Consider the following 71,922-nt stretch of genomic DNA (forward strand, 5'->3'; position numbering starts at 1 on the left):
ACTAGAGGGCTAAAACGTCTTAGTACTTTACTAAAGGTGGAGAAAGCGCTAGTCTCTATTAGTTGAAGTCTGTATAGATCAAATATTTTCTCTAGAAAACCTTCAACTCTGGAATCCCTTGGCTGAAGGATGAATGCATTGCTCCTAACTCTCAGTGGAAATTACTGTGCTGCTGCTTTCCAAAAGACTTCGGGTCATTTTACACGTACTGGTAAATGGCTTTGCAATTATTTCCCAGCCCTTGGGTTTCCCTCCCATGACTCTTCTCCTGCCTAGCTTAGGAGTAAAGTCATATGTAAAGTGTTCTTTAACTTTCACGTCTTTCATTCAGAATGGAATGAACTTGCCCTTGGGTTTTGTCTACTGTTGTTCCTGAAGTGGATGCTCTCCTTCTAGCTCTCTGGCTGCTGTCTTCAGTCTGTTTCCCTTCTCCATGGCCTCCTCATGCCACGCTAATGAAGTATTTTGTAGAAGATGACATCTTCCCACCCCCTCCAAAAGTCACCTGAGACATTTAGGGTGTACATTTCCTAAATGGATGCCAAATGTACAGGCACAGATTCCCCACAGTGGGTACACCCAACTCAAGAATACAAGGAACTTCCCCCCAGTAATTGTTAAAAGGCTTGTGAAGACCACAGAGGAAGTCTCGGGTTCCTTGCTGATGAGGACCACGGATGAAGTCTCGGGTTCCTTGCTGATGAGGACCACGGATGAAGTCGCAGGCTCCTTGCTGATGAGGACCACGGATGAAGTCTCAGGCTCCTTGCTGATGAGGACCACGGATGAAGTCTCAGGCTCCTTACTGATGAGGACCACTGATGGATTCTCAAGTTTCTTCCTCTCATTTCAGTCTTTCTTCTGCTTTAATCAGTGCAGTGCATATGCTGCCTCCTGTTCTCTTCCCAGGCACAAGACACCGTAGCTCTGCATACCCACACAGCATCCCTGTTCAATTCTGTTCTTCAGGATCCTCTCAGCCCTGCTGCCACTGGAGTCCCTTTGGCTGAATCAGTCATCCATAGCACAGTACCATGTACTATTTTCAACTCACTGAAGGGTCTCCCTTTTGATAAAAAGCCTTGCAAACCCTGGGAAACAGGCGGCTTCTTTGTCTACACCACACAAGATGCCCAGAAAATATAACTCAAAGTGATCAGTTTTAGCAACAGCAGGCAGAGAGCTGGTACACCTCTGATAGCGCTAGCATGGAGCAAGATCCCCTAAGAGGATAAGAAGAAGAGGGTGGGAGAAAAGGAGTGCCACATCCTGCTAGGCAGCTGGAAGAAACAAAGTTTTTATCCATTCCCCTAAGATTTGTTCTGAATGCTGCTGAGCATGCTATAAGTAGAACCTTCTGATGCTTTGGTAATGACATGATGCCTGTACTATTACAAATAGCTCATTTGCCCCAGGACCAGCTCCAGTGGCCTCCTCCAAAAGTAGATTGTTCACATGAAAATGTTATTGGCTCCAATTGCTTCCGCTCTGAGGTGTATTTTTCTTTTTCAAAAAGGAGCTTGGAAAGGGTGAGCTGAAATGTTCCATAATGAAAGGATGTGTCCACCTTGAGGAATGGGGGACTCGAGTGTGACCCTTCGGTGCTTAGTCAGCCAAGTGACAAGCCAGTAGAGCGTTGTTTGCCCTATACAAGGGGTTTGAAAAAAACATTGTCTCAGTGTGTCCTCAAGTCATTTCTTCTAGGCCCTCACAGTACCATCATCCCCTTTGCATATGCTCAAGTGGTTTTAGATCTCCAAAACCAAGAAATCTCACAGTATCTTATTTAACTTTTTAAACTAAAATTTCTCAAGTTTCTCGAGTTTGGGTAACTTTTCCCTAAATACTGAAATTAGCAAGCAAAAAAATATATCCTGGGGTCCACATTTTGATTCTATATCAATTTTCTAAAAATCAAATCCTCAATTCTCTGTTGCCTTCAATTGGCATTTCGAGTTTTCGTCTTTCCTTTTGAGTTTATCTAATATTTGGCTCAAAGCTTGACTTCTAAATCAAGGTCACTGTTTTGCTAGAAAGCCTTATCTGAAAATAAAAAAAAAAAATGTTTAGTGAATTGTTTAAAAAAAAAATCAGCCTCCCTAAAACGGGATGACACAGGCCTCGCACTCCCTGTTCATTCACTTACTCATTTACCCATTCATTCATTCATTCACCCGCTCAGCTTCCCAGAGGCTTCACTAGAAATACTGCCAACACAATGAGGGACAGTTCACTGGGGTTGAGTCCTATCAGCCTTGCTGTGGGCATTTGAGGTAGCAGGTGACAGGGAGTCAACCCCAACTAGCAAAATACACAAAACAGTGAACGTATTAGCTTATTACGAATGAAGACAGAGTGTGGTGTGACCGGATTAATAAAGTATGTTCGCCTCCTCTGTTGTTCTCTACAGAATATAATCTTTTTTCCCCCCTTGGTGTCCAATCCATTCACATGCCGGTCACATGACCAAAAGGAAGTCTCCCTTCCCAGCCTCCTGTCCATCAATTTCAGAGAAGGCTTCTCATGTCCCTGACAAGACTTCACATCCCAATATTGAACCCACCCAAGGACCAGGGCCCAGGCACCTGTGGAATGCAGCTACTGGCTTCTCTCCTGTCCACAAGAACTGCAGGTGGGCCCTATAGGTGGAACAACTGGTCACATCTCTGGTTGCACAGAGTGACCTGGGGGTCACCTTTCTATTCTGCCTGGTTTGATCGGATTTTTCTCCAGCTCAGGGGTGTAACTGTCACTGTCACTCCTTGACTTCCTTCTTTTGTTTCTGACCCACACTTTCCTTTTCTTCCAAGGGAAAAGTAAAGCCATTGCTCTTAATACAGAAGAGATATCAGTCTCAGTGCTAACTGAGTATGTTCTCAAGAATCAGAACATTTTTCCTGTGCTGGTTTCTGTTTCTTTAAGTTAGTATAGCTTTGTAAGTGTCTCTAATTCTAAAGTCTATCACCAAAAGCTACCATTTTGATTGAGGAGGCATAAAGAAAACAGATTCTGTGACCCTATGACATTCAAAAAAAAAAAAAACTAAAGAAACAACCTCACCAATACAACATGCTACATAAATTTAAACATTTAAGCACATACACTACTGTCTGTATGTGTTCATTATACATACCAGGTTCACCAACATATCAAGTCCTTAGGTTTCATTCAACATCCTTAATGAGAATTATTTACTGCTCATTTTGCTTTATTTTACTGTATCCCAGACTGACTTTGAAGGTTTTGCAGGTATAATATCACAGACAGACATCAGCCATGCTATCCAGCTATTAATAGGATTTTTGAGCTTTCCATGACAAATTCAGTTCCAGATCTTTAATTTTAGTGTTTTCCAAATTTTGAGAATTCTCCGCAATATGTATCAAGTTGTGTGGGCAGCTTGTCAAAGTGTAGATTTCCGGCCTTTGTTTTACTTCTGTTGAATTGGAATCTCTTGGGGGGAAGTCTTGGAAATCTTTGGTTTTTTAAGCTTCGTAAATGACAGTTCCACAACCTAAAATGTGAGACTTTCTGTTCAGAAACTTTGGGGAGTTTTACTGGAATTTTTTTAACCACATTATTTTGTCAGTAAAATGTAACTAGCCATCCTATGCACCATGCTGTTTTAACTTTTTGTGATAAAAGTCTCTACACAGCTAGTTATAGAAGGCAGAAGCCCCTCACATCTAAAACTACCCACTCCAAAGAGGTCACATATTAATGAATAGGAAAGGCAAATTTCACTGTAGCAAATTTTTGTGACTGTAACCCACAACTCAATGTAATTTCATTATCATGGATACAACTATAACAAGAATATACAAATACAGCAAGAATCAACTGTGATAAGATCCAACTGAAATCTATCATGGACAGAAAATATATTGTGAAACTTTCTTGCATGTAAACAGCATCATAAAAGCAGTATTTGCCAATAAAAAACGGGGTACAGACCTAAACAGAGAACTCTCAACAGAGGAATTTAAAATGGCTGAAAGATACTAAAGGAAATGCTCAACATCCTCAGCCATCAGAGAAATGCAAATCAAAACAACTCTGAGATTCCATCTTGCACCAGTAAGAATGGCCAAGACCAAAAACACTGATGACAACTTATGCTGGAGAGATGTGAGGTAACAAGAATACTCTTTCACTGCTGGTGGGAGTGCAAACTGTTACAGCCACTTTGGATATCAGATTTCTTAGAAAATTATGAAACAACCTGCCTCAAGACCAAACAATACAACTTTGGGGTATATACCCAAAGGATACTCAATCATATCACAAGGACATGTGCTCAACTATGTTTCTAGCAGCATTGTTTGTTATAGCCAGAACCTGGAAACAACCTAAATGCCCCATGCCTAAAGAATGGATAAAGAAAATGTGGTACATTTACACAATGAAGTATACAGAGCAGAAAAAAAATAATGACATCTTGAAATTTGCAGGAAAATGAATGGATCTAGAAAGCATCATTTTGAGTGAGGTAACCCAGAGCCAGAAAGACAAATGCCATGTGTACTCACTCATAAGTGGCTTTCAGACATAAGGCAAAAAAAAAAAAAAAAAAAAAAAGCCTATAGTTCACAATCCCAGAGAACCCAGACAACAATGAGGATCCTAAGAGAGACATACATGGATCTAATGTACATGGGAAGTAGAAAAAGACAAGATCTCCTGAGTAAATTGGGAGACAATGGGAGAGGGTAGAAGGGGAGGGGAGAGGAAGGGATGAGAGTGGAGAAAAATATATAGCTCAATAAAAACAATAAAAAACCAGAATTTGATTTCCTCAACAAACTATCAGGTTATATATACAGCAACTCTATGGGAACCCCTCACAAAGTCCATGCATTTTGGGAAAGGAAGACCCTTTGAACAAAAATAGCTCTTTCTCCTACAGAGGATGAAACTAATGAGCAAGTGAGAGAGCAGAAGAACCTCACGATGTCTTCATCTCCCAGTACTTCTGCTGCTGGAGTACACGGTGACATAGCTCTTCCTGGAATAGCCACTGCTCTCAGTCAGCGGTTGGTTGCAAACAATATACATCAAGTACTGGAAACAGATATGTGCTCTAGGAACACACACATACACACTAGATATAGATATAGATTAGATATAGATATAGATATACTATAAAATAAAAATAAAGGCCACAAATAAAATATGAGTCTTGCAATTAATGCCACTCAGTCACATTTAGCTCAACTGTTCTCTCTTACCACCAAGGCTACGTGGTAGAAATGTTGGGAAGCCCAGTGCTATTTCACCAGCGCTACTAAAATCTGACAAAGCTAAAGATGGAGTCCAGCATGATCCCAAGATAAATATGGGGACACTGAGAATAGATGCAGTTCCGCTGTGAGGCTCTTGTCGCAGGACCCACGGAGTATCAGCTATAGGCCTGAGCTTGGGTTTAATGTCCATTTTCTTGTTCAGCAGTATGTACGGAGCACCAGCTTCAAACGAGAATGCAGTACTAACTAAGATCTACTGACAGGAGAAAGCAAAATCACATCCTTAACTGCGGTTTTAACTACAGGTGCTAGTAAGCTACGCTGAGTCACGTAAGGCTCGCAGGAACCGGGCAGGAGTCTGTCTTGAAACACAACCAGGAGTTTAGCTAATGGAAAAACAGAAAAGGAAGAGGGGATCATGCAAGCTTTGGGAAACGTGCACAAAACCATGAAAACGTAATTGAGAGATCACAGGTGGGCAAAGCCAGAAGAATTAAGAATCCTAGTGATAGCGACTATAACCTGGTGACTGAGGAAACGGCCCTTGAGAAGTGTCCTCAAGAGAGATCTGTCCTTCTGGTTCCCACCCTGCACGCTTTAGAGGTCTGCTCAGCTCTCACAGCCTACCTCTTCCAGAAAAACATTTCTAGAGTTCAGAATTAATCCTTGGAAGGAACATAGCAGAGGGAAAGTGGTTTATTCCCAGGGTTGCTGTAAGATCTGTTCTTGTTTCCATTGGGATTTAGAATCACAGAGCTCATAGCAGGGGTTTTACAAGGCTGAGAGACTGGTAGACATGGGTCCAAACAGGATTCGTCCATCTGTAAGTAGGCTGACCAAAGAAATTGTATATCTCGTGTGGCGTTGAGTTCTTGCAGTAAGTGCCCTGAGAGTTTGACGTGACACTTAGATGTGACATGAGGCAAGACATCTATAACAAAAGTTAAAGGACATTGGGCACCCATGGAGTTAGGTGCTTGCACCACGCAGTCATTTCCCCCATTCACGAAACAAATCTTTATTAACTGCAGAAAGAATACACAGTGAATCCGAATTGGATTTTTCTCTCAAAGACTTCACAATACAGTGGAGAGACAGAGGACAGACCCAAATTGCTATGCTAAGAACAGTTACATTCATGAGAAGTAGAACGAGTCACCTGGGAAGGGGGAGAGGGAAAAGATACTTAGGATTAAGTATGAGGAGCTGAGTGAAACACAGCCCAGCAGGCGCTTCCGCTCTTCTGATGGATAGAAGCAAGACACGTTTCAGAATTGCCACAAATCACTTCACGCCCGTGGCAGGGAGGGGTTCAGAACCCCTACCACATGCCACTCTACTTTCTAACCTTTGGCTCATTTGCTGGCTTAGTGTAGGGGACGGGTCGTTGGGAAGCAGCGATGGGGTAGCTGGCCACTGTCCCAGGTCAAGGAGAGCAGGGACTCGCCAGAGGCAGGGTGAGAGGGGAGGGCTGGAGCAGGCGGGGGCCGGCAGCTGGGAAGGCAGGCCGAGGGGCGGGCAGAGGTGGTAGTCAGCCCCCGGGCGGTCCAGGATATTGGCCCAGTCAGGAGCTCACACTCGGCTGGCGGGCCATGGGGCAACGCGCCCCAGCGCTGAGACTGCTGCAGGCATTGGCGATTCTGATGCTAAAGCCATCACCGCTGCAGCCCCGGCAGCTGCTAGGGTCGCGCTGCCCCGAGCCTTGCGACTGCGCCCCTGACGGTGCCCTGCGCTGCCCCGGCCCTCGCGACGGCCTCACCAGACTGTGAGTACATGGTGCCCCAGGTCCCTACCTTTTGCTACTCAATGTTGAGCCCCTTTGCTGGGAAGCAGGATATAGCATTTCTCACCCTTGCCTGTGATAAGGACCAGTGACAGAGTTTGTCTGTCTTTGTCTGTGCAGCCCAGACCTCTACTTTCATCATGGGGAAACTGAGGCAGGTAACTTAAAACTGCTGTGAAGCCACGGGAGGTCTCTCTTTGTCGCTGCCTGAAGGCCTGATGAATCCAGTGGCCCTCCTTCGCCAGTGTTCTCTGCCTGAGCAGTCTGAGTGGTTCCGACCCTTGGGCAGCCGGGTTTAGGTAGGCTGCTGTGGGCTCCGCACCTGCCATGGGTAGTCTAGAAGCAAAGGGCTCAGGCCCTGGGGCCAAGGGTAACCTGATCTGTCAGCAGCGACGATGACTGCCTGGCCTCCAGTCGCCAGGTCGCCAATAAGTGTCTGTGGCACCGTGCTTGCCACTCAGCCAGGTTAGCTATGCCTGTGCGGGAAGAAAAGCCTGTTTTCTGACTTCTGGTGTGCCACCCACAGACGCCAGTGAGGGACTGCAAATGCCAGCAAGTAGAGGAAGGCCACCCTTCCTGGAGCCTTGGGTTAAAGACAGGAGGGTGCCATTAGCGCTAAGATGCCAAATGTCCTTCCATTTAGGAAAGGGTTCTTCACATTGCGTGATCCTGTTAATGTGGAAATGAACAGACAGACTGGTAGGTTAGTAGTTCCCAGGGTCTGGGGATGGGTGTCTGCTAATGGCTGTAAGGTTAGGGGTGATGAGATTTTTCTAAGCTTAGATTGTGGTAATGGCTTCCCATAAAAATACTAAAGCAATCATTTGAAATGGGTGGATTTTACATTACATGACTTTCATCCCAATAAAAGCGCCAAATAAAGTAGGAGGTAGCACAAATGCACGGGGTGGGGTGGGGGTCTTCCCAGTGCTCCTTAGCCACATGCTCTGATGGGGGAGGGATGAAACCCTAGCATGTCCCCTGCGGAGGCATCCTTGCCAGCTTCTTGGAGGAACTGACACATCCTGAGCATTTGGTCTGCTCCCTGTGGACAAGTTAATGGCCTTCTAGGGATAGTCGTGGCTGTGAGAACAGTTACAGGCTGAGGGGTTCTCTTAACTACTTTCCATTAACTATCTTGTCAGTCTATTCCCTGAAGGTGATGGCCATGCTAATAGAATTTGTTTCAATCAATCGACAAATCCATGGAATCTGCCTCCCAAGTTCTGGCCTCGTCCTTCTGTGACAAGCCTCCTGTACTGCTCTTACAAGTGACACAGTCGCTAACAGCCCTTCCTGCACACCTGGCTTTTACACGTTAGACAACTCTGAGATCTAACAAGAAGGAATCCCTTGTTCCAGGTCCCTTGGTGGCAAAGAAAGACCTTATTAATTACCTTTCTGCAGTTGTTTGTTTTTCTAAGAAAATTGCTTTTCCTTTAATTAAAAAACTGCTTCCAGCCTCTCCAGCTTTGGTACTGGGTGGAAACTGCCTCTAGCTAAGGATGGAGAAGAGACAGATAAGTCAAGTCCTAAACTCTTTGATGCTAAGTTGTTCACATGTTGCCTCTAGAGGGGACCACTAATAAACCCCTTCCCTGAAGAAAACCGTAGTGACACTCCTTCACTGCCCTGCAGCACTGTTTAAACAAGCCTTCAGAGTAGTTGCCCTGCATACTATGGCTAAGTGGGAGGCAGGAACAATAAAATTACAGTGAGCAACTCTGATTCTCTAGAAGGAGTTGGTTCTGGAAGCTTAGAAGGGATCCTAGAGAACTCTCAGCATCCTCCACAGGCCCTCCCTTAACATCCATCATCCAGAGCATCCTCCTGTAGACATTTAGAAAACCCTGCACCAAGCATGGCAACTCCTACAAAGGTCGTGCTTCCTGAAAACCAGGTGAATGAGAAATAACCTTGTCCTTTGCGGGCGAGAGCTCTGTGAAGGTAGTGCCATTGTAGGAATAACACTGAGAACCCAACATCCATGTAAAAACAAATGTTTACTTAAAAAAAATAGAAAGGTTGCCACTTCAAAACAATGTTTCTCCAAGTGTGAACTTGAGGCCTCAAAGGAACATCTCAAGGATAGACGTGGATCTCAGGCCTATCGTACTGAATCAGAAACTCTGGGAACTCCCCAGGGAAAACTCTGAAGCCTTGCTCTTCATAGTGGTATAAACTTCCTCCAGCTATAAGTGTCCTCGCTCCATCACCCCCTCTGTACATATGCCTATTCAATGGAAGAAGAAAGCATATATTTAAAAGCTCAAAGTCAGAGACAGGTGGAAACCAACCAGAACAATGGAAGGTTTGGTTTGGTTTTCTTCAAAGAAGAATACAAGAAAAATTCCATAAGAAAGGGCAGGCAGAGGACACCAGACATGAGGAAAGGATGCATTTGTTAGAGTGAACTACTCAGTTGGAGTAGGAGGGAAGCAACAGCCTAAGAACTTAAGGGAAGGGTTACTCTTAGGACAAGGGTCATCTGTGTGCTGAATAAAGGTGTGTGGACAAAGGTATAACTCAATGTTGAAGTAAAGAAGAGGGCCACAGACTGTTGAGCCCATCATAATTATATCATTTATGTTGAGAAATGAATGAAGCCACAAAAAATCATCACAAGACAGAAACATACTCTGGATAATGAATTATCTGAAGTGAACACACAAGAGAGAACTGAGAAGAGAGCTGTGCCATGGCTAGCCTTTGCAGAGGGGAAGGGGGCACCCAAGCTGTGGCAGGGAAAGGAGGGTAAATACCTCACAGTGCCTCAGAATTCAACTGTGTCCCTCAGTAGATACACCTGTGTTTCAATCGGTCCAGATGCTGAAGACTCTGCCTCCTAAGATCTTTGAGGTTTGCTCTTTGGTTTGAAAAGAAGAACAAAGGGTGCATGAGTGATAATTGCTAATCACTGACAACACGCTGCTGGCAATTTTTCAAAATGCCATTGTTCAAACTATTCATAGTTTCTGCCCCTTGCATTTCTCATTAAAGACATAAGCATTTAAAACCTGAGCTATGACACAAGAAGCAACCTCCTACGTTTTCGTTTTTCTAATAGGGGGAGGGAGTAAATGGAAAAAATAATTTAAAAATTTCCCTTTTCTTTCTTCTTATTAGCTCTAGGCAACTGGTGGGAGGGAGGGGGGAACTCTCACCTTGCACATAGTTATATAAAGATTTTTGTCTCTATGACAACAGAAAGGTTGATCTTCTTGCTATTGAAACAGTTTCTGAAAACTTGTAAGTAAATGCTAATAATAATCGTGGCAATTTATTGTTTGCATGCTATGCCTTCTAAACATAGATCAAGTTTCTAGCTGTTTGCGTGTGGCACAACCCAGAGACTGTTGCTAAGGAGAAACATGAGTTTCTCCAGTCCAGTGTGCCTGGACGATGAGCATCGTGACACTTGCCTGAGTCCCTTTCTACCCTCCAGGGGGATCGGGGTCTAATCAGCTCTCAGTGCAGTGAAACAGGCACACTGGGAAGTGTGACTCTGTTCCAAGGAGGGGAACTCTCCCAGGAGACCAGGGTAGGAGGAGAAAGAGGACATAGGCTCTGAGAAACACAGGGAGCCACTGAATCATGAGGGGCCGAGTACTCCAGAGGAAGACCTGGGGACCCAGGAGAAGAAAGGGGACCTTGAAACAGAGAAGGAGGGAACAAAACCTGTGCAAGAAGCACAGGTTCCACCAGAAGGCATGTCTGGAAAGAAAAGAACACAGCTGAGTGACTTCTTCCTCTTCCTCTCCCAGATCTTTTGGAGAAAAAAAAATGCAAATTTTAAAGGAAGATGAAAAGTCATCAGAAATCTTTGATTCATACAAAAAGAGAGAAAATAGCCTGTTGACTAATGCAAGTCAATGTTTGGTGCTTGCATGCAAAGAGATCGAGCACAAACTCTGAGTAGGAATCTCTTCCCCACAAGGCTTCACCATACTTGCTACCCACAGCACACACACATGCACACCTCCACTCACAGACATCTTTCTTCCCTATTTTATCAAGACAGGTGTCTGAACCTCAGAACCTAAACATTTGAGGGCAGAGGTAGTTTATTGTGGAGGACTGGTGGGCCAGCATCCCTGATCGCTGACCACTAGATACCAGTAGTACTGTTCTCCCAAGTTACAACAAGCCAAACTGAGACACTTCATGGGGGCAAATCTTCCCTCAGCTGTTAATTTTCAATCAATGTGCCAGACTGAGAGCCCTTTGAAGAAGTCAGATTTAACTCAGGATTCCCAGAATTCCAGAGGCATTATGATTAAACTGTTTATCAGGCCTCATGAGATTGGATTGAGGGGACAGGTTGGGTGTGGCAGTGCGTGACTGTAATCCCAGCACTCAGGAGGCTAAGGCAGGAAGGTTGTTCTATTTCCAGGAATTTAAGGTCAGCCTTGTTTACATTGGGAGCGCAAAGTCAGCCTCGAAAACCTGAGGACATACATAGCTGAACAGAACAAACCAATGCAAGAAGTTGAATGTGTGTGCTAACATGCGCCACATCTAAACATCACAGACCTCTCTATTCTAAACCGGTAGTGGGGAGGGTCAAGGGAGTTCTTTGTATCTTCGTGCTATGTCAGCATCCAGACCCTGCAATCTACTGGCACTCTGTCTGTCCTTTAAAAGGCAAATAGCAGCTGCAGCTCCAGAGAACCAAGACCTGGCTGGCAATGTAAGTCAGTGATAGCACTTGCCTGGTAGACATGAGAACCCAGGTTCATCCCCAATACTGCATCTGCAACCTGTCAATCAACTAGTTAATAAGATAAGAGGTGGGGACTACAACTTATTCACATAACTATACTTATTTAGACTGGTTTAATCATGGGTCCACATCCAGGGAGCCATTAAAACAACAACAGTAATAACAACCAAGGCAAGTGCATTAGAACATACAGGTTCCCAGAGCAGGGAACACCAGCTAACACATCACATGAAAGTGTCTACAAAACAGAAGAGAAAGCCTTCCAAACTCCTGCAAGTACTTGGGACTTCCTGGAGAAGTCTGAACTTCCGTCATGCTTGGAAGGCAATTCTTACATCAGTTTAGCTGATAAAGAGTCTCCTTGTACCAAGCTATAGGAAGACCAGATTTTGGTTTTGAAAATCATCCTTTAGGAGAAAGTAAATAATACCCATAGCAGAACACTAAACTCAAACGGCCCCTAAAATCTCAATGCAAAGGCATAGAAACCAATTGGATAACACAAGGATCTCTTTGGCTTTGGAAGTAGATCCTCATTTTGAAAACAAGTTCCTTCGGCTGTCTGGGGTTGTGATTGTTTAACTCAAAAATCTGTGAATTTAAGGCTCATTTCTGTTTGTTTACCAACCACTCTCTGCCTCTCAAGCCCATTCATTTCTTTTTCATTTGTTATATTGATTTAGTTGGGGCTGAAGAGAAAACTCAGTAGTTACAAACACATATGCTCTTGCAGAGGACCCAAGTTTGGTTCCCAGTATCCATACCAGGCAGTTCACAACTGCCTGTAACACCAGTTTCAGGAATTCTGACCCCCTCCAGCCTCTGTTGGCATTTGCAAGCACATGGTGTGCAAAAACTGAGGCAGATGCAACACCTACATACACGCACACACGTACACACACACACACACAATGTTTTGAAAAGAAAACTTAATTTTTATGCTGTATGTATGGGTATTTTCCTGCATGTATGTGTATGCACTACCTGGAACTCTGGTGCCCAGTGAAGTCAGAAGAAAGTATCAGATCCTTGGAACAACAAATGTTTGGTTGTCAGCATCATGAGAGTGCTAGAAATAAAACTGGGTCCCCTGCAAGAGCAGCAAGTGATCTTAACCAACGCTCTTTCCAGCTTCAGCCTCCATTTCTCGAAGTAAGGTAACAAAAAACTCTTGCCAAAATACTATCTCTCAGAGCAGCAGCCCTCAAGGTGCCCTAACCATGTGCAACCCCGGCTGTTCAGAAGGCTTAGCAGTTGAGTCAGGACCATAGAGAGAAGCCTTGCTGTTCACTTCAAACCAAAGAGAGCTGGCTCCTTAGAACAGATGTTCTCTGTGCCTGCACCTCCTCTTGGTTAAAGAAAAATATAGGTTTTAATGAAAATTTCCTGCCAGATCTTTTGTTTTGGTTTGGTTATTGAGAAGAGAATGAAAAGAACACCACGCACCAGGCTCTGGCTTGTGGGCTGTCCCTGGGAGCTTCTCCACTGAGTCTTCCTTTATTTCCAGCTTCCTCGCTTTGGAAGATGACACCCTACCAGGCAGCAAAGTCCTCACGGCTGCTCTGCACTTGGCCTTGAACTATAACCCTCTAATAATACCTGAACCAAATTCAGAAAAGCCTAGTCTGAAAGCCAAACTCGACTTGCAGAAGGAAGGCTTTGTCCTCTGCTGCTCCGACAGTTGCCCTTGACTCTGATGCCTGGAAGTTACTCCTGGGTCCCTACCTCCTCATGGCCACCATCATGGGGTAGAGATGCTCTGGTGTGACAAGCACGGCCCCTAAGTGGTGTGAATTGATCAGGAGGACAACCCTAGGCAGTCTAGATTCAGACACAGGCGTCTTCCCTAATTTTCGCTGCAGAGTTGTCCTAACAGTAAATCCTGTGCCTTTTACAGCAAGGGTGTGACTGCTCTAGTGTGACCACGGCTCTAGTGTGACCACGGCTCTAATGTGACGGTTCTAGTGTGATGGCTCTAGTGTGACCACAGCTCTAGTGTGATGGCTCTAGTGTGACGGCTCTAGTGTGACCACGGCTCTAGTGTGACGGTTCTAGTGTGATGGCTCTAGTGTGACCACAGCTCTAGTGTGATGGCTCTAGTGTGACGGCTCTAGTGTGACTGCTCTAGTGTGACCACGGCTCTAGTGTGATGGCTCTAGTGTGACCACGGCTCTAGTGTGATGGCTCTAGTGTGACCACTGCTCTAGTGTGACCACGGCTCTAGTGTGACCATGGCTCTAGTGTGACCACAGCTCTAGTGTGACCACGGCTCTAGTGTGACCACGGCTCTAGTGTGACCACGGCTCTAGTGTGATGGCTCTAGTATGACCACGGCTCTAGTGTGACCACGGCTCTAGTGTGACGGTTCTAGTGTGATGGCTCTAGTGTGACCACAGCTCTAGTGTGATGGCTCTAGTGTGACGGCTCTAGTGTGACCACGGCTCTAGTGTGATGGTTCTAGTGTGATGGCTCTAGTGTGACGGCTCTAGTGTGACTGCTCTAGTGTGACCACGGCTCTAGTGTGATGGCTCTAGTGTGACCACGGCTCTAGTGTGATGGCTCTAGTGTGACCACTGCTCTAGTGTGACCACGGCTCTAGTGTGACCATGGCTCTAGTGTGACCACGGCTCTAGTGTGATGGCTCTAGTGTGACCACAGCTCTAGTGTGACCACGGCTCTAGTGTGACCACGGCTCTAGTGTGACCACGGCTCTAGTGTGACCACGGCTCTAGTGTGATGGCTCTTGCCTCAGAGTGGGGCTCTGTTTGAAGAGGATAAGCATGGCAACAGAGCCAAAGTACTAGAAAATTGAGTTTCTCCATAATAACAAAGTATTATCGTGAACTGGCAATGCAGGAAGAATGAAAACTCCACAGCCCAGATACACCACCACACAGCAAGTGTCTGTTACCCACAGCCCCAGATACAACACCACACAGCAAGTGTCTGTCACCCACAGCACAGATACACCACCACACAACAGCATCTGCCATCCAAGGGCATTAGAGAAAATAATCCACTGGTTCTACTCAACCTGGGAGGCAAATAAGTTAAAATCTAAAAATAACAGAGCTCATTATGGCCTGGAGTCTAATATTCTGACAACCTGTGTGAACTGCCTCTGAAATATCCCTCTTCATGACCAAGATGATTTCAGATGCAGATGCCCCATCATAGGACTGCCAGGCTCCTTTCAAGTCCTTTTCTTTCCTCATTTCCCATCCCCAGGCTTCAGATTAGACCCTGGAAATGGTCAGGTCTGACTTGATGACCATTTAAGGTCTAGACTCTGAAATACAGCTCCAAAACCCCAAGCCTTGACGTCCAGGAACCATATAAGAGAAAGGGCCAGTGTTCAGGTGACTGAAGGAAATGCAGGTGTTACAAACCAGATGACGATCACAAACATGGTGGAGATCAGTGGTAGGAACCACCTATTTTAGCCAAAATAGCAAAGAAGCCTTGGTAAAGTTGACCAAGGTGAGCTGTGTGATTGCAGGTTCCTCACTTCCATCCTCAGATTGATTAGCAGTGTTTGGTATATCAGCTGCAGCCAGTATTTACATGTTCAGTTCCAAAGATAAAAGGAGAAAGTTATTTTGAAGTGTTGGGCATGAGAAACTTACAATGAATAAAGGAGCTTCCTAAAGCATATCTGTTGGGTTGCTGCCCTGACAATGTAATATTCTCTACCTCTGAGAAATATTTTTGAGAAATCATTACGGATGACACAGCCATTCCCTGGGGAGAATTCAACACGGAGTTTCATTTACCAGAGTTATTCTTGTCGTGTTATATTATTGCTGGAAGAATTCTAGTTTAGAGGGCACATTGAGTTATTTTGCTCTGTGTCTTTAGAAAACTTTAAATGGATTTTGAGTAAGAGCTTAGATATGTTTACCATTTTCCTCAGAGGCTTTATATTTTTAATTTAGTTGTTGCACAAATGACTTGGAAAAGCCATTATCCATAGGATCTTCTTAGCATCTTCGTTCACAGGGCATTTCATGGAGTCCTTGCACGAGCTTCCTGGGTGCTCTGGAAATGGCCAGAGGAGAGTCACTCAAACTGCACTTCCCACTGGGGAAGTTCCAACTGGCTGGAATGGTTTAAATCAAGGAGCAAATGTGAACTCTCAAAGTGGCTCCCTAGAGTCAAAACATTTCACGAAAAGTTGTTCTCTGTCATCTCCCTAAAAGGTTACCAAGTGGGGCTTGTAAAAAGCTGAGTCTAAGAAAAAAGTACCAAGTAGGGATGGCCACCCTTGCTCACAGTCATCCTATCCCTGACCAGTGGAGAGGCAAAGTGAAGAAAAAGAAACGTGTACTTTATAGACCTAAGAGTGACCCAGGACAAATAGAATTTGGAGTCCAACTCCAAATTATTGAACCTGTCATTGCTGGTCCCTGCTAAAAAACTGGAGTTGTAAGGCACAGTCCAGACAGCCTCAGCCGTTCACAGCAAAAAGCTATGAATAGAGGCGCAGCCTGAGTGCCTGTCCTGTGCTAAGGGTTGGGTTAATACGGCGTAAGAATTTTAAGTGTGATATTTTATTAGTTATTTGAGAACTGAATACAATGTATTGATAATATTCACTCTTACTCCTCCCCCGCCTAACTCCTCTTAGATCCATCTCTTTGTACCTCTGGCCAGCTTTACAATCTCACTTAAAAATGAAGTAACCTACCAAGTCCAATTTGAACTGCCCACACACTCATAGACTGGAGAGTGATAAGCCTACTAGGGACCACACCCTTAAAACTGACTCTACATCTTGCAGAAGCCATCAACTGGCAACAGCTCTTCAGGAGTTGGGGATGATGAGCCTCCCTTGCAGCCATCACAGCTGGTTCCAGTTGATGAGTATAGCAATCTTGTCATGTTCAGAACACACTATTTCACTCTGCTCCCCCGACCTTTGGCACTCACAGTCTTTCTGCCCACTCTTCTGCAGTGGACTCTTAGCCTTGATGGGGGGGGGGGCGCATATGCAGATGTCCCATTTCCGGCTGAGCACTCCACGACACTCTCATTCCTGTGGTCAGGGATGAGTTTCTGCATTAGCTACTGTCTATTAGACAAGGAAACCTCACTGTGAAGAGCTGAGAGCTATGCTAATCCATGGGCATAGAAATGGGAATTTGGAGGGCAGTTTGATACAGTGGGTTCTCAGCCAAATTGTTTTTACTGGTAAAGCATTTACTCCTGTGGAGTAAGCCTTAAATACAACCAGAAAATAGTAACCAACCTAACATTTATGCCACTATTACAGTCAGGTCATATCTTGTCACACTGTCATTATTGCAAATGATCAAGTTTAGAGCTGAGTAAGACTGTTGATGACATTTTTACTATCAGCTGCCTACACAGCCCCTTCCAGACCTGTGGAACTAGCCAGTAAGGAGGAAATCAACTTGATTTGTTCCATCTTGATTTCTCCAGGTTCTGGAACCAAAATGTGTGGCACCTTCAGAAATAGGGTCTTATCCTTGAGTTCTTGTGGACAGTGAGAATAGCCCTTAATACTTTGGGGGATCTTCCTGACACCCCTGACCAACAGCTTGAGGGAAGTATTCCACACCTGGCACTGGATTTTTCATTTGACAACCTATAGCTTCTGGGAAAAATGTTGTCTTAGTCACTGTTCTATTGCTGTAAAGAGACCCCATGACAAAGGCAACTCATTAAAAAAACACATTTAATTGGGGGTTTACTTACAGTTTCGAAGGGTGGGTCCTTTATCATCATTGTAGAGAGCAGGGTGGCAGGAAGGCAGGTACTGGAGCAGTAGCTGAGAGCATTACATTCTGATCTGCACGAAGAGAAACAGAGAAAAAGACTGACATGGGCTTTTGAAACCTCAAAGCCCACCCGCCAGTGACATACTTCCTCCAAAACACCATGCTTACTCCAACATGGCTACACCTCCTAATCCTTCTAATCCTCCCAAACAGTTCCACTCCCTGGTGCCTACACCATGGGAACCATTCTTCTTCCCACCACCACAGATGTTATCTCTGTAGTTATATCTATAGGATAACTCCAGCTGAACTCTTTTATATGGATACATATATATTTAGGAGGCTTATAAAATAGTAGGTCTGCAGAAGGCATTTCCAAACATTCCTAGTGGTAGTTATCTCTTCCCCTACCCTCTCTCTGTCTTGGTGTCTTCAAGTTTAGCATCAAAACTCTAGCTTTTATGGATGACCTGCAGTCTACTGATCTGAAATGAAGCGGTGATGTGAAGCTGAGTGCTGTGGTTTCAGCATGCATGTTCTGTGCTCCTCACACTGCTCCAGAGAGAAAGCACACACGGTTACATATGGGAGCTACACTCCTTCCAGGGCATGGTCTGAGAGGGACCTGTAAGTAAGGGGAGAATCTGGTCAGTGGAGCAGGGTGAAGATGTGCAGATGGCAGAAACAATGGGAATGATATCATGGACGTGTGAGGCTAGTTCAAGAAGCCCAAGTAATTAGATCTGTCTAGAAAGATGCTATCCAGAGGTAAGATGTGAGCCGTGAGCATAATTTAAAATTTTCTAATAGCCACATTTAAGAAGTTTTCTAAAGATGAAATGAATTTTAATAAACTATTTAGTCTAGTATATATAAAATACCACCTCAATTAGCAAGCAATACAAAGCGTATTGTGCCATACGACATTTTTCTTACCAAGGTTTCAAAGCGTAGTATGTTTTTGAGACTTGCAAATCATCACAATTCAGACACATTTGCTGTTGATTGGGAACCAACCACATGTGGTCTAGTGGCTGTCTAGTGTAGGAAACAGGGGTAGAAAGGACAAAGATTAAGATGTGAGTACACTAAGTCTTTTGTTGCCAGTGAATGAGGCTAAGGGACAACAGAGAAGGTCCTGAGCACCAGAGTGGCGTAGGGGAATTGTCAGTAACAGTAATAGACAGGGTTGAAGAAGTCCAGGTGGAATGGAGAAAAATCTTTTAGGAGACCCCAAAATGTTCAAGGTAGAGTAGAGAATGACCAAGAATGAGGGCTAGTGACAAACAAAGGGACCAGAAGAAGAGACTGTGTGAAAACAGAAGCCCCAGAAACCAGATAATCAATGGCAGAAGAGGGGACGTGGTCACATAAACACCTGGAAATCCCCAAACCTCAGGCAGTGCTAAAAGAGTGAGGTCATTAGGCCCAGAATTGGACAGAGGAAGGAGAGAAAATCCACTTTGGGGGCCTTTAAAGCCTCAACGAAAATAGGACTGTAGCGGCATCTTCAAGTTAAGGACTGAGAGTGTGCCCTCCAAACACCAAGGGCTCCATTGAGAAGGTGAGACTTTTCACAGGAAAGCACAAGATTGTAGGGTTGGGCCCCTTGACACTTGGCAAAGACAACAGTGGACCACAATGTGGTGACCAAGACAGGGATCTGTTCCTGAATTATCCCATGCTTCAGGAAGTCAATGCGCTTCTCCTAGCCTGAGTCTGCCTCTGTGCAGCGAAGAACTGACACAGAGAACCTGTAGGTGCCTCCTGCTCCAGTTCCAGCTCATGGGTTTAACACAGGAAGTGTGTCCGGCAAATCATGGTGCTATTCACCTGACTGTCATTTCCAGGGGCACCCCAAGATTTCTTGATGTAAGTAGCTATCTGCTCCACATACCTCAGGTTGAGTTAGCATCGAAGCCTTAGATCTCTCAAGGCAAATCTGAAGCATAGAGGCCAGGATAAAGCTATCCCCAGCGAGAAGTAAAACCATTTCCATTTCATTCTAAATGAAAGCAAACTTTATTGCAATTGCTGAGAAGGTCAAAAAGATCAGGAAAATCTTGTGTCTGTTAAATGTAGAACAGACTGTATGTAATAAACACAAAAGCATTAGCATTCTCTGAAATTAAAGAGACAGCCCACTTTTCAATAGTTTTATGTACAAAAAGGTTTTGTTTTGTTTTGCTTTTTTAAATCAAATGCCTTGACCTCTGAGTTCTCCTTTTTTCCCCCTCTATTTTAAAATTCAGGGTGTAGCTCTAGCAATGAGCTAATGGATTGTGAAAAATGTATGTGTGTTTGTACCTTTCTTGAATGGATAATGGGGAGGACTCTCTTAAAGAGTTAGAAGTTAATAAAATTACTTCACTCCTGTCCCATAGTAGGCAGAAAGAAAGGGAAGAGCTTCCACAAAATGACCAAAGACTTTACCCAGGTTTGGGGAACTCAGATGAATGCCGGCTTTCTCCTCTGGCCCTCCACTCCCTTGGTCAGAGCTCTGCCTCAGTGTCTCAGGTGGGGCTGCTCGGGAAGTATTTGCACTCTGAGAAACCTCAGAGGTGAAAGCCCCGCAGCTGTCACTGCTTTGTGCAGTCAGAACCTGTCTTTTTAAAAAAGTGTCACCTGAAGTCTATTTTTCCATTCACCTAGAGAGTTTGCTATTTCAAGGAACCCTGCAGTGAATCCTTCTGTAGAACAAAGGCCTTTTGATAATTCAAATGTATCTCAATTGATAGGTTTTCTTAACCAAGGACTTCTGAATCCATCTGCTTCCTTTCTGCTTCCTTAGGGGTGGGGCCCCTGGAGCCCTCCTGCAGAACAAGGCCTGTCCAAACTAACCTTACTTTGAGAGCTGGTTGACCAGCCAGTGAACTGGACAAACTGGCTCCTTCCAGAGTTCTCTGTGCTACTAAACTCAAGCCCCATCCCCAAGGACCTAGGAGACATTAGAAATGACTAAGGAATGCATAATAAACTGACCTTTTTTTTTTCTTCATGGAAATTGGATTTATCTAAATTACATGAATTTTCAGCTGCTTAATTCTGGCACGAATTAAGCTTGGCCATTGTGACTGGGCAGAAACGGGATACAGTTAACGGCTCAAGCTTTAAAATGTTTTTGGAAGATAGGGTGGTCCTTTCTGGGATGACCACCATGAGAAGGAGTGGTTCCCTCCTCCACACCTCCTGGGAGAAGAATGGGGCAGAGTCTTAAGATGAGGGTAACGCATGTGCAAGCACCAGTCCATGGAGGTGACGTAGAGGACACACCTATGAACTGAAGCTCACCAGAGAGTTTACTGAAATACAGCCCAGTACAGGGTCCCTATCTGTGCCTGAAGGCTTAGTTTGACGGGCAGCCAGAATTCAGCAGCATGAGCTACTGAGTTAATCCTACACAGATAGCTAGGAACTGTGCTCAGGCAGTGTTTCCCCCTCAGGGATGGGGATCTGGTGCTGGGGATGACAGGGAGAAAGGACTAGACAGCATCTGGGGTTACCTACTAGATAAGGAAATTGGGTAAAACAAGCACCAAAATGGCTTGGAAGTGGGCACTAGGGGGCACCAAAATGGCTTGGAAGTGGGCACTAGGGGCATCCCTGCTCTCCAAAGAGGATTCCGTCCCATTTAAAATATGCCCACGACTTTAGAAGAACCACAATGTTCTAGTTTCATTCTGGCAAAAAGAAACTAGAAGGGGTAAGTTTTCTTTCAGCTTACACTTGCAGGTAACATTCCCTCACTGAAGGAAGTAAAGGCAGAACATGGAGCAGAAAGCATGGAGGACAGCCAACTGCCACCTCCCTCTCTGGCTCTCTTAGACCTTCCAAGGTGTGGTGTAGGCCACAGTAGACTGGCCTCTCCTGCATCAATCATTCATCAAGATAGTCTCACAGACGTGACCATGGGCCCGCTGACACAGGAAGTTCTTCAGCTGAGGCTTCCTCTTCCTGGAAGACTCAGTTGAGAGTAAAACTAAGCAGGACATGTAGCCATTTGTAGGATCATTGGATTATTAGTGGCTTTGTTCCAACTCTAAGGAATAGAGACCAGTTCTGAAGTTTTAGCCACATGTGGCTTGGAACCCACAAACTCAATGAGTAGAGACCATCCCAAAACTGGTAAAGCAGAGGCAGCCTTTGTTATCCCAGCTAACTACTTGTCATAACCTCAATGTCACAGCCAAGTTGGATTTTCCATAATCCAGGTGTCACCTGTACTGCACCATTGATATGTCAAAGTCTCAAATGGAGAGACTAACAGGTGAAATCGGCACAGCGCCCATGGTGCCATGGCTGTCCACTCAGAGAGCAGCCCATGCTGCAAGTTGGACTCTGCTGGGCCCTGGTTCTTCCCACTCATCCTAGACTCCTTGCTTCTCTAGCCTGGCAACTGCCTGGTGGCTCCAGAGACCGACTAAGAATGAGGCCCCTTCTGTTGCCTCTTTTTCTTGTTTTCAATCACCAGGTTGTTGTGAAATATTACTTTTAGGTGTGTTACACTCATTTATGTTGTAGAATATTTGTTTAATGATGCAAAGATGTGTTGCATTCTTTTATGTTGCATTTGTTTAACTCTGTCTAAAGCACCTGATTTGTCTAATAAAGAGCTGGATGGCCAATAGCAAGGCAGCAGAGAGAAAGTGGTTGGGCTAGCGGGCAGAGAAAATAAATAGGAGGAAAAATATATGGAAGAGGGAGGAATGAGAAAGGGAGGAGAGGAGGAGGCTAAGGGCCAGCCACCCAGTCACAGAGTAAGAAGGAAAGATATATAGAATAAAGAAAGACAAAAGGCACAGAGGCAAAGTGTGGTTAGAGAAACGGCATAATTTAAGTTAGAAAAGTTGGCTAGAAGCAAGTCAAGCTAAGGCCGGGCATTCATAAGTAAAACTGTGTTTCCACGTATTTATTTGGAAATTTGGAAGCTGGGGTGGTAGGCCCCCACAGAGAAAACAACTACACCAGGTCCCCTAGGGAGAGATGTATAGTTAGTTAGGAGTGTCACCCACCTGCTTTAGTTGGAACAGGGAGAGGCCTTCCTTTGCCTTCTCTGCTCTGCGCACAGCACCCGTTCTTTTCTGGGGACTAGCCTGAAGAGCTGCTGTCATGGCCTCCCTCTCTCCTCTGCCCTCTGTCACCCTTCTCCCGACTTCTGCTCTATAACAACTTTTCCACAGGGGTTCCTGACAGCCACATTTTTTTTTTTAATGAAAATATGTCTAACTTCAGAAGTAAATGAAAAGGAAAAGACGGTCAGTCAAAATACAAAATTTTCTTCTCCTTTTGCTTCTTGGATACAGGGACTTAACTGAGCATATGTCTTTATTTGGGGTAATGTAACATGAGGGGGCCTGCATGTTGGGGTTTCATTGGCCACTTGAGTCTCTGATTTTAGTTAATTTTTGAATCCCCTTTCTGACTTCTGCTCTTCTCTCCTCAGCATTGGTAACATTCTGAAACTATGAAAACACTCATGGGTTTTATTTGTCGGTGTTTAGTGTTCATGGGAATAGGATTGTGGGCTTATCAGGTCATTGTTCCTGCCACCATGGAAAGAATAATTGAGGCATCCACCAGGAAGGGAGCACTCTCAAAAGGAGGATTTCCAAACAGGTACTAAGAAATCACAGCTGGGGAGGAGGCACAACTCCAGCAGAGGCATCCATCAGGAAGGGAGCACCCTGGACAGCAGGGCAGCCAAAGGGGTCTTTACAAACCACAGCTGGGAAGGAGGCTGAACTCCGTCATCCTACAGCATAGTAAGTTAACTGTGGCAACAATTAAATGACTATGTCAATGTTTTGACAAGCAGAGAGGATTTTGAAGGTTTCCCAGTTTCTAGCACACACACCCATGCAGCAGGTCTGAGCTGGTGGACGTACCAATTACTCATCTGCCCAACATGTGTCATATACCTGAGTGAAAATGTCACAGTGCCCCGCATAACTATGTGTGAATATTTAATATAAAAAATGTGGGCCACATCATGAATGAATGCTTTCAAAGATGAAAAACAGGCGCTTGACTGCACAGAAACTGTTGTCAATTGAAGACAAATCAGAAATGAAAACATGATATCTTGGAATAAAAATATGAGCTAATGATAAACCAGTTGGGATCTGTCTTGGAACCATGGGACCATGATCTCCAGCTGCTTTGTGGGAAGAGGTCAGTGACCAGGCACCTCCTCACTCTACTTCTCTCCTTCTGGCCTTTCTCTAGACCTAGCCACACCCACAAAGCCGCCCTCCTTCTGAGTAGTCCTATTGATGGTGGGGACATTATTCTCATCTCAGCTCCCTCTCTGCTCAGCAGAGTCCACATCAACTGCAGAATTCCATCTTCTACTGGGGACAGCCACTCTCGCTTCTGTCCAACCTTTGCTCCTCATCCCTCAGTCCTACATCAGTCAACAGCTCAAGCAGCCTCCCTGGTCAAATCTAAAGCAAACTGCTCCTGTGGGAACCACAGCGTACTCCCATTTGGAAGGGGAGCCTGTCTGCCCAGAGGCTTCAGCTGTGAGTGCCATTTGCATGAATAAACAGCTCTGAAGGGTTCAGCTGAAGCTTTTATGTAAACACTCTCCAAAATATGTTCTGTGCTGCATTATCCCCAGCAATAAAGATTCTGGCACTGGAATTTGGCTGTCGGTTTTATTGATGTTGCATGGGGTACAGTAGAATACAGCTTTCTCTTTCCGAAATTTATTGACATGGCAGTGTGGAGAGCAATAAAACTGTGTTTTTAATCAGTAAGCCAAGCGGACAGAATTCCAGGAGAAATATAGGAAACAAAGATGCCATGGCAAAGAGGTTTCTCCCTCCACTGCCCCTGCTGCTCTGAAAGCTCTGGTTAAAGAATATTGGGGGATTCCATAGGGCAGGGAACCCTGAATGCTCTTTGGACTGGAGAGGGAGGGGGAGAGGAGTGGGGGGAGAGGGAGAAGGGTGGGAGAAGGGGGAGGGAAATGGGAGGCTGGGAGGAGGGGGAAACTTTTTTTTTTCCTTTTTCTCAATAAAAAAAAGTCAAAAAAAAAAAAAAGAATATTGGGGGAGGGGTGTCCTCAAGAACAGAACCAGAACCTTGTTTTCATTATTCCTCTGTCTCTAAGAAACTGTTGAGTGAAAGCATTTTCCAGAAATGAAGTTTCTGAAATTCCTCTGCATTATCCAAGGAAGGAATTGCTGGTGACTGGATTTGTGAGAAAAACAGAGAGGGTAGAACACTCTAGAACAGTCTTCCATGAGAAACAAGGTATATTGCTTTGCTTCCCAACAGAGAAAAGATTAGGACTCAAATGTGCAATATTCAGTGCAAAAAAGGAAAGGCATTCTGAGGCAGTCTGCTTGGTTGCTCTTTGATCCATTGACTCAATCTCTTCACGACCGAATTTCTCCTGTTAAAGGAAGTACCCATTTCACCCCACTGTCCTACTGTCTTGTGAATTAAATTAAGTTATAGGTGGGTGGACAACACTCACACGGAAGCTTCTGAAGGCAGCAAGTCCTCTCTGTCACCCGTTGACTGAAGCTTGCTATCAGAGAGGAAGTGAGCTTTCCTAGTGGCTAAGTGAGCTCCTGGGCGACCATGAGCGACCAGGCTGTTCTCACACGTGTACTGTCATCGGATATGTCCTGATCTACTTCCTTCATAGCCTTGGGCCCAAATGTCTTGAGCCACTGCAAACACTCAACCAATAGTTGAATAATTGTCCTTGCCTTGGAATTGCATCTCCTAAATTCTCCTTCTGTCAGGGTCCTTAGACATTCCCAGGTCCCTCAGCACTGGCTTTGCTGTAGTTAACTGTCATGCTTTTCTCGGTACTTACATCCTGTGCAGCTTTGGGGACAACTGTAAGAATCCTTAGGTGGTCCCTGTGGCTTTGAGCGTCCGAAGGAAACCCTCCCTCAGATGCCACGAGATGCCCAGAATCTAACGAGAGGCAGAAAGTGAACCGATTCAGAGACTGGAAAAAGGCCCCTGCAATAGGTCATGAGGTTGAAACAGAAACATATCCCAGTGGATCTTTCCTGTTCCCACTCACAGGGCTTCTGATTGTCATTCCCCCGCTTGTTTCCTCAGACCCCAAATAGCTTCTTATCCACCCTTCAAAACCAAGCAGAACGCTTCAGAACTGGTGACTATTTACTCAGTGTAGCTCTGTTTGGGGCTATCCTGATTAAACCTCTCAAAATTTCTCCAAGACAGGAATTGTTACTGAAGCAGAATGCTTACATGGCCTGCTCAGGGCTGTATGACGGGTAGAGGGAGTGTGAGGATTCATGGCCTTCTCGGGGCTCTATGACCAGGAAGAGGAAGTGTAGAGATTCGATTCCAACATTCGTCATCTTCACCAGCTAGTGACGCATTCTGATAAGGACCAGGAATGACTCCTTAGATGATTAAACCGGAATCCAGTTGTTAACCTTACAGTGGCAAGTTCACACACATGTACACAAGTGCGCGCTTGCACACACACATACACACCCCACACACACAACACACTGTTCATGAACTTGAAGTCCCAACCCTTAAGCTTTTACCTTTTCTTTTTTCTTTTCCAGATCACTTACCTATCTCCCTGTCAAAGTGATCCCATCTCAGGCTTTCAAGGGACTTAATGAGGTTGTAAAAATGTAAGTAAGATACTACACATCAAAAGACAATTATAATTGAAATAAAGAATTTTTTCTAAGAGAAAAACACAGTTGAAAGGGGATAATTTTTTCTAGGAGAGAAACTGTGTTTAGGAAACCCAACTATTTTTATCTTTATAATACAAATAATATCTAGCAGCCTTTGAAGAAATGGTATGATTTTTGAGAGTCATTAAAATCCAGATAATTAACCTTGCTTCAAAGAACTGAATACATTTTGATAAGCGATAATATTCTTTTTAAGTAGAAAAGAGATAGCTTCCAATCATAAAAGTTCCCCTTCTGCCTCAACAGCTATTCCCTAATGTCACCTTTTTTTTTGATAACTCCCACATTGATGAAAATGTTAGAAGTTTATTGTGCATCATAAGATAATCATTGTATCTAAAATATAACAAGTGCCTGACAAAAGCCCAGGATTTTTAACTGTGCCGATGAAAAGCATGCAGGGAAAGCACGAAGCAGCCCCGGATGCCGTATGATCTCGTGTTCCTCGGGGAGACTTCGGGCTCTTGGTCCTGAGTTTCAGCTTCAAGAGCCGAAGACCTCATCCACAGGACAAAAACTCTCTAGGAAAGAGAGCTTTGTGTGTCCTCAATAACACCAGCCTGAGCCAAGCTAGCTCAGTGGTCACTTCCTCCCTCACAGGCCACCTCTAAAAATCCAGGTGACTGCCCAAGTAGATTTGCGTACCCACACAAGACAGCACTGACCAACTTAGCCCCACAGGGAACCTCTGCGGTTCTTTGTAATTAGCAAGCAATGATAACATTAAAAATACGATCATATGAAGAGGACTTCCTGCTCTTGCTAAGGACTGGAGCTTGGTTCCCAGCATCCATGTTGTGTGACTCCTAATTGCCTGTAACTCCAGTTCCGGGAGGATCAATGCTGTCTTCCGGCCTCTGGGGGTAACTTCACATGCATTTAGATACACACAGAGAGACATACACACAACACATAAGAAAATGATAATACATTCACATGCATTTACATGCACACAGAGAGACATACACACAACACATAAGAAAATGATGATACATTCACATGCATTTACATGCACACAGAGAGACATACACACAACACATAAAACAAATGTTAAAAACTCTAAGTCCTCAATAACAGTGTGCCTTACGGGAGACTCTGCAAGCTGGCCAGGCTCTTCTGCTTGTTTAGATGTTGAGTTTCTGTAACTTTCAAGGCATTGAGACTTCCTACTGAGAAAAGTGGGCACACTTAAGTAAATAAACCATCAGACAGGGATGAGATGAAAGAGCCCAGGGGCCATCCATTACAATGTTGTTGCCTTAGGCTCTGCCTCTCTGTGAGCCAAGCTCTCCTGGAGTCTGAAGCCTTTAGTGAGCATTAACCTTAGAAACGCACAAACCCATCTGTAAGCAACTTTCCTAAGATGACACAGGTCCAGGATTTGACTAAATTGTCTATATTACTGACTCTAAGCTGGTCCTTTGTTCTTATGATACTTCAAAGTATAATTGCTACATAGATGAACAAATACACAAACTCCACTTGTAAATGGAGACTTTTTTTTTCTCAGCTGGCAGCAAGTGTAAGCTTTTGTGGGGGTTGTGACATTACCACCATGCTGGGAATTGATGGATGACAAACCTGATGCATTTATTTTGTATCTTTCTAAAGAAATACATTAAGTCAGTGGTCCATTTGCTCCCATACTCCTTCAATCTCTAGCCATGTACCAGGCAAAATGAAGCCACCAGGGACTCAGAAAGAAAGTATTCCTTGTCTTGATTTGCTCACAGAGAGAGACACTGAAGGAAGAGGATAATTAGAATCATGAGTGATCTAATGACGTCATGTGTAGGAGGTAAACCTTGAAGGAATCTCAGAAAAGGCTTTTTGAAAAACCCAGAGTTAAAAGTCATGAAACAACTAATTCAATCCAAATTCAAGCCTGGCTGGAGTGGTGGAACCAATACCTCAGAGATCTCAGAAGCCCTGAATCGTCAAGTAAACTCTGTTAGAGTGTCACCTTCCAGAGCTGTCCAGCCAGGAACCCAGACCAGAGTTGTTTTCAGGCCCTGTGCCCTTCCAACGTGTATGATTCAGAGTCAGAAAACACAAGAAAGACTTCTGTATAAATGGGATGTCTGAAACTCACAGTTCAGTTGGGCTCGAGTTGTAGACACCCATTGGTGCTCCTAAGGGAAATGTTAGCCCTTAGTGATACAGGGACAACTTGTACACTCATGTTCCTTCTCAGAGGACACAGTGGAGCATCTAGGATGCACATAGAGGTCATTATCACAAGGGCATGGTTATTTCTCTCATGTTTCTTCTTTCTTTTTTTTTTCTCCCCTAGTGAAATCTCTCAGAGTGATTCCCTGGAAAGGATAGAAGCTAACGCCTTTGAAAACCTCCCCAATTTGTCTGAAATGTAAGCATCAGCTAACAGATAGTTTATTGCTGGTGGGAGCTCACTTGGTATTTGTGCTCAAGCATCCAATGTGAGGAATCCGAGAGGAAAAGACTGCAACAATTACTAGGTCTGGGCAGGCACTAATCTCTCTCGCTGCAGTGGCCTGAAGGTTGCCATGGCAACAACTGCTTCTCCCTAGGAACTGTGTAAACTCTGAAACATCACAACACAATGTTGGAAATTAAAATTGACATTGTGAAGTCCTGCCAAGTAGCTCTTGCCTCCTGGGGGTTGAGGCTGGGGTATGGGACACTTGGAGTGGGTGGGAAGTAGGAGAGGAGTTTAGGGATCATGAGTTGGTTCATCAGGGGCTGTTGAGACGCATTCATTCTTTCAAGTTTAAGTGCTTCCTTAATAACAACAAGGCAAGCCTTGTGTTAAGCCTTTGAATGTTGAAGTCATTGGGTTGTATTGGTGTTGTTATTGCTAGATTTATCCTTAAAATTAAGTGTTTCTGTAAAGGATAACCATGCTACAATCCATAGCCCCGGAGAGGCTAGGTAGCAAGGAGGACCCAAGAGGGGACACATGGATCACCCTGGGAAGGGGAAACAGAAGAGAGCTCCTGGGCAGACTGCAAATAGGAGGGACTTAAAGGACCAGGTTAGGGAGTGGGTAGAAGGGGAAAGAACTGAAAAAGATGACTAGAAAGGGGGGCACATTTTGGGGGGTCAAGAAGAAACTTGATGCAAGGGAAACTCTTAGGAATCTACAAGGATGACCCCAGCTAAGACTCCTAGCGACAGTGGAGATAGGGGATATGTAGCCTGAACAGGTCATCTCCTGTGATCAGAGTGGTGACTATCCCAGTTACCATTAGAGAGCCTTCATCCAGTAACTGATGGAAACAGATGCAGAGACCCATAGTCAAACATTCGACCAAGCTTGGTGAATCCTGCTAAAGAGAGGGAGGAAGGATTATAGGAGCCAGATGGGTCAAGGAAATCACAAGAAAACTCACAGAAACAGCTAACCTGGCTCACAGGAACTCAGGGAGTCTATACCAACAACCAGGGAGCCTACAGGGGACTGACCTAGGCCCTCCACATATACGTGACAGTTGTGTAGCTTGGTCTACTTGCCAGACTCCTAGCGATGGGAGCAGACACTTTGCCTAGAGTTTGGCTGGCTCTTGGGAACCTACTCCTCATACTAGGTTGCCTTGCCCAGCCTTAATATACGGGGAGGGAATTAGTCTTCCTGCAATGTGATATGCCATGTTTTGTTGATATCCACGGGAGGCCTGCTCTTTTCTGAACAGAAACAGAGAAGTGGAGTGAAGGGAAAGACAAAGGGTAGATAGGAGAAGGGAACAGGAGAAGGGGAGGGAGGGGAAACTACAGTCAGAATTGAAAATAAATTAAAGGTTTTTAAAAAGCAATTGCTTCCCAATGACCATAAGGCCCAAGTCAAACGGATGGGATATGAGTGATGAGCCTATGGCCGGGCCACAAAGCATTAACTCACTGGCCTGACATCTGACAGCAGGTTAGTACCAAACTGAACTAGGCACCAGGACACATGGCTTACAAACCAGGCTTTTATTTTTCTTTCATTTCCAGAAAATGTTATTTTTAATTTATTCTTTTGTACTTTCATACATACATAGATATTCATCTCCATTATCCTCTCTTAACTTGGGAGACCTTCCTCTTCCCAGCAGGTCAAACCAGACTTTTTGTGTCACCACTGGGGGCTCCCTCCTGGGCTTCTTGTAGCACCCTCCAATTCCCCTGCAAGCAGGTCAAAAGGAAGGGGTGTGCTTTAAGTACTTGTGAGTTACTATGCTTGACATATTCTCTAGGTTGTATCATTGCTCTTATAGCTACCAGCATAGTCAGACACTTGCCATTCTGTTCAGAGAACGAAACGGAAGCTGGGAGAGTGGGTGGACTTCAGACACTAGCTGGTCTGGGACTGAACTCCAACCCATCTTTCTCCAAAGCTCATTATAGCAGAAAGTCTTCATCAGTGGTCCAGTGAGTAACTATTTATGTAGATTAATTAATTGATAAGTATCTGAGTACCTGCTGCTGTGTGCTTGTCTTGGTCCAGGAGCTTCTGGGACACAGAGGAGCCAAAATACAGTTATCTACTAGGACATGATAGTTACAGCCAGAAAAGTGAGAGTAATTTGCTAAACAATTACAGGAAAAGCCAAACAATAGGTGTTTAAATTCCAAAGTTATAATCTGGACTTATTGTGAATGGTACATAGGGTTCATTACTTTGTAGATGACTGTGCAGTCCCAGACCTGAAACTCTGCAGCAGTCACAGGCTTCAGGGAATGCTGAAGCACCTTCAGGACAGCAAGTGATAACACAAAGCAAGACATCAACTGAAGGAAAAGTAAAGCACTCTGCAGGGCATGTCTGCGGATTCCTAAAGAAGGGCCTGAGACCCGCATGCTCTGTGCTCTGCCCACAGTGGTACCTTGCGTAGCTAGGGCAGCGCTCAATCACACAGACACTCAAAGATGTTGATAGAATGAGTGACTGTGTGAGTAGATATTCTATGGTTAGACCTCGAAGGGTCTTTATGAGGAAACAGTCCCGACCTCACCCATGTCTGACTGATGGTTGTTTGATTCAGTGTTAGAATAGCTACTGCAGAATTCCACTCACAACTACAGAATCCGAACCTTATACCCATGTTCCAAGTAGCAATAGTTACAGTATAATAGAATGGGCATCAGAGTGGGAATCAGAAAACTAGATCCCATTCAAGTCCTGTTACTCTTCAAATATAAATCATTCAGCTTTCACCATCAACACTGGCAGAGACTTTAGCGTAAAACAGACGGTCACATTTACTTCCCAGAACCCATGCAAATGATGATTACATGGAAAAGAAAAGGGGGCACTAACTGGGGCAAAGAACCAGATGGGGGGAGGGATAAGAACACTGGGGGAGGGTATTATCATTATTATTTATATAAAGAACTCCAGCTCAGGAAACTAGGAGGATGGGAATTCTACATAGCAAATTCCTATAGAATGGGCAGAAGAGTCTAGAAATCTGAATCTCAAGGCTTCTGTCCTGTGCTATTCTGAACGAATGCCCATCTGGATAAATTTTCAGGGCACTTACCAACTCAATAAGAACAGAAACTAGTTTGCCTCCGAGGAGCAATGTTTATTTGTTCCTTCTCCTGAGAGCAGCACCTCCCATCGCTCCCACTGTGCAGGTTCCAAGGTCTACTTGGCCAGGACCTCCAACACTCTGGACCTTGGTGTTATCTGGTAGGAAGGGGCAGGAGTAGAGATACGCATAGATAAACTCCCAGCTAAGCTGCTACACCTGCCTCTTCGGTAGGGTGGGCAAAGTTCCTTGGGAATAGCTGGCAGGGCCCTCAGGACACCCAGAGTTCCGGACGCTTGTCTTAGGCATATAACAGTAGCTGATCTCATCAGTGGATTTTACTCGGGAATGCCTGGGGACGAGTGTCATGCATTCCACCATCTATTAAACCACTGCCCATTCCCCTTCTCTCTCTACAGACTGATCCAGAACACCAAAAACCTCGTATACATTGAACCCGGTGCTTTTACAAATCTCCCTCGGTTAAAATACCTGTGAGAAATTTTCCTTTCTAAGCCTTTGTAGAGGGGAAGATGGGTGTCTGGTAAAACTGATAGTAATCAAAATGCTGAAGGTTTTTAATTTTGTTTCATTTTTTGAGTGTATGGGAGGGGTCTGAGTGTGGGTTTGCACGTGAGTGAAATATCCACAGAGGCTCGAAGAGAACATTGAATCCCCTGGAGCCTGAGTTACAGGAGGTTGTGCACTGCCTGACTTGGGTGCTGGGAACTGAACTCTGGTCCTCTGGGAGAGCAGCAAGCACTCTTAATCACTGAGCCATCTCTGCAGTCCTTTGACGAAGCATTGTGTTTGTATGTCCCTCCTTGTTAGCCTTCTGTTTTAAGTTTAATCAGTGTGTCTTGTCTGTTACTATGCTGGAAGTTTTCACACATGTAAGTGGCTCCCCATGTTCCCTGTGCCCAGCACACTGAGGAGAACATCACCCCTTTGCTGGGGTGCTCAAAGCTGGACAGGGGAATGGGGACTCACAACACTTTGTAGAGCACAAATCAGAGTTTCTAAGGTGAGTGACCACAAATAAAACTGGGAGGAGTTGCTCCAGTTTGGTTTCTCCCGATTCATGGTGAGAATTTCCTCTCTCGTTTCCTCATTTGTTCATTCAGTCATCAAGGGAAAACTGGCTAAGTATTTCCTGAGGCAGGCACTGTACAACATCATTTCAACCGTTTCTATTTCCCACTAAATCCAAGCACGTCTGCGGGTTAGCATGACAAACTGAGTCCCACTATAGCCCAAACAGCAACTGGCCCTACCAGCAATGTGAAATTCCTAAAACTTCCCAAAGTCGATAACTACATGGCAATGAATCTCCCCACACAGCACGTCATCCCTACCACACAGAAACGTTACCACCACCACTCAAATAAAAATGAAAAAAAGAAAGCAGAGGATATGGGAAGAGACCTCTCTGCCCTACACCATTAGCCTTGTTCCCGAGTGCAGTGCAGAAGCTGTAACCAGCCTAGTGTAGTCCCTTTGTCCCCGTGGATTACTGGAAACCCAAGTGCTGTATGTTTCCCAACCTCCAGAGTAGCTTGGGCACATAAGTGTCAAGCACTTTAGAAGGCCTTAAGGATATCGAGACCCAACTATGACCAGCATAACCTCTGATTAGCTCATTGTCTTTATTAGTTTTTCATACCAAAATGTGGAGTTCCCCAATCCAAGACTACATTGTAGTCTGAGCCTCCTGCTAACCTCAGTGCAGAAAAGGAATGGGTTCACTGTGAACACTTTTATCCCATTTGTACATCCATTCAAAAGAATTAACAGTTACATGGAGACGAAGAGCGTAAAGAGGACCAGCTGTGCTGTATTGCCAACCGAGTGCCAGGCAGCCCCTGTCAGTGTCCAGAGCCCATGTCTGCTTGATGAGTTTACAACTCCACTGGTGAAGTCTAGTTCCTGCGTGCCTCTGAAGGAGCCTTTTAATAAATGGAAGTGAAGAAAAAAAGATAAACATAATACGCATAAAGTGTGGTACGCTATGCAGTTCCAGGCTTCTATGTAGGGTCTCGGGATACAACCAGTGCGAAATGGCGATTACTCCACTGGTTTTCTTTAGCTGGCACTCGCTCTCAGGCACAGACTTGCCACTATTCCTCCAGCTTGTATCTCATCACCAGCCTTTTGCTCTACTCACTTTGTCTAGGTTCATCCAAGAGGAGCTTAATTTTTTTTTTATAATGAAATATTCATCCATTTCAAGTAATTCCTCTCTTCTTTAGAGGTTAAATAGAAGGCAGGAGCCTTAACTGTCTCAAACACAAAAGCAACGTTCAGTGGTTTGAACTGAACCACAAAGTAGCTAAAAACAGTTTCTAATAATGAAAGGTACAGGGTTCTTGTAAGATGAATCTTCCTGCACCAGGCAGTGATGGTGCACGCCTTTTATCCCAGCACTCAGCAGGCAGAGGCAGGCAGACCTCTGAGTTCAAGACCAGCCTGGTCTCAGAGTGAGTTCCAGGACAGCCAGTGCTACACAGAGAAACTCTGTCTTGAAAAACAAAACAAAAAATTTAACTTCCTGCAAGGTTTGAGTTTAAAACAAGGTTTAAAACCCCACTCCAAAGAAGGCTCCTTTCTGAAACTACCAACAGCTCGGACTAAAGCAGTTATCAGGAGGAAACAACATGTAATCCACCAGGAAAATGCCTTGACTTAAAAGGAAACACAAAGGCAAAACACCTGCAAGTTTGGTATCAGCCCCTAATCCTCAAAACAGGAACCATTATGGCAACTTCACCTGGCAATGAAACCTTTGAAATTCTGACCATCTTCATCAGCTAAAGTGTAACCCAAAATTCTAAGATTTAACATGAAATAGTGCTTGCAAAGTGCTTTCTATTTATGACCTAATGCTATCACTTGTCCTCTCCGCCCATGTCACCACCATGCCGGATCACAGGAGCATCTGTAACACGGGCATCCGAGCCCTCCCGGATGTTACGAAGATCTCCTCCTCCGAATTTAATTTCATTCTGTAAGTACCAGGCTGATTGCTTTGCACAACTTTCCTATTCACAGCTAAGATTTGTCATTTCTTCCCTCAAGGGAGATCTGCGATAACTTACACATAACCACCATACCGGGGAACGCTTTCCAAGGGATGAGTAACGAGTCCATCACACTGTGAGTAACATTCTGAACTCTGCCACACAGCCTGCTCTGTGACTCTCGCGTCTAGTTTGAGGTTAGCAATCGGCTCTGTTTCTCCACTTTCTTCACTCTCTGGTGACAAAGTTCTTCTTAGCCTAGACTGCCAACAGTGGCATGGGTTGTATAGGGTAGCCGCAGGGTCATGTGCTCATACAACAATGAAACCAGGAGTTCAGTTTATCTTTGAACAGATGGGTCCTGAGGATTGGTGGTATTGACTTCCAGTTGGTGAAGTCCTTCCCTGCACAAGGGACAATTCTTTGAGGCTTGGCCTTTATTCCAAGATCAAAATATAAAACTGTCACTGATTTTGACCTAAACTGAAGCAGGAACCAAGAATTACTCCTCATAGGTATATGCTTATGATGGGAATAGCGCCAAACAGGAGCGAAAAGTAGAGCCCTTCAGCACGTGCTGGGGCAATCCCTGGGGAACTGAGTTCCCACTGAGCTTTTCCCATGCAGCATGATTCTGCATGAATGCAAAAGAGCTGCATGGTATTGGTGTCATGGAGCTATTAACTCAGGTTGCTTGTGGTTTGAAGAGGAACAGTGTACAGCAGTAGGGTGTGATTGTCACACCTCTGAGGTTAATGGGGACCTCAGGACTTACTCCTCCCCCAGCGCCTATGGTGGACCCCTTGTGCTCCACCCCCTTCCCTTTCTTGACCCTTCATCCCCAAGGGCTGTGATTAGTCATCTGCTTGGCTCTTGTTCTCCAGTGAATGGGCCCTTGTGTGAGCAAGGGGTCCTGTGGAGAGCCCTGCCGGATAAAGGCTATCATGCTTGCTGAGGAAAGTCTCATTTTCCCAGCTGTAAAGTCCAACTCCTTAATTAGAAAATAAAGAAAGCAAGCCTTCTTTTTTCATTACTAGCAGGATTTGTGATTTTGTTCTTGGTGGAACTGGTCTGGCCCTTCCCCTACCCCAAATCTTTACCAACTGTGAGCTCATTTGATGAAAACAAAACACTCCATGTAGTACAGGAAAAGCTCTGGGAGGCAAAGTCTAAAACTATGCATTGTACTTGGAAGTTCCTTTATAGCCACTGTGGCCTTTCATGACTCTCCTCTAGAGACCACCTTGACATATTCCACCACCTCACCCGCACTCAGCTGGACCCGCTGCAGAATATTTTGGATGGTGATGGGCCCAGCCAATCTCACAAAACAAACAATATTGATTTCCACTTGAACTCTAAAAGTTAGGGGAAAGTCATGGCAGTTCCTTTCCCGAATACCCTTCAGAGCAGAAGGATCTTGCAAAGGGAGCCAGGATATTTTGGCTGCACCTATGACAAGCCACAATACAAAGGCAAGTGGGTGTGGAGCCTCAATGTTAGCCCCAGCTCCAAGTGTAGGCAGCTAAGTAGCCTCAGTCAGTTTGGGCCTGGGAAGCCAGGCTGATCTCTATTCAGTGGGATTATTAATGCCTCCTTGTGCAGATCCAATCACACTGTGTCCACTATACAGTCACCGCAAGTGCCACAATTAACCAGAGTTAGCAGCTAGAAACTAACAACCCAGAGCAAGTCGGTCATTAGTGGCCGTCTCCAATAGTCCACCGTGTTTTAAAGGTTTGGATTTTGTTGATGTTGTGCTAGTTTCGTCCTCTGTTGCTGTGATAAAATGCTCTGGCCAAAGGCTATTTGGAGGGGTAAGGGTTTATTTTGTCTTACACTTCCAGGACTCAGTCCATTGTTAAGGGAGTCAGAGCAGGAACCTGGAAGAGGAACCATGGAGGAGTACTGCTTGCCAGCTTCTCCAGCTCATTCCCATGCCTATGCTCCACTGGTTTCACACATAGCCCAGGCTAACCCGTCTAGGAATGGTCCGGCCCAAGGGGGCTTACTCTATTATCAGTTAAGACCACAAACATGCTCACAGACCGATCTCATCTAGGCAGTTCCTCAGTTGAGCTTTTCCCTTCCCAGGTTCTCTCCTTTGCTTTCTATTGCTGTGATAAACACCTTAGGTAACTTGGGAAGGAAGGAGCTCATTTGGCTTGCACATCGCAATCACAGTCGATCTACGAGGGAAGTTGAGGCAAGAACTGAAGCAGGAGCAGAGGCAGGAAGCAGGTAGGCACAGCTTAGAATCTAGTTTCTGTCCTCACCTGTTATGCCTCCTCTGCTCCCTGAGCTATTCCTGGGCTGTCTTCTCTTCTGTTAGGTTCTGGATCTTTCAAGGAAATCGGGTCTGACAGGATTGCTGTGACCAAATCCAGCCCAAACATTGCCACTGCAGCACCGCAGAGGCCGTGCTGTGTCTCCTTGCCACATCAAACCAGGAAGCATTTCATGTCACACTGTCTTACCACTTGGCCACTAGCTTAAGGTGTGATCTACCAAATATACTTGCCCTTTGTTCCTTCCAAGTCACCTGTGCTGGGACTCTGAGTTGTGACACGCCATTGGCCAAACCTTTCGGTAACTGTCGCTTCTTTAGAATTACAAAGAGAATTACCCGAGGATTATTGGTACATTCCAGCACTCTTCTGCGTTTATACCCCGCATTTCTACCCTTCGCTGTTATTTCTCCTGCATGCTCTCTCGTGCTCTCTGTCTGCCCGTTTTTAAGTATTACTTGGAATGTGGATTTCTCAAAACTGTAGCTGCCGCATTAGAATCCATTACTGTCATCTTCCTTTCTGAAACCGTCCATCCTCTTTACTGCAGCATATGGTGAAGTCATGGAAACTGACATGTGCTTGACTGAGGTGGTGGGGAGCATGAAAACAGTTCAGCGCAGTTGAAAGGCAGGAGACTCAGGCAGCTCAGAGACCAGGAGATCCACAGAAATGGAGGACCCTGAACATTCAGCCCAGGTTCATAGCAGCACATACGTGTCAGGGAGCAGCAGCCATCACACAGCCCTGGCAGGACACACACTGGGATACGGGCTTTGTCCACGACTTACTTCGATGATAAAAAAGAAACAAAACAAACAAAAACCCTCTAGTTACATAGGGGACAAAGCCTGAATGTGGGGGTCCCTCTTCTTTAAGATGTGCTTCCCATGGTCATTGGTTTAATAGGAAGAAAAATAGCAGGGAGGGAAGAAGGGAGGGAGGGAAGAAAAAGAAAAAAGTTGCATACATGCATCCCACCAGCAGACAGAGTCCTCAACTGCCATGCATTGTCTTTCCACAGTGGGGCCGTTCTTTGAGATCCTCAGGATCTGCAAACATAATCTCTCTCCTTTGAAATCAACCAAAAGCTAGGTGGCCACATGATCAAGAGAATGTCTAGCATTGTTAATATGAACCCACAAGCACTGTGTGGCACCCTGGGATTATTCAAAGGGGAAGGCAGCATTCAGAAGTACAGTATTGTCTGTGATTAATTTCTAACTCCCGAATCTTTCTTAGATTAAAAGACACCATTCTTTCTGTTTGATTCCCAATTACTGATATCTGAATAGAGAACCCAGACAATGCCTGCCAGGGTGGGGCTGCTACTGCCACAGAGAAGCAAGGGGGACCTTCGTCTCATCTCTGTGCCAAGATGCCCCCTTTCATTCTGACACCATGAGATTTGGGGAGAAGCAAGTGACTCTCCAGATGTTTTCGAAGGCGTTGAAGGCGGCGTGCGAGCCCGACAGCATGAGGCCCTCCCACTCACATTCTCAAATTCTTCAAACCAAGGCAGCTGCTCTTTATTTAAGTCAAGCCTGCATCCTCCATTGTGCACTGCTGGTGGGAACAGAGAGGGATGGATTGCCACTGAAAGGGAAGCAGGGAGCCACAGTCCAGGAAATTGCAACAAGCAAACCCAGACTATTCAAAACTAAGAACAAGACATGAAAAAGTTCATGGCAGTAACCCAGACAGAGGGAGTATGGGGGACAGCCTAGGCCAGTGACCCAGCCTGCTCTGCAGAAGCAGAAAGGAGGGAAGTAGCAATGTATGCAGACATGGACCTACAGCTCAGAGAAATCCTGTCCAAATCTTGTACCGGAAGAACTCTTTACTCCAATTGCAATCTGAGGGTTCGAAGCCACAGCTTTGGTTGTGTTCCAGAACCTACTTATAAGTGACTGACACATGTTTAGATACAACAGTTTTGCAGGGTTGATACTACTGTTATCATCCCAATTTTTGGATGAAGAAATCGAGGCGTGAGTTGTTAAGTAAGTTACCCAAAGTAATTCAGCTTGTAAGAAGCAGAGTACAAATGAAGCCCAGACAGTTGGGTCTAATACCTACAGACTTGACCACAAAGCCACATATATAGCGCTGGTCAAGGCTCCAAGTTTGGCGCGTGGGGGCTAACTACTGTATACGTATTGTACAGGTTATGGACCATGATGCAATGTTTCAATAATGCACACAACATATACCAACCAGACCAGGATGGTTGGCATTTTTATTTCTTCATTGTTTCTCTGTGTTTGGAGCCTCTGCGCTCCTTCGTCCTGGTTCTTCATGAAACGTGTAGCAGGGATTTTGATAGAGTGATCCTCTGATCTCTCTGAACTCAATCTAATGAGGGGGCCACAGCGTTATTTTGTGATCACTACATTTCCTGAATTTCATAGTTGAAATATCGTACTTCAGCATGAACGGCACCTGTGTTTATCTGATGTGTTATCAAAGGTTTGCTGTGGTTGTTGGAAAGAATGACACATCCACATACTACATATTTGAACATACAGCAGGAGGTGGCTGTCCATGTTGGCCTGAATTTGCTAAGCTTAGAGGAACCTTAAAGATATCAGCTCTCTGTGGCAGAAGCAGGTGTCTGTACTTTTCCAAGTCATCCTCTCATATATCCGCCAGCACTAGAAAGGAAGCCAAAGTCTTGCAGACAGGACAAGCTCAATCACATCACACCACGGTCCCTTCTCACTCAGGTGTCATTTCATGGCCTACAAAGAGCTTACACCGATATTGACATGTAGGATGGAGGCTGTCAAACGTGGCGGTTGTGACTCAGAGCAAGACATCCTCCATAGACCCATTCGAATGTTCATCACACTTCCTGTGATGCTCTGAATCCCAACAATTGCTCAGGATACAGGAGAGTCTACAGTGAATGGGATGGTTTGAAATCCTTGTTGTCATGGCATTATTCGCTGCAGATGAGTAAAGCATTTTGTGTTACATGGTGATAAAACTAGAAAAGAAATATATATCAGGGTGGAATAGAAATTGGCTGGGAATGAGGAGTTGGAATTGTAAACAGGAAGACCGCATTGAGGCTTATGTGGCACTGAACCCAGGTATTAGGAGAAAAGCAAGTAAGTCTTAAGGATATGGAAACTGGGGGGGGGGGGGGGGAGGTCAACAAAACTGATGTACTGAAAGTAGCCTCAAGCAGAGTGTGCTCTGGTGCCGTCCTTGTCGCCTGCCTCTGAGCCCACTTCCTTCCTTGTAAGGGAGCCTTTTTAGACTCCTTTCTGTCTCTGGCACTTCCTAGCATGGCTGGAAATTAGAGCCTCTTATTTCTCAATCTGGGCGTGTGTGTGTGTGTGTGTGTGTGTGTGTGTGTGTGTGTGTGTGCATCCATGCATGCGTGTTGCACATATGGGGTGGTTGTTTTATAGATACCATATATAATGGTGGAACAGAATTTGGTAAGCATTCGTACCCTAACTGCTGGCAATATACTCCAACATTTTCCCTTGCTCAACTCTATTTCCCTCTTTTTAATGCTGGTTGTACTCAATTACATCGTTTTTCACTACCCATCAATGAGGCTTAAAGAACTGCTTGCAGACATTTAGATCTTTGAGGGTTATGGAACCTGTTTTGGCAACAGCAACAACAACAACAAAAAAAAAAAAAACCAAGAGCACACACACAAAGAAATAAAGAGCAGGTGACTCAGTACTGGAGATTTTCTTGGCAGCCCACAAAGCCCACAACACCCAGGGAACCAGAGAGGCTTTCTGAGCCAGCCTGGTATCTGAGCCTTGAATCCCAGCTCTGTCCCTGCTCCCAGTAACTACAAGCCCAATCTCACCAATGTCTTTCTTATCACTATAATGGAAGCAAGAGTCACGAGAAGTAAATCAGAAGATGGGCATGGCAGGGCTAGTCAAGTACCAGGCACCTAGCAAATGTATGATAAATTGGTGGTGGTGATAGAGGAAGTAGAAGAAAACCTGAGCAGAGAGAACAGCTTTGCCCCATGTGCCTCCAGAGCCCAGAATGTTGGAGAGACAGCTAGCTGTTCTGAATGCCAGTGGTTATCTTCGCAGTAAATGTCACAGAGGGAGAGTGTCTGCTTCCAAACTGTGCTTCTGTCAGCTACTTCCCATCCCTAAGCCCTCTCTCCTCCCTCCTCCAGCAAACTGTATGGAAATGGATTTGAAGAAGTACAAAGCCATGCATTCAATGGGACGACGCTAATCTCGCTGTAAGTATATGCTTATTTCCCTAGCTCATGAATAAAAATGAAGTATTACTCTGGCTACCAGATCACATTCAGTCTTCAGCGACTAACTCAGGGCAAAAATAAACTTTCAAGTGGCTAGTCCTCCAAGTTGCAGGGATGTTGCTAGGCAACCAGCTAGCTGGAAACCCCAGAGCACCCTGATTTCAAAGACAGAAGCAGCCGCCATGCATTGAAGTTGACAGCTGGCTGAAACGTTCCACACCCTACTTTGTACCTCCTCGATCTCGCAGCTCCCCTCTTTAGCCCCGTTGTATAGGCTGATGGTGTGTTAAAGGAAAACTATCTCAGAAGGAGACTCTTCCAGGGCCCCCACTGTGGGGAAATGAGGTGACATCATCTGTCAGCCTAGTCACCCACAGCAGCTTCACTTGCCTTCCTCCCTCCTGCTCTCCAGGGGAGAGGGAGCTCTGGTTCTTCCTCACTTCGATCCAGCCCCCACCCGCCCCTTTGACTGGGGACTCATCCTAAGGATGGCTCCCTTCATTGCTCTCCACCTCCTCTCTGCATGGCCATCCTCAGGAAAAGTGGTAAATTGACGTGTTTATGGGAATGTGTGTGTGACCCCTCACAATAAACAGTGAGGCTCTGCCCACTCAGCAGTCGTGAATAGCAAACCATAAGAGCACCTGAAATGCTACACTGAAGATAAATGGAATCAGAGAACCAGGCTTTTAAAATAAATGATGAGTTAGTAGCCAGTGAGGTGAAGAGTGTAAAGAGGCTGGCCTACCTGATAAAGGGAGAGAACTGACTCCCAAAAGCTGACCTCTGATCACACACACACCAGGGCATGGACATATTTTCTCCCACACATAGATGATAGATAGGTAGGTAGGTAGGTACGTATGTACATACATACATACATACACACAGATACATAGCTACATACATACATACGTGATAGAAATATACATACACAGATACACAGATATAGATAGATACACACATACACAGATACATTGAAATACAGATACATGAATCAATAAATGTAGCAAAAAATTTAATAAAATTGTGTGAAACATGAACCGCACCAATAATTCACCAACATTAAGGCATGTAAGAATCACCTTGGGGTTGTTAGGGCAGACACCTGGAGCCCCACCTGAACGGGCTTTATGGGGGAGCCTCAAAAGCACTGAGAATTTGCACTTTTAACAGTTCCCCAAAACCCTGATGTGTCAAGGTCTGGGGCTAAGTAGCTCGGGTCTATATGATGTGCTAATCGTTTTTGAATACGAATCTGAAACCAAGGAACCTGCTACGCTGCTATCACGCTGGATAGTGTCACAATTTAGGCAAGGCCCGAGTCACTCTAGCTGGAACTCCAACCCACTATTTATCAACTTGCATCAATCACCTTGACCAAGCCGATCTGCCCCAGCCACAGTGTCCTCATTCGTAAAGCTGCCAGCAGACTGAGTTTCAGGATTGGCCCAACAAAATGAAGAGGTCTACTCTGTCTCTTTAGTGCTTGGTACAATGCCTCGTTCTCAGTAAGTGTTTATTGATTAAGTTTATTCCACAATTCATGTCAATGAGCAAATAAAGATTTGGACGCACTCAGCCTAGCGTCTAGATCCTACCCAGGGCTGAAAACATGGGAGTTGTACAAGCATTGTCCTCAAGGAGGGGACTTGCACATTGCCTTGTTGACAGTTTCATAGAGAGTTAATTAATAAGAACCCCAAGATTCAGGCAGAAGCATCACAACCTCTCTGGTCCACCCTCAGATGCCTCATTCCCTTATTTCCTCAACAAAGCATAGCTCTACTGAAGGGGATGCTCTACCTTCCAGAGGAGATGCAAACTAGTAAGCTGGGAGGTGAAGGGTTTACCCTCAGGCAGTCACAGCACAGGAAAAGGCAGCTCTGAAAGGTATGTCCCTCAAACAGAAAGACAGTGTGGTATGCCTGCCCCCAGTGCAAGCAAGTCCTCCAGGACCTCAGAGGCTGGGGAAGGTGTTACAGAGCATGGGCAGTGTGAGGTGCAGGCTCTGAGCCAGGCTCAGGTGAACAGGCAAAAGCAGGAGGACAATGTGTCCCAGGTAGAAGCCAGCAAGATGAATGGTGTACAGCCAAGCTGAGTTCAGGCCAGCAAACGTCAGAACTCTTGGAATGTGAGGTCAAAGCAAGAAGGTTCCTCTGTTAGCAGAAAGGACCAAGGCTGGAGGAGCAGTACGGGCTCAGGTAGAGATACTGGGATTTTCCCAAGGAAAATGGGGCTGGAAGTCCTTTGTGACTTTAGTCACCTAGACATGGGCTGTGATGACTCCTGGCACACACCCACTGAGAACGTACATCTCAATGGAACCAGAGAACATTAGGAAAAGAAATCTTGGAAGCAGCTTTACTCTTGTTTGGTATGTGGCTTTTGACAAATTCTGAGGCCTCCAAGGCCACAGCAATTCAGAGAATGATAAGGCACAGGCCGCACTTTAACCCAGTAGCCTTGGACTTGCTGAGGAGGAGCGTTTTAAAATCTTCCCCAGCTGCCTGGCAGGAAGTTCTTACAAATCCAACAAGAGGGGCTGAATCCATTAAGTCACAGGACAAAGGATTCCACCAAGTGAGAGCAAAGGACAAACAATAGGTGAAGCCAGACACATAAAGTAGCAATGACACAGTTTCACCAAGGTTGCTCATCTTTCTTTCAGTTTGTCTACCCCTCCCTTTTCCCCTCTGCCCCAGCACGGTGCACACAGCCTACTGTGAGCATGTGTATATATACACGGCTATGGAGGTGGATATGAAACTGTCTTTCCACGCAGGGAACTGAAAGAAAACATACATCTGGAGAAGATGCACAGCGGAGCCTTCCAGGGAGCCACAGGGCCCAGCATCCTGTGAGTACCCGGGTGCAGCCTCCTCTTCCACACAGTGCAGGCTAACAGCCCTGTCTAGTGGCCAGTCACATTGCCGCAGGCTGCCAGCGTCTATAGCTGAAAGGGACCAGAGATGTCAGTGTTGTACAGACACGACAAATGTCTTGTGCCTATGACAAAGCCCCACACTGATGGGGTACCAGCAGGCTTGCTGCCCCTGAGGGAAGACTGCTCTCAACCTTCTCATCTGCTTAGGGTCCCTCTGGATGGGCAGCATAAGCCCAGTCTCCGTGTGTTATTGCTATTGTTGCATGTGTTTGAGTGTCTATCTTCTCTATTAATTTCATTTCCCCCATTTTATTAGAACATAGACATGCTGGATTATGGTTTACCACCATGGCCTTCTTTGTTTTGGTAAAAAAAAAAAAAAAAGAAAAAGAAAAAAGCCTGTGTCCACATAAGATATTCTGAGCTCCTAGCAGAAAAAGACTTCCACATGTAAATTCACATGAGGGCCCATAACTCAATCAGTAATGCCAAACAGGGTGTGGCCTCCTGTGCTAGTGAAGGGTGGTTCCCCGCCTGGAACCCACCAAGAGAATCCGTTCTGACCCAGCCCACCCCCAGCCCTTGGCTAGCTATGGTAGAGATGCTACAGACTTGTCTTCCTACAATAGTTCAAGGACATGTTCTCTGGCCTTTAACCGTCCATGAACAGGAGTTCCCTGCAAGGGCTTGTTCAAAGAAAAGCTTCTCCAAGCAAAGCTGAGAGACCCTCAGGATTAAAAGCAGTTTAATAATGTGGCCATTTAGAAAAATCACAATTGTAGGTTCCATTCTAAGGCTGATGGCTTCCACAGCCATGCAGCCACCGTGTCTGAGAAGAGGCTGGACCTGATCACTAACTCTCCACATAAGACTCCACAGCAGGACAGAGCCTGATTTCCTAAACCAGCAAGGATGCAGAAGCAGGAGGGAGGCTTAGTGCCCTGGGGCAGAGACTCCTGCCTCCCCCATTCCTCCAGGAACCTGTACCCTTGTACCCGTCACACTCACACCCACCTTTCCCACTATTGGTCCCTCCTTGTGCTGGGCCCTGAGCCTCACATGGGGCAGACTGTGGAAGAGGATGTGTTCCTGGGAAAGGTTTGGGCATAAGCCACTTAGAATACGAGCAGGATTTTAACACAAAAACTGCCACCAACTCCCTATTCCTGAAATACTGTACATTTGGAGATTTTCTTAGATTTCTTTGCCTCAAGTCTACTAAAGTCAAGCAGCTTTGTTTAAAGGCCCTTCTGCACAACTGTGCTAGCTTGACATGATGTTTGCTTGCTGCAGATGGACACATCCCACTGGTGATGAGAGCGCATGTGCTCTGTGTCCTGGGTAGATGATGGCTAACGCCACACGCAGCTCTGAAGAGGGTGGTCCACCTGCAGTTGATGAAAACCTCCCCTGCAGAGCTTCATCAATCCAAGATTGAAGCATCAAAGCTCTGATATTCCCCCCAGGGCAGAACACAAAAGTTGACGTCACCTGTGTGTCTGCTATCTTAGAAAGCAAGCAGTTGGCTTTTATAAAATACAGAGAGGACAGGAGGGAGGTGAGGTGGAGGATAGGCAGAAGGAGGGAGGGATAGAGGGTAAGCAGAAGGAGGGAGAGGTAGAAGGTGGGCAGAAGAAGGGAGGGGTGGGGAAGGGCATCAGAGATAGAGAGGAATCAGGAGAGAGCAGAGAAAAATACTAGTGGCCATTCAGAAGGTACAAGGAGTCACCCCAACCTTGAATACAATAGGGGGTGCCCACAAGAGGGAAATCCCAGAGCAGCTATTTGGAAAGCAGATCATGGGGAGAGCAGCTGAAATGAAGAATTAAAGGAAAAACTAAATGGAGGACAGATTTCTCAGCCCCTCAAGGAGGACTGCTGAAGAAAATGTGTAAAATCAGTCAATAAAAGGCCTTTCTCCCCTTTGTGGTTCAGGGATATTTCTTCCACCAAATTACAGGCCCTGCCTAGCGATGGGCTGGAATCCATTCAGACCCTCATCGCCAAGTCATCCTACTCCCTGAGAGCTCTGCCCCCCAGAGAGAAGTTCGCCAGCCTGCGGGCGGCCGCTCTGACCTACCCCAGCCACTGCTGCGCTTTCCGGAACTGGCCAACGAAAGAGTAAGTGAGAAGCAAAGGCACACAAGCTGCTGTGGAGAAACTGGGATCTGGACCTAGCCCGTGGTGTACAGTGCCCTGTCCTTTCCTGGCTACTTTCCCGGCCAACTCTGCAGTCATGGAGTTGCTTTCAGATAGGAAAAAAAAAAAAAAAATGAGCTTCTCCTCATCCTGAGGAACTGCCAAATAGCTGGAGCATCTCTCTAGACATTGCAAAACCAGTGTCAAAAAAAAAAAAAAAAAAATATCCACAAAACCAACCTGTTCTCATTCTTAGCAGAAACATGATTTACCCAATTCATCCTGGATTTGAAATTGTCAGAGTAATTGTTTGGGGTTTGGTTTTGTTTCTTAACTATTTGTCTCCCGAGGAAAACAGCGTCCATTTCTGAAGGGAAACCTAGCTCCTACAGATTGGCTAGGGAGCAGTCAGAAAGGGCAGGAACTGCGGGCTGCTCTCTGTGTCCAGCAGAGGGTGTCTGACTGCGGGCTGTTGGTGGGGATGGGGTAGGGGTGAGAGGGGTAAAGGGCCAGAATTTTAATTCTTACAACATCGTTTTTCCCAGAGTTCTCTAGCCAAGAGACACCATTCCACATCATGACCCAGTAAGTGTCACATATATAAATGGAAGAGAAAACAAGGACAAATTTCAAATGTGTGTTGTGGGCATGTGGCACTTCCTGCTCCCTCACTCCTCTGTCCCAGGCTTGTCTGTTTTCACTGTAAGCCTTGTTGTCGTCTATTGTTTTCATAACCCTCTCCTGGGTCATAACTCCCCGTGGGAAAAAGCAGGGCTTCAAAGAGTCATTACTGCAGCCTGCAGAGATGTGCTCAATCAATTAATTAGGTATGGCACTATAGAAGCGACACCAGGCTGCTACGGGCTTTGTTTGGAATTGACCTATTATAGCTGATCAACTAGCCTGTATTTTTTGTGCCTGGAGTGTAGATTCAGTTCTACCTAAAGATTTGAAGCAGCTGAGAAGATGGAAATACTTGTTGTGTTTAAAGATCTACACCAAGATCTGCTTGCCTCCTCCTCCTGTGTGCTGGGATTAAAGGCATGAGCCACCATGCAGGGCTCAAGCTCTACCCCCTTAACTGGGCTTCAAAGAACTTAAATTGAGCACTAGCCATGTTCCAGTGTATCAGATTTGGAGATAAAAAGATAAGGCATCATCTCAGCCCTCACAGATGACAGGCAGCATCAAAGAGCGAGAACACCTTTGTCAGAGAATGTCAGGACAGAACAGAGAATGGGGCAAAATGTTCCAGGGCCGAGGAGTAGTGTCTAGGGCTCGTGGGAGACTTCCTCAGGGAGGTGACTTTTGCAGAGAAACCTTGGGGAAAGCATGCCAAGATGAGGTGACTCGCGTGAGGCGTGGGGCAAGAGACACCCCAAGATGAATGCTATTCAAGATCAAGCACAGCGAGATGTGGGCACGGAGGAAGATGAGTTAGGAGAAGCCCCCCAGGAGTATCAGCCCTAGGTAGCAGGAGGTTGAGATGCTTCTAAGTGAGAATATGCAAATCTGCTTTCATGAAATCTCAGTAGGGCAGCAGGATGAAGCAGGCTGAGGTGGCAAAGCTGACAAAGAGTCACTAGAAAGGGATGCTGTTGGGATAAGGCTGGTTCTGGTCACCTACTTACACTTCTGTGGCAAAGAGGTCACACTCTTCAAATTACTGACATGTGAATATTCAGTTCAAGACCTTTTGCTCCCGAAAACGTAAAAGCCTACCTCTAGGTAGAAAGGGGTTATGGAATTAGGACTCTCTGAGCTTGGTATGAATGTCATCACTCACAGGCTGTCCTGGGAGATCTTGGGAACTTCCACTAACTCACAGGTACTTCTGTGACGATAAAGCCCTAAGCCTCAGAGGCCAGTGAAGCTGGAGAGCTGAACTCGGCTCTGTGGGAGTTTGGTGCAAACTTAGGCTCCCCGCAGACAATGCACTCGGCTGCCTGGGCAGAACTCTCTATGCAATCTTGGCTAACTGTGAAGATAGAACGGTTAGCATGCGGTATTATCATTTGAAGACCAAGTTCCTGTTTACTGTGGACTTGTCTGCATACCTAATACAGTATCTCTGTAAAATACCAAGCCAGAACAACTCCCACTACACACTTTCACGGGGCTAGAGGGACTCAGTTCAAGTTTATAAACGTATATTAATACCTAGATGACAAAATGATTCATTTTTGAGAGGCCATTGGGTCAAATCATTCTGACACGATGCCCCATTTTTCTACATTTGTACAAAATCATTCCTTGTTTTCTTGATGCTGAATCATAACAGCCCAGAGAAATGTCCATATTGGGCCACTTCACCTCTCCACCCTCCTCAAGGAAGACTGGAGCTGTTCAGAATAGCTCCCATTCCTCCTTTGTGAACCTCCCTTAGGCTCTGTACCTATGCACCCGTTTTCTTCTATCCCCTTTTCCTAAGCCAGACTTCCCAGAGGGAAGACAGAAGAGAAGGGAACATCAAGACAGGTCTTGCACAAAAGCTGAAGACCCAAGATACACACCCAGCCCCACAGAATCCTCACAAAAAGACTTCCAATCACACTCAAAGTCATGAATGCCAACTAGTTAATCAAGGTCAACGGGAAGGAGAAGAGTTGACGAGGAGCAAACTTGAATATACCACAAAAGGGAGCTTTTAATAAGCACTGAAAACCCCGTGATCAATACCACAGATTTACCTGGGTTTTTCTCCCCCTTCTCCCAAACCCACACAAAGCACTCGGCATTCAAAAGCATTTTCTCTAAGCTGGAGACAGGCTAAGGACAATGCAGGGGGCTTTGCTCTCTCCTCAGGAAGTGTTTCAGTCAGGACAATGGTGCAGAACACACTGAGGGAGTGATAGGCTAAGAATGTGGATGAGTAAGGCATAAATAAAAATGATCAGGTTAAAGAATCAAAAGCTCAATGGTTTGTTTTTCTTTTCTTTTTCCTACCTCGTCTCTTCCAGACAGAATTTTTCATTTTCCATTTTTGAAAACTTTTCCAAACAATGTGAAAGCGCAGCGAGGAAACCAAATAATGAAACGCTGTAAGTATTCTCATGCAGGCGCTTGTCTTTTTCCACGGGCACCTCATTGTTATTTGCTGTGACGATTTGCTTTTGATAAAAGTCTTGGTGAGTGGATGTTTGCAAGGTGTTTTTCTATAGTTTAAAATGGGAACCTCTTTTCTTTGCAAGTTGCAGCGAGTTGTACATGTTATCTTAGCTGTTTTTTTTTAAATCAAAAGGAAATGAAAAGGTTTCTTTTAAGAATATAACAAAGTTGTTACTATATGTATTAATGTATATAAAACTGCTGTTTCATTTTCAGACATTTGGGTATCACTAAGGGCAACACTAAATGAGGGCTTCATCTGAAGGAGCCATCTCTAGGCACATTCCATAAAGACAAGCTGATTGCAGACACAGCTTCTAAAGGCAGGTTCTTCCCTTCAAAGACTTTGAGGCTAGCTCAACCACTGAGCTCCTGATTATGGGATCATTCTTCCATGTGTGTTCCTGTATGTGTGGATGCACACACATGTGCTTACATGGGAGGCCAGACTGCACCTTGGGTATCATTTCTCAGAAGCTGCCCATTCTGTGTTTTTGAGACCGGGTCTCTCCCTGAGACCTAGAGCTCACCAGTTAGGCTAAGCTGACAGGCCCATGAGCTGGAGGAACCCTCTCGTCTCCAGTTTCCCAATACTGGGGTTTTCACGAGAGTTCTAGGGACCCAACTCAGGTCCTCATGCTTGCACAGTGAACATTTCCCAATGGCACCATCTCCCCGGCCCCTTCACATTAATCTTAATGTCATCATTACCATACACTAGATGGCAGCCACATGTCTATTCTACTGACTGATTCTAACATTTTTCCTGCTTTAAACGCTCTCTGATCTGGCATTTCCCTTACCTTCAACTGTAAAAGAGCATGCTTCGGAAGACAAGCCCCCATGTCCCTAAGCCACGTTTATTACCATTCCTCCCATGCACCCTGGAGGACTACAAAACCAGACTTTGACGACAGGATCCACCCCATTTCTTAGCTTTCTGTGAGTCTAACTTCATAGTGGAGGTACTGGTGGGAGCCATGTTTATTGACACAACTCTATGGCATTCCAAGGTCCCTACCACCACCATGAATTATGCTGTTGGCTATTCATAAACACCATTTAAGTGTATTGTGGCTGGGCCTCTTAAGAGAGCTGCAAGGTTTTTCAGCTAAAGCTGAGTCAGGAAGCCTCTCTTAAATAAGACATGCTTGCCTTTAGCAAACAGAGCCACTGAGAAAATGATGCTACCAAGAAACCATGCTTAACTCTGTTCTTTTGTGTTTAGAATTACTTCCCAAGCTCTTTCAGGTTTTATGTAGATATTGTTGTCCACTTTATATCTTACATTAACACATAATTCTTGTCTGTGTTAGCCAGTGGCTTGGTACTTTTATCAGTGAGGCATTCTTATCTTGCTTCCTCTGTGTTTGGGTGACAACTGCAGACTGAGCCTTTCCTCTTCCCAGAGTTCTCCTATTCTGGCCAACTATACTTTCTGTCTGGCTACTGGCCAATCAGTGTATTATTAAACCAATACAAGTAACAAATCTTTACAGGATTCAAGACCATTGTCTCACAGCACGTACTGGCTAGCTTTTACATCTTAAATTAACCCATTTCCATTATTTTATATTTTACCACAAGGATCATGGTTTACCGGCAAGGTTCCAGCACATCTGTCTCCTGTGGTGGCTACATGGTGTCTCACTGACTCCACCTACTCTCTCCCAGCATTCAGTTAATTTTCCTGCCTAGTTCTATTCTACCCTATCACATGCCAAAGCAGCTTCTTTATTCATTAACCAATAAAAGTGACACATGTACAAAAAAACTTCCCATACTAAAAAAAAAAAACATTTCTAAGTACATTCAGTTGTGGTGCCAAGGGTGGTCATGCATAGAGACTTAATCCACCCTCAGAAACTGCCATTGGCCCTACCCAGTCTTTCCAAATGAGAATCACCTTTGGGTTTCCTATGGTAATGCTGCTTTAAGACAAGGCTCCAATGTGTAGCTCACACCCTCCATACCTTAAATTATTACACAATCTAAGTTGCATTGCTCCCCATGGAAACATTTATTTTTTAAACATAGCCTATGATGGCCTCAAACTATGTAGTCAAAATTACCTTGAACCCTCTGATTTCCTAGGTCCTCTGGGAGTCTAGGCATGCATTCTTATATCTAGTCTATTTGGTGCTAAGTAGTAAATCCAGGGACCCATTCATACTAGGTAAGCACTTACCAGTTGAGCTATGTTGCTTGCCCCTGAAAACACATTTTTAAAATAAAGGTAAAGCTCCACCAGATACTCATTCTGAAGCCATCCCCTGAGCCTTAGCTGTTCTTCCCAAGAAAATCTGGTATTCTCACCACTGTGACTGACACCACCAACCTCCTAAAAAAAAAGAAAACATATTTCCTCTTTCCCTCTCAGTTGTCACTGGAGCAGTCACTGCCTCTGCCTCCTAAACCCCTGAGTCTATTCACACTCCCTAACATAGCCAGCAGAACCTGCCTTTGTCAGTATGCATGACACTGTCCTTGCAGGCTAGCCCAGGAGAAAAATCTGCCAGACATATGCCTGGTAGGACTAAAACATCAAGGAGGGGGATGAGGAGGCAGAACATGTGGGACCCCTTACTTATATGTGTTCAGAAATCATGGCAGAATTCCTAGAAGTTTAAATCAGTACCTCAAACAGTTGTGATGATTTGATGAGGGGAAGAGTAAAAGAAATAAAGACAACAATGGTTGGAATATTTTTATCCAGTTTTGTGCTACTGTTTTGTATGAGGCATCTACAAAACCTGCTTGAAGTGTAGATTCCTGGGCTCCATGCCTATAGATTTTGATCTGCACTTTAAACAAGCACCCTGATGGTTCAGACAGACATTGATCCACCCAACCACACTTTGGAAACCACTGACTGAAAAATGATAAAGATCTCTGAGCTCAGGATGTAGAGGCCAAATCCCGACACTGTCCCCACAAAGGATCATAGGCCTATCCCCATCTTCTTTAATTATGGTTTCCTTTCTAACAATATGAGGAACTCAATAAAATGATCTCTAAGCACCAGTATTAAGAAGGATTCGTTTCCTTAATAATTCTTTATAACCGTCTTCTCCTGGAAAACTAATAGTATGTAATTATATTGATATCTATGATATAAAAAGTAAGTGTATTGTTTAAGTTATTTAATAATAACACAGATAAGGTTCCTATACTGTGCCTTGTGTGGCCACAGTCCTTTCCCTTATTGGGCATTTTCGCATCTTTTTTTAAAAACAAAAACAAAAAAACCTACATATTCCCTTTGATACTGAATGCCTTAGATATATTCTCATCACTTTAGTGAATTAGGTACAACTTCCAAGTACATATGAAAGGTTTTAAGAGTAGGGAAAAATACTTTAAAAAATATTTTTAATTCTTTGGGAATTTCATATAATGTGTTTTGATCATATTCACACCCACTCCTTCCCCCAAATCTCCCTATGTCTGCCTCCCATCTCCTCTAATTTTATGCCTTTTTTAAATAACTTACTGAATCTAGTGTGTGTTGGCTACACATTCATAGATGTGGGGCTATTCACTGGAGGCATGATTGATGTACCAGGATCCGGATTCTTACAGAAAAGTGGTGTTCCCTTTCCCAGAAGCCATTAACTGTCCAAAGATCCCCAGGAGTCTGGGCTTATGAGCCACTCACAGTGCTGGACCTTGTACAGATCTTATGCAGCTCTCCGTACAGGACTGTTAACTTCTGCAGATCTTAAGCAAGAAGCCACAGCTGCTGTGAGTTCATGAGGTCAGCTGTCCTGCAATATCCAGAAGATACTGCCCATTCTGTTCCTCTCCAAACTCTGGCTACTAAAATCTTTCCATCCACTCTTCCATGATGGTTCCTGAGTCTTCGGTGTGGGCATGGTGTCTCTTTTATGGCTAAACACCCTACTGACACTTACTCTCTGACTTTTGACCAATTGTAAGTTTCTGCATTAATTGACATTCATGGCACAAAGCAACTTCTTTAATAAAGTCTGAGATCTGAATCAATATATGGGTGTAAAGATTGATTTAAAGACCAGTTTGATGCTGTGTCCACTTAGAAAAATAACAATAATAAATAAAAATAATAGTGGTAGGTTCATCCCTATGGCCTCTAAACTCCACATCCATAAATTCCTAGCCAGATTTACAGTACCTGGCATGCATTTCCTCTTGTAGAGTATACCTTAAATTCAAACAGAGGTTGATTACCCCTCTAACTGTTGAACCACTATTGCACTCATGAAATTATTATTCTTCACAGGGGTCACAGATGAGTCACACTATTGATGACTTTTTTTTTCCCTACAAAGCACCTTCTAGAACTATAAAAGCTGGCCAGTTTGGAGGAAACTAGCCCTATCCTCCTGGTGAGCAAAAAAATACTTTTAATGACAAAAACTCTAAGGTAAAAATTACAGAAAATTATACTCATTTCTCCAACTCCCAAAACTAGCAGATTATGAACAAAGTCAAAACTCACTGAGCCCACGATCATCAAATACATGCTCAAGGTTCTCATGCCTTATTAATTCCTTCCAGAACCATGGTTTCTTTTTTTAAAAAAATATTTATTTATTTATTTGTTATGTATACAATAGTCTGTATGTATGCCTGCAGGCCAGAAGAGAGCACCAGACCCCATTACAGATGGTTGTGAGCCACCATGTGGTTGCTGGGAATTGAACTCAGGACCTTTGGAAGAGCAGGCAATGCTCTTAACCACTGAGCCATCTCTCCAGCCCCCAGAACCATGGTTTCTTAGTGTAGAGTTGTTCAATCCAAAAAAAAATGTATTTAACATAACCAAAACTCTGCTAAAGACTGTGACTTCAGAAGTAAGATATTGATCCTGGTAAAGTTTTTGTCTTGCAATCACGAATACCTGAGCTTGATTCCCAGAACCCACATTTTAAAATAGAAAGAATGTGGTCCCATAAGCTTGCAGTCCCATTGCTGAAGAGTGAGACAGGCCAGCCAGCCTGTCTTACTTGGTAAGTTCTAGACCAATGAAAGTCCCCATCTCAAAAAACAAAGGTGGATGGTTGCATCCATGATTCTCCTCTATTACACACACACACACACACACACACACACACACACACACACGAAAATTAAGAGATAGCCAAGAATGATAATGCATACCTATAATCCAACACTTGAGAGTTAAGATCAAGAGTTTAAGGCCAACCTTAGCTATGTAGCAACATTAAGACTAGCCTGGGCTAAATAAGATCCTGTCTAAAATACTAAAAGAATATTAAATGAGATAAACACACATCATTACTTATTGGCAGTATGTTTTGATAACTAAATGCAACTCTAGCAGAAAAAAAGAATAATGAACTCTTTGGAGAATGAGAGCAAGAATGGTTGTTTTGAGGATTTGTCTTTCAGGATGAGGGAGAATTTTCTCCTTAGGATTAGAAAGAAAAGAAAGAACATTTCCAGAAGTAGGTGAAACCCAGGCCAAGCAAAGCCATCAAAAGGAAAAAGTGTGACTTTTATCCCACAAATGATAGGACATGGAGAAGCGCTGAACTGCCAAAGTAGAGTTGAGATTTCTGTTTTATTTTTTTATTTTTTTTAATTTATTTATTTATTAAGGATTTCTGCCTCCTCCCTGCCACCGCCTCCCATTTCCCTCCCCCTCCCCCGATCAAGTCCCCCTCCCTCATCTGCTCGAAGAGCAATCAGGGTTCCCTGACCTGTGCGAAGCCCAAGGACTGCCCACCTCTATCCAGGTCTAGTAAGGTGAGCATCCAAACTGCCTAGGCTCCCCCAAAGCCAGTACGTGTAGGATCAAAAACCCACTGCGATTGTTCTTGAGTTCTCAGTAGTCCTCATTGTCTGCTATGTTCAGCTAGTCCGGATTTATCCCATGTTTTTTCAGACCCAGCGAGGGGTGCACCCACACACTGAGACAATGGGGAAATTCTATCGAGATTTCTATTTTAAAAAGGCCATTCCAGGAGACTGTATTGGAGAGAACTAAAACCAGATAAGGGCTGTCAAGAAAAGAAATCAGTAACAGTTCCCCAAGAGAGAGTGTGGATGTAAGCCCAGGAATCTCAGTGGGTTGGGATGCTCCACCAGCCACAGACTCATACCCTAAGGAGTGATGGATTTCATCCTTCTTACTGTTGCCCTTGTTTTTCTTCCTCTACTCCTAAATTTGTAGTAATCTGCCATTGTTTTCTGGTTCCCATTTGGAATACTACATTAAGCAGGGACTTCATTGGAAACAAGACCCCAATAGCTGATGGATGATTCTTAATGCTGCCAGCCTTGCAGCCCCACTGTGTGCTGCTACAAACAGCTTGGTAGCAATTTGCATAGCAACTAAATGAGATGAATAGATAAGAAAATGCCAAGAAAGGATTCTTTTAAATTTAGCATGTATATTTTATGTCTCTAAACTTGTTTTCCAAAGAAAATCATCCCTCGTAAACAGCTTCATTAAGTCTTTGCATCAGCATGCTAAATAGATATATATTATACCATCTAGAGGCTTTTCATTTTCTTTTGAAAGAATTCCATCAAATGAGGTAATTTAACAAGTAAATGTAAGTCTAGGTCATGATGACTGTTTTCTTTTGTTTCTTAGGCTCTAAAAGCCCACTAAGAATGATTCTTGAATTTATTTTAATACTCAGAAATATAGGACACCTCTTACATTTCCCTCAAGTCAATGTTTGTCTTGCAGCTATTACGCAATTTTTGAGGAGAGTGAATTGAGTGGCTGGGATTATGATTATGGCTTCTGCTCACCCAAGACGCTCCATTGTGCTCCAGAACCAGACGCTTTTAATCCCTGTGAAGATATCATGGGCTACGCCTTCCTTCGGGTCCTGATTTGGCTGATTAATATCCTAGCCATCGTTGGCAACTTGACAGTCCTCTTTGTTCTCCTGACCAGCCGCTACAAACTGACGGTGCCCCGTTTTCTCATGTGTAATCTCTCCTTTGCAGACTTCTGCATGGGGCTCTATCTGCTGCTCATTGCTTCAGTGGACGCCCAGACCAAAGGCCAGTACTATAACCACGCCATAGACTGGCAGACCGGCAGCGGCTGCAGTGCAGCTGGCTTCTTCACTGTGTTTGCCAGCGAGCTCTCGGTCTACACACTCACAGTCATCACTCTAGAGCGGTGGCACACCATCACCTATGCTGTGCAGCTGGACCAAAAGCTGCGGCTGAGACATGCCATCCCAATCATGCTGGGAGGCTGGCTCTTTTCTAGTCTGATTGCCATGTTGCCCCTTGTGGGTGTCAGCAATTACATGAAGGTCAGCATCTGCCTCCCCATGGATGTGGAATCCACTCTCTCACAAGTCTACATATTATCCATCTTGATCCTCAATGTGGTGGCCTTCCTCATTATCTGTGCTTGCTACATTCAGATTTACTTTGCAGTTCAAAATCCAGAGCTGGTGGCTACTAACAAGGATACTAAGATTGCTAAGAAGATGGCCATTCTCATCTTCACAGACTTCACGTGTGTGGCACCAATCTCTTTCTTTGCCATCTCAGCAGCCTTCAAAGTGCCTCTCATCACTGTCACCAACTCCAAAGTTTTACTGGTCCTTTTTTATCCTGTCAATTCTTGTGCCAATCCATTTCTGTATGCAATTTTCACAAAGGCATTTCAAAGAGATTTCTTTCTGCTGCTGAGCAAATTTGGCTGCTGTCGACACCGGGCTGAACGTTACAGAAGGAAGGAATTCTCTGCCTATACCTCCAACTGCAAAAACGGCTTCCCAGGATCAAGTAAGCCTTTCGAAGCTGCTCTGAAGTTGTCCAGAGTGCACTGTCAACATCCTGCTGTCCTAGACAAGACTTGCCACCAAGAATGCTAATGTGGTAACTTCATTACTGAATTGTACTTAGATATGGGGGAGAGAAAAGTCTACCTGAGCTAGTCACTTTCATATAATGCGTTTTAGAAAAATATTTATTCTTAAGCACTTTAGGAGAATTGTACTTGGTTCAGAAAGTGGCCCGTGACAGGTGGTCAATGGAACTGGGCAGTCAGAACTGCCCTCTGGAACTCGATGACATTAATTTCAGGAGTGTTTAGGAACTTTTGTAACAATTTAGAGAAGAGTAATTTTGTTTGTTGAATCTAATATTAAGAAAAACTAAGGTGTCATTTTTGCATGTCTCTGGTCTTTTTCACTTCAGTCTTGTTATTTTTGCTGTAGTCTCCAAAAGTATTAGTTCATAACAGATTGAAAATTTTACGTGGTCTTTGTCATGAAACAGTTTGATAAACGCATTTAAGAGACGCACTGTGCAGTGTGGTAGCCATTAGCCTTACATGGCAAATAGAAGTTTCTTAGCCGTATTCCAAGTGCTTCCCATATCTGACTAGTAATGGACAGTACAGATGCCAACTGTTTTGTCTGTAGTGTGGGGAGTTCTGTTAGGCAGCTCTTTTCTAGAGACTTCTGTCTCCTGTATACTTTCCACTTTCCATCTGAAGACATGTTTTTGCATACTTGTCTAGCTTGCAGATCATGGAAACCTAGTAGGTAGGAGCGCACCTCAGCCCATATTGCTTCCTCATCTCCTACCTTAGGATCTTGGAAATGATACACAATAAACATGCCCAGTTGAACTGATTAAATCGACAAGGAAAAGTTTTTATTTCTTGAACTTTGCAATTTTAAGCAAAACAAACTACTTAAATATTGAAAATGATTAATTTACATTATTTCCATCCCTTGCAGTAAATTGAAAAAATATATCTAATATTTATTAGAAGCATTTTTACTTCTATAGTTGAGTTTTAAAGAACAACCAAACTATATGTCTAATTGCAGCACTTCCGTTTGCTGCTTTGACTTTTTTTCAAAGGTTCCTTATACACCCAACATCTTGGTTTTTATTTTTTTCTATTTTTTTATTATGTAATTTCACCAACTGAATCTTTATAAAAACCCTATGGAGCAGATGCCATTAATCTTTTATGAGAGAAAAACTGATTATCATTTTTGAAAGTGCTGAAAATTAGTAAAAGATTCATAAAATGATTCAATCTCAAAACTCTCCCAAATCCTAGTCTCTTAATGATTGGTAATCAATCATTAAATATTATCCGTATTGGTAATCATGGTTTTCCAAGAGTTACTTTGCTTGAAATATACCAAAAAATAAGATACATTCATGTATAGACAAATAAAAAAATTGGATAGATAGGTTTTGTTACCTATGAGTTTATACACATTCAAAGTTCTTTAAATTTTCCCCACTATTATAGTATGAACATTTTCAAATGTATGGAAATGTTAAAGGAGCTATGTAGTGAACACCCATATGTCACCACCATTTAGAGTCAACACTATTTACTCCAATAACTTTCATACATTACTATGCAATTACCTATTATGTAACTGTACATTGGTGTGTTTTATATTTTGATATTTTAAAGTAATTTGCAGGCATCAGCCTTACACAAAAGGATATATCATACAATCCCGTGCATATGAACTTTAGAGCTCTTATACACCAAAGTGTAATTTCATGTTTATTTACATCTCAGGTATAGTTTATGTGCAGAGAAATGGACATACCTTAAGTGTGCCACTTGAATTTTGGGAATTTCATGCTCCTGTGCAACTCAAGCTTCTATCAAGATTCAGTACATTGTTACCATTAGAGGGTTGCTCAGCCCTATCACAGAGGTGCTGATCGCCAGATCAAACAATAACGGATTAGTATTTCCTGTCCTATATGGCATATAATTGTAGGTATATAACACATACACTTTGTCACAACATCTCTGGGACAGTATAATGGTTTTACTATTTATCCATTTAATTGCTTGAACACGTTCATTCCTTTTCATTGCTGGCTAAAATTCTACTATAGCAATCTTAAACAATCCATTCATTCCTTTTCATTGTTGGCTAAAATTCTACCATAGCAATCTTAAACAATCCATTCATTCCTTTTCATTGCTGGCTAAAATTCTGCTATAGCAATCTTAAACAATCCATTCATTCCTTTTCATTGCTGGCTAATATTCTACCACAGCAATCTTAAACAATCCATTCATTCCTTTTCATTGCTGGCTAAAATTCTACCACAGCAATCTTAAACAATCCATTCATTCCTTTTCATTGCTGGCTAAAATTCTACCACAGCAATCTTAAACAATCCATTCATTCCTTTTCATTGCTGGCTAAAATTCTACCACAGCAATCTTAAACATCGCTTCTCCTGCTGGTGGATATCTTAGCTATTGTCAGTTTTCAACTCCCTGTGAGCGTTTATTAAATACATGTCTAGCCACAACTAGATCCCACACATTCAGTTTGCCCTCAGTTCTTAAGTCATTATGGTAAATGATTCAGAGAAGATTGTAAGCTTTTTAAAAAATATATTCTGTATTTTTTACATGTATGACTTTTCTGCTCCATGACAAATGACTTGGTTCAGGTGGAACTCTCCTGATCATTCTGGAGCCTGTTTCAACAGTACAACAGAATACACACTCATCATGCTACTGTGTAACTACTTGATGTTCTTTCTGATTTGTAAATCCCAGGAACAAAACAACTTAGTAAGAAAAAAAAAACAGTAAAACAAGAAGATTCAAACTTATCCTTGTAAATAAGCTTTTAAGCCAGCACACACTCAAATAGTTTGAGCATAAAGAACTCATAGTATGTCTGAAAGCAATTCATGACCTCTCACACAGATAATGATCTTTATTTTCCACATTGTAATTTTAGGTTTAATAAATGAAGTCACAGTTTTCTGTCTTCTTCCTTCTCATATCCTCCCACCCATAAGATCTATGTTTGAATTATCCTCCAACCTGGTCTTTAATTTCTATCCCCAGTGCCTTGCATACATCTCAGGACCTCCCCACTCCTTCCTCCTGGACTATGCCACAGTTACCCATTTGTACTCATACCCAGTCTCTCCCAAGTCTTCACATCATACATACCAGCGATGAGTCTTACCAAAATCCTATTTCCTCTCATCACATACCTGCATAGAATTCCCAAGCAACTCATCAACACCTGGAAAATGGAAGCATACACTACTAGGCCAACACTCAGAGAATATAAACCATGTCCTCAGACCTGCACATCCTTTATTCTGCTATTTTCTTCATAAAATGACCTGAACCAGTTACTCTTCCCTAAGCCTTTCCCTTCCATCTTCATGTTAGAGCCTATGTCATTCTTACATCAGAGTAATATATCCCTTGTCCTTGTTTCTACTTCCTTTGGAGTCCAAACTGCGGGGTTTTGCTCTTTGATCTGTTCCTTCCCTAGTGAATTATAGTTAAGACACTGTCTCTGTGTAAAATAAAGGACATACTAAGTATGTAACGCACAGTAGTCTCTCTCTACAGACTTCTTTGGCCTGCATGCCACATGTGCACTGCATGCATATCTGGATCCGCTGGAACTGCGCCGTGTAGGTGCTGGGAATCAAACCTAATCCTCTGAAAGAACAGCCAGTCCTCTCAACCACTGAGTCATTTCTCCATCACCTATAGACATCTTGAGCATTCTTCTATATCACCTTTTTCCTTTCCCCCACACTGGAGTGTTAATCCCCTACACAAGTCCATCTTTATCTCACCTGGGCTAGAAAGACAAATTACTTTCTCGTAACATCCCCAGATTTCAAACTGGTTCATTTTCATAACTAAAATATAAAACTGCCTTTGTTGCTTATTTCATGTATGACATGTATAAAATGTGTGCTACAATCTGTATAATCTCTCATGGCAAAATCATAAACAGTCATTCACTCTATGATTTTATATCTCTCATACTTTTTTACTGTTAGATATTGTTATAAGCGGACTGCAAAATGACTTAGAAGAATTAATCAATCTGGAATAAATCATCTAAACTTATAAAAATAACTTTAGAAGAAATTGGTATTTTGTTCTCAACTTGTTACACTTGTTATAAAGGACATCACTGAATTTTTCTTAACATATTAATTCTAAATATAAATTCAGAACCTCCCTCACAAAGTATTTCAATAAATAGGTTCATATAGAAAATAATAATTTCTGGGCTAAGCAGACAGCTCTGTTGATAAAATACTTGCTGCAGAATGTGTCAAATGTGGAGAACACAAGTCAAATAATCCCAAGATAACTTCGAATCGAGTATACTAAGGTTTTCCTTTATTAAAAAAGGAAACTCACAGAACAGGAATGGGGGTCTATCTTCCATGTGGAATGCAGCAAGTGGTTAAGACCACAGCTTTTTGGTACCCGAAAGACATGCCTCAACTTGGTCCAGCCTCTCAAAGGCTATTGGCTGAAGGAGGTTTATCATCACCTACCCCTTTTGTTTAAATAAGAGAGTTCCAAATCAAATACAAAACTATATACAACAAGAACAGATATCAAGTATAAAAATTAGAATTAGAACCAGCATAAACTATATTAAGTAAGGAACATATGCTAAATGTTTCAATAATCAATCTATCCTAAGGAGTCTAAGCCTTGTATTAGAAAGGGCTTGGTTAAAGCATAAGAGAAAAGTAACTGCGTCTACCTAATCTTCAACCCAATTGAAAGCCTGAGAAGGGAGATAATATTACTTGAGTAGGAAGGAAGTACAATCTAGCAGCTTTCAAAATGTGCAGAAGATGACAGAGAAAACTGGCTACTTGGGCAAAGTCTCTTTTGTAATGTTGAAGCAACCTAGAGTAGCTTACAGACCATTTTCAGTGGCAGGAAAATTTTTTAAAACTGTTTTACCCTGTCTTTGCAAGGTTTGGTAGTCTTTTTTCTTATATCCTTCTTGTCCAGTCTGGATGCCATGCATTTTATCAGTGGTGGAGGCATGGGCAGTTCCTTGCCCAAAGGCCAGTTTTGCCAAGAAGAAAACAAGCTCCAAGCAGAGTGTCTTCAGTGCTCAATATTCTCTTGGGAATAGATTGGTGCTGCCAGGAGCAGTCATGTCTCATCTCAACAGAACCCTAACTTATTTAAATGCCATGTTCTACAGTTCCACTGGTATCTCCTAGTAGGCTGAGAGTTATTATAAGTAGGCACTATGAAGGCAAATTTTTCTATTCTTTTCTTGTAAAGGTATAGTAAAGAAACAAACTTTTAAATCAATAACTATAAGAGGCCATCGTTTTGTTAATAGAGAAGGCAGAGAAATTACAGATTGTAGAGGGACCATGGGTTGAAAAACCTTGCTGATGGCTCCTAGAGACCTGTCACTAATCTCATTTTCCAGATTTTTTCTTTATTTTTCTTTTCTTTCTTTTTATTTATTTATTTTTTTTTATTTTCGAGACAGGGTTTCTCCTTAGCTTTTGGTTCCTGTCCTGGCACTAGCTCTTGTAGAGCAGGCTGGCCTCGAACTCACCAAAATCCACCTGCCTCTGCCTCCCGAGTGCTGGAATTAAAGTGGGATTAAAGGCGTGCACCACCACTGCCTGGCTCCAGATTTCTTCTTAACAAGAAATACAGGAGGATTTCAAGGGCTGGTTGATTCTTCAATATGGTGAGCATCTAGTTGCTCCTGTATCAGCTGTTCTAAAGCCTGTAGTTTGTCTTCTGTTAATGGTCATTGTTTAACCCATATTGGTTTCTCAGTTAACCATTTTAAAGGCAGGAATATTAGTACCTCTGAAGGTTTTCCATTTGCTTTATGTTCTTGTACAGCCTGAATGGCCGATGACCTTTGTGTATAATACCTTATAATGTCCTTTCCAGAAACCTGAGTTTTGGGGACTATAGGAATGTTAATCTGGGTATTCCATTGCTTCAACAGGCCACCACCCATAAACTCACTGCAATATTAGCTACATATGGCCTCAGCCTACCTCTCTTCTTCTGGCCCTATGCATTCAACCCATCTTGTGCTTTGTTTCACTTGAGATTGGGTTCCAATTCCTAGGAATTTAACATCTGCCTCGTGAAGAGGCCAATTTGGATGCCAAGATTCTGGAGTAACAATACTCATGTCTGCATCTGTGTCAAGTAATCCCTCAGTTACAATGTTATTTATACACACTCTTAGCTTTGGTCAGCTTTGGTCTTTGATAATTTATAAAAGTCTTCCAAGATATACATTTCCTATTGGAGTTTTTGATTCACCCTCCATGTCTATTCCATCATCCAGAATAGTATGGTCTTTTACAGTAGGCACCAGATTTTTTAATTTTCCTGATAAGACATGTTCTCCATAGTGACTGGGAATAACTAGACCACGTTTGACATGGGGCCTGCAAAAGGTTCCCCAAGGAGTTTCCCGATGGTATTGGGTGGCCTTGTCTGCCCTTTTTCAATCTACATTCATTGGTCCAATGCTGGCCTTTGCCACATCTCCTACATATTCCAGAAGGCTGAGACCACCCATTCTTGCCATTCCCTGACCTGACCAGCAGGCCACGTAATTCGTGGGCCTCGAGTTCGGGATCACCTGGGTAGGAATGGGGGGAAAGAGAAAGCGTATAAAGAATGACAGAGTCAGTCTGAGATGTGTCTAGGTTCCGTTTATTGCAGGCAGGGGTTTATTCTTATAGAGTGGTTTTGGTTGGGAGGGGTAGGGTTAGAGGGGAGCGGAAACTATTGCACCCTAGGCCAGGGAGGAAGCAATATATCTCTTGAAACATCTACGTGGTTAGGCCGTGTCTTGGCACCTTGTGTCTTGGCACCTTGTGGTCATGTCATTCTGAGAACTATATCACAGCTGGCTATGCAGCAAGCTGTTTTGGCAGCAAGCTGTTTTTGCAGAGAGGATGAGGAAGATTGGCCAATACTTTAGGTCGGGGGGTTTCTTGGTCCCCAACAATTCCCAGAGGAGACATTATTCATAGGAATTCCTTGTCTACAATCTCTTTTCAGATGTCTTATTCTACTGCAATTAAAACATTTGGCATTTTGGTTTCTCCTCATACCATTGGAAATCGCTTCTCCTACCCAAGTCTCAGTGCTATAGTCAAGTGTTTCAACATTCATTTTATGCAAGATCCATTCATCTATTGGTGCTGATCTGACCTTTAATGGCCCAAGGATGTCTTTTCATTCTAAGTTGGCAATTTCAAAATCCAGAGATTCAATAAATTTACATCTAGGTCCGGGTCTGTAACTACTACTTGTACAGCTTTAGTCAATCTTCATAAAAAATTGACTAAAGGATTCTCTCTGGCCCTTTTTAATCATAATATATGATTCAATTCTCTTTCCTAGTTCCTGAATCCTGACCCAAGTATTTAAAACTGATGTGCTACATAGAACAAGGTGTGTTCATCATAGAGAGCCTGATCCTGGGAATCAGAGTAATGACACTCACCAAGAATTTGATCTTGGGGTGACTCAAATCCTTTCGCTTTTCCCTGTTGTTCTAAAATTTTTGCCTCTTCTTGCCAATAGCATTTCCATAGCAGTTGGGGTCCATTTTCTAGAACTGTTGAGATTAATTGAAGACAATTGTGTGGGGTAGCCTTATTGCTGGAAGCCCACGTTTTCACCATTTCCCTAACACATGGTGAATGCAGACCATAAGATACTATTGCTTGCTTAATTTCCTTTAGATTGCTCATACCTATAGGTTGCCATATATATTCTTTGACTACTTTAGAGTATTTTGTGCCAGATGACTTCTCAGAGGATATTACCAGATAGGCAGCTAAAAATCTGGGTATGTCATTCCAGACTCTGTCATGTACTGGCCATGTACAAGCGAAATCCTGTCTTTGTCCCTTATCTCCTTGCTCATCAATTTTGATAATTTCCTCAATCTTTTCAAATATTTTTACCACTGCCTTTTGTAAAGTCCAAATCTCCTTTCCAGTGTTGCATTTTAATGTCCTCAATGATGATTCCAAGGCATGAAATTTGTCCAGAAAAGATAGCGTCTTATCCTTGGACATAATTTTGATGGTGTGCATAGTGCCTTCATGGAGAGATACCTTATCCATTAACCTATCATAACTTTTCAACAGATTCTGATTGTTAAATTCAACAGCATGAATTCTTTCAGACAATGTCTCAGCCCCTTTGACTGGATTTTGATTATTGGATTTTGTCAGTCAAATTAATTTTTTCAACTAGCTGTTCATTATTTGTCTGTAAATACTGTATCATTTCTAAAAGTGCCTCATTCTTTGGTCTGTTATCAAACCATTTTCTTAATGATATAATATGAAAAAAACTAATTCCCAAAATCAAACAAATGGATATATATGGGAAATCACATAAGCCTTGCAGGATACCATCCATAGCATAAGAAATAAATTCCTGAATGGTAATATTGTCAGTAATCATGTAATTTTAAAATCTTACTTATCATAGGCAATTACAGTGAATTGGAGTAGGTGTAATAACCTTTATTGGCCAGCAGGTGTTGTGGTTGTAGCCATGTAGCAGAGGGACATGGAGGAGAAGCTCCCCCTGGCTTTTCTGGGATCATTCACTTTGGTTCCACACATCGTCATCAACTTAGATGCTGATAAATATGCTTTGTTTAACAAATTAAGAACAGCCGGGCGGTGGTGGCACACGCCTTTAATCCCAGCACTCGGGAGGCAGAGGCAGGCGGATCTCTGTGAGTTCGAGACCAGCCTGGTCTACAAGAGCTAGTTCCAGGACAGGCTCCAAAACCACAGAGAAACCCTGTCTCGAAAAACCAAAAAAAAAAAAAAAAAAAAATTAAGAACAGTCATTAAGGACAATCAAAGCAATTCCTAGAGTTTGTGGTCAGAATAAGAAGGAAGCTTTCCTTCAGTCATGAGCCACAAACAATGCATGGTGTGATAGAAACACTGCAGGGATCACCAGCTGGAGAGGCAGCAGGCAGGGAATGTCAGGTTCCTAAGCAATGTCAGATGGGCCACAAGCAGGAGAGAAAATTGCCCATGCTGGTGAACCAGGAGGTTCCCAGTAAGCATGGACTTGGCCCAATGTTGGGTGCCAGATGAAATGGGGCACATGAAATGAGGAGAATGTGAGTCAAAGAATCCCAAGATAACTCTGAATAGAGTATACTTGAAAGACCCTACAGACCCCCTCCCCAAAACCCGCAGCTAGCATGCTCCCGGGGGAATGTCCTGTTTGTTTTAAACAAATCTCCGGATCAGCAGCCAGCCTGCTCCCTTTAGAACATCCCAGGTGCCTGAGAGAACAGGAGATAGAGATAGGAAGACTGCAAGGCAAGATGTCAATAAGATAGGATGTCAACAAAGCAGGTTAGCTATAAGATAGGAACAGGATGATTGTTGCCAGGCATCCATGCTGAGAGAGGAAACCTTTCATGCCCCCCCCCCCGCATTCCGATAACCACGCTTTTGCTTCTGTAAACTTGCTTCTTGCTGACACCCATGCTGAGAGGGGAAACCATTCATGCCCCCGCCTCATTCCGGTCGATCGATAACCACGCTTTTGCTTCTGTAAACTTGCTTTTTGCTCTTCCCTATAAAAAGCCCGCCCTCCAGTTGGCAAGTGCGCAAATCTTCCGAGAGATCTTGCTGCCCACAGGTACCTGTGTCTACTCAATAAACCTCTTGCGATTTGCATCCGTGCGGTCTCAGCCTGTTCCTTGGCGTTGGGGAGGTCTCCTCCCGAAAAGAGGTCCTCGTCGAGGGTCTTTCATACTAATGTTTTTTTTTTAATTTTAAAAAAAGGAAACTCATGGAACAGGAATGGGGGTCCAACATCCAGGTGTGAAGCGTGGGAAGAGAGGGGTGAATGGTTGGGACCGTGACTTTCTGGTACCCCAAAGACATGTCTCAACCTGGTCCAGCCTCTCAAAGGCCATTGGCTGAAGGGGGTTCCCCATCAAATACTTGCCATACAAGCATGAGGACCTGAGTTCAGAACCCCAGCACCCACATTAAAATAGGGAGCAGTCATGTATATCTGTAATCCAGCATTGTATGGTGGACACAGAATTCTGGAGCTCATCTGTTAGCCAGACTAGCAGAATTGGTGAGCTCAAGGTTCAGTGAAAGACCTTATCTCAAAATTTAAGATGAGAGTGAACAACAGAATACCCTATGCTGACCTCTGACATCTGTACATGCATACCCACACATATTCTTATACACAAAAATAATTTTCCCTTCAAAGATAGGTGATCAATTAGTCACAATCAACCAGCCTGAAAATATTAGATGGAAAACTCCAGAAATAAGCATTTGACGCATTTCTGATTGGTTACTTCACTGCATGGTACTATAAATCTCATACCCTCACACTCAATCACACGAGGACTGGATCATGATTTTGTCTAGCATATTCACACTGTGCTATGAGTCATTTAGCAGCCACTTTGGTTAACAATTTCTCTGTCACAATATCACATTTAAATAACCTTTGTTTTACTTAATGACAGGACAACCTGTGACAATGGCGCTGCAAAGAAGGCTCTAATACATAACAACAAATTAACTCTCATGCTATGCAGCAGGAAGCACATATAGACAAAGGCATGGTACATGTAGGGTTTGGTACTGAGATTTCAAGCTTGCCCTGGAGTCTTGAGATAAAGTCCCCTGCTTTTTTACCATAACTAGCTGTTGCTATTTGCTCCAAACTTAATAGTTCCCCCATTGAATGTAAATAACACCAAGATGTCAGTTAATATTTAAAAAAAACAAACATTGCTCTGTGAAGTCTGTGCTGTGCTAGGGATTGTTTGCACATATCCAGCACCTGTTGGGGTGCTCTGTGCATTGAATAAAGCAAGCAAAAGAAGAGGACCAGGAAAGGTCAGACACTTGGTCCCTAAGATACTAATTCTGTGTAATTTCAATAAGATCTTGGCTTGCAGGAAATAGGAAGAACATTTAAGAGCACTATCAGAATTGAGTAGGAGGAAGGTTTGTGAAGTCCTCAAAGGATGCTGGCACAGAATTGGGACACATGCTACTCTCACAGATATCTAACACAGTGAACTCTAGCCCCACAAGACATTTTCTCCATCAGTAAAATGGCACATGACATTTATTAAGAGATTATCTACAGACTTAAAAAATTATACCATGGTGCCTTGCTACAACAGGCAGTAAGAAATACTTACATTGGATATGAGATATAAAGAGTTAAAGGGAAATAGTGGAATGGAGAGGATTAAATTTGAAAATGGAGGGCAGGAAAAATGGGGGAATACCTGAAGGGATAAACAACACTACCGACCTTTTGAAAAAGTCATATGGAAGGTTACTACAATAAAAGCTTCCTAAAATATATACATACACATATATACAGTCTAAATGCAGCTATTCTATAACAGGGTAACATTTGCCTCTACTGGAAATCACACACAAATAAATAAAAAGCCCAGTGTCAGGAACGGATTATCTCCTTTGGAGTCATTGGCCTGTAAGTGTCCTTAGACCCCCAAGCTTTACAGACTATTGTCAAAATCCTTGGTTACCTTCAAGAACATGAAACTAATACCTTATTACTAAAGACACTTGAGAAATAGAACATTCTTATCAAGCTGATACTCACCTGGAAGTTTCAACTACTGCCTAGCTTTTGGTGATGGAAGGTGTTATTCTCGCTATTAGAGGAAAAAGTAATCATCACTCTTACCCAGATATGAAACCTGAGAACTACAACAACACTCAACCTGGCAAAACATGCTCATTGGCACTACAGCAGCATAAGCATCATGGGAGAAACAAACTATTTTCAAACTATTAGATTGAAACCTGTGGCTGGAACCATTACTAGGGCCAAGAACCAATAAGTGTCAGACAGGTGATAGTTTGAGGGAAGAATTTATTACTATTATTTTTGCTAAATGAACATAGTACTAAATGATCTAACTTATCATTGTGCTCCCAGATTAACCCATGTCTCAACCCTCATAAGAGAAGCTTCTACTTGCAATAGGCAGCAACTAACACAGAGACTCGCAGTGGGCCAAGGTGCAGAGAATAATAGACTGTAGAGTGCTTAGCCATAAATGGGACACCTAGATGATACCCCATCCTCCCAAGGGATGAGGGGGCAGAAAGCCTGAAAGAGGCAGGAGTGATGATGGCTGAAAGTAAACACTTTTTTTTCCTGGCACGGCACATCAGAGCACATGTGAACACACACGACGGATGTGACAGCATGCACAAGACCTTTGCATGCCTGAGCCAGACGAAATTCCAGCATGGAGAGGGAAGGTGAGCATGAAGCCCTACACAGTCAAGGAACCAGAGGCAATTGACAGCATTTGAGGCAGGGAGAGTCGGTTTTCTCGGAGTTTGACCCCTAGTTAGGTCAGCCATGCCCCAGTGGGAGGCTATTTATATCCAAGAATATACAAGAAGTACAAAGTGGACTCAGTAGGCCTAGAAATAAAAAGAGGACACAAAGTCGGGTGGTCAGGGAAGAGGGGTAGGAGGATTGGAGGAGGGGTGAATATGATCAAACATACTCAAAGAATAAAAATAAGAAGTAAATAGTAAGTGTGGTAGTTTGAATTATTTGGCCCCCATAATCTCATAGGGAGTGGCACAAAATCAGGTATAGGTTCCATCTTATGGAGTAAGCCTTAAATCCATTCTTTGAAGTGGTTGGTTACTATCCTAACATTTGTGCCACTATTGCACCAGTGGCCATACCCTGTAGGCAGGTTGTTATTACAGCTAACAGGTTTTGTAGCTGGGTGAGACTCGTCCACTCTTGGGAACATACCCAAAGGGCTCCACATCTGTAGGCCCATATTTCTACTTGGTGTGACAGCCAAGTTCTCAGGCCAAAGTTGGTATCCAGAGCAGTCACAGTACCCTGCCAGACAGGCTGTCACCACCCTAACAAAAGCTCAGAATATGTTGCTCCTTTTCTTTTGTAATTATGTAGATCGCCTGAAAAGAGGTGTAAATTCCAAGCTAGTGACTGAGCTGCAGATGTGACTGTAGTCCTGCTATCCTGGAAGCACAATGTTAATGAACTTCCACCTTAGTTTGCCTTGGGGGATAAAAGGTGTTGGATAATAAATGCAGGTGATCTTCAGGATTTGAATGAAGCTTGAGACTCCCTTCTTTATTGCTGTGTGAACTGTGTCTCAGTTACTCTTGCACCTCCACGATCCAGAGAGGGACAAGTAGTTTATGTTAGGGCATGGGACTCTGACACACATAACAAAAGTTACTTGCTCATCTGTGTTCATTCATACTAGTCAGAAATGTGAAATAAATGAGATGTTCATCAACTGATGAGAGGATAATGAAAACTGTGGTACATTTACCCAATGGGATATTATCCAACTGTTAAGAATATAATGTGTGTGTGCATGTATACATGGTATAAAACTTTTTAATAACCACATATAAGAGAAAACATATAATGTTTGTTTTTCTGGGTCTGAGTTACCTCACTCAGGACAACTGTTTCAGTTCCACCTATTTATCTGCAAATTTCATAATTTAATTCTTACAATAAAGTTTTAATAATTTATTAAAAAGAAAGTTGACTTGAATCTAGAATAGTGGTAACCAAAGATTGGGTAGGGCATTGGGGAAGGGTAGAAAAAGGAAGGCTGTATTTTACTGATGCATGCTAGAAATGTGTATAAAAATATCCCACCAAACCCTGTTAGCATTATTAATGAATGGAATGTTAGTTAAAAATGATATGGCAAAGAAAAATCATGAATAATCTTGCTGAGAAATGGATCCTATAAATAGGATACCACGTCCATATTAAATTAAACAATAAAGTTGTGGATATCATTGTGCTAACTAGCTTTTGTGTCAACTTGATACATTGCAGAGTCATCTGAGAGGAGGCAACCCTCAGTAAGTCTATAGAGTCGTTTCTTAGTAACTGATGGGGGAGGGTCCAGCCCATTATAGGTGGGAAACCCCTTGGGCTTATGGTTCTGGGTTCTATAAGAAGGCAGGCTGAGCCAGCCAAGAGGAACAAGCCAGTAAGCATCACTCCTCCATCTTCATTAGCTCCTGACTCCAGTTTCCTGTCCTGCCTTCATAACTAACTGTGATGTGAATGTATATGCAAAATAAACTGTTTCCTACACAAGCTGCTTTTGATCATAGTATTTTAACACAGCAATAGAAACCCTAAGACAATCAGCATAATTTTTTTTAAAAAAATGTTAATCCAAGCTGAAAAGATAGCCCAGCAGTTAAATGTACTGCCTGTTCTTTGGGAGGACCCAGAATCAATTCCTAGCACCCAGATAACAGATAATAACTGTGCATAACTCCAGATTCAGAGGATCTAAGGCTGTCTTCTGGCCTCCATGGGTTCTACATGAGTTTGATACACAGACATACATTCAGGCAAAACATCCATATACATAAAATTAAAAATAAATAAACCTTAATTTTTAAAAAAAAGTATAAACTATTACAAATGAAATCAAGTTTGTGAGCCAAAACTATCCAGGTTGTTATTTTTGTTATTTATTTCAACAGCACAGAGTCAATCAGATAATGCAGAAGGCCTCCATGCCAAAGGGAGGTGTAACTTCTGACATCTTTACTGCACTCTGTCGTGTGTGTCCATGTGCACTCAAATAGAGGCTTCACATTCTAAGTGTGTTCTATCGTATGGATCCCGGCCAAAACCTTGGGAA

The 71,922-nt window shown here is 43.6% G+C and overlaps 1 protein-coding gene across 1 annotated transcript; it reads left to right on the forward strand.

Annotated features, from left to right (window-relative positions):
• Nucleotides 1-6,835: 6,835 nt before the first annotated feature.
• Lhcgr (luteinizing hormone/choriogonadotropin receptor) lies at nt 6,836-57,240 on the forward strand. The gene is made up of 11 exons (XM_041630492.1): nt 6,836-7,008; nt 26,058-26,129; nt 28,492-28,566; nt 32,110-32,184; nt 34,620-34,694; nt 34,766-34,843; nt 41,161-41,229; nt 44,036-44,110; nt 46,073-46,258; nt 49,237-49,317; nt 56,088-57,240. Exons 1-11 carry the CDS (start codon nt 6,836-6,838, stop codon nt 57,238-57,240), a joined length of 2,112 nt encoding a protein of 703 aa, XP_041486426.1.
• Nucleotides 57,241-71,922: the final 14,682 nt, after the last annotated feature.

This window comes from Microtus oregoni, unplaced genomic scaffold (assembly GCF_018167655.1).
Source record: "Microtus oregoni isolate MIOR12 unplaced genomic scaffold, Mior012 000034F_ref0000314, whole genome shotgun sequence".
NCBI lineage: Eukaryota > Metazoa > Chordata > Mammalia > Rodentia > Cricetidae > Microtus > Microtus oregoni.

Coding starts and splice junctions, on each gene's coding strand:
- Lhcgr (XM_041630492.1), top strand. CDS start 6,836: ATGGGGCAACGCGCCCCAGCGCTGAGACTGCTGCAGGCATTGGCGATT. Junction 41,230..44,035: donor GGGACGACGCTAATCTCGCT/GTAAGTATATGC, acceptor CTTTCCACGCAG/GGAACTGAAAGAAAACATAC. Junction 49,318..56,087: donor AAACCAAATAATGAAACGCT/GTAAGTATTCTC, acceptor TTTGTCTTGCAG/CTATTACGCAATTTTTGAGG.